Raw genomic sequence first — 72,089 nt, forward strand, 5'->3', positions numbered from 1 at the left:
CAAAGATCATGAGAAAATAATAAAAAAAGTTAGAAAATACAGATAACTTCTAAGAATAATTCCCAGACTGTCAACAGACTTCTCATGAGAAATGGTACATGCCAAACATAAATGCAGTATCTCCGAATTGGTGAGGAAAAGTAATATCAATCTTTCTAACCCAACCTCAACGATCACTTAAAGGTAAGGATAAAATAAACATATTTTTAGATACATACACCCAGTAAGAGACTTTATACTTGCAGAAAGCACTATTTCAGAAGAAAGTGCTGTACCAGAAAGGAAATTGAATCTGTAAAGAAGGAGTCCAGACATGGTATTTTAAGATCTTCATCTTCTCTGGCCAGAAGATATGATGTATCTTAATATTAAGCTTGGTTAAGACATATGGGCACACAACAATTTACAGAGAATCTTTATAACAGTGGTTCTCAACTGAGAATGAGTTTTTCTTCTCTGGGATATTTGGCAATGATTGCAGACATTTTTGGTTGTCATAACTGGATGAGGGGTGTGCTACTGTTATCTAGTGGGTACGGATGAAACATACTGTTAAGAAGCATCCTATAGTGCACAGGACAGGCCCTTACACCAAAGAATTATCTAGCCCAAAAGGATATATGTGCCACCGTTAAGAAACCCTGATTCAAATAAATAGCACAGAAAGTATAACTTTGAAACCAGCAGAGGAAAAGTTGAAATAAGGATGTTATCCAAAGAAGGAATGAATCAAAAAATGTAAAGAACTTACATGATGAAGAAATAAGATGACAGAAATGTAATAACTATTAATATAAGCCCAATAAACTTATTAAAAGGCAGATATTCTGAACGTGAGTAAAAATAAATAAAATACAGCTATTTACAAATTCACATTTATAATTAAGGGCATATGGAATTTTAAAATAGAAGAATGGGAAATGATACTAAGTGAGAGAAAGATAATACAGCAAAAAATATTACCATTAGAGAAAATAGAATTTAGCAAAGAATATTATCACTAGAGAAAACAGAATTCAGAGTTTAACGCATTATTATGTATAAATATGGACATTAAGTGATGATATAATCATTATAAACCCATATGCACCCATAATATAAACCCAATATAAAAGAAAAAAAGTATCAAATAGTTTTCACAAGAATTGATAATTTCAACAAGCAAAACAAGCATCAAACTGGGGATAATTTGTACAATATGTTTAAAAAGTTTGATCATACAAGTATATAAAGAGAGAGGAATAAAAATTAAACTGTCTTCAGCTCCATTGACATGACAGTAATATTAAATATTTTACAAACATGCATGGCTTTGGCCCAGATAAAAAACAAACAAACAAACAAAAATCACACCCAAAAAAACCTTGTATCTTTCTGCTTTGCAGCTAACAAGATTTTCTATTTCTGATTGAGTGTAAGAATACTGAACAGAGCCAAAACTTAAGCGTAGGATGTGTTAAAAAAAAAAAAAATCCAAATGCAGTCATTTATCCACTCTACTATACTGTGGGTATGAGAAAGGTGCACAATTTTATCACAACTCTAACGGCCTCTGAATGAGCTCTATGTTTCTGTGGAATAAAAAATTTTCAGCCTAGTTTTCTGAGACTTAAACAAGGAATGTAAAATAAATTCTGTAGTCTGTATAATTAATCATTCCCCCTTTTTCTCTGTAACTCTCCACAAAAACTGTAATCCTTTCCTGCTTGAATATAAAGTTAGTTTCAAAAATTTTGAGGAAAAGGATATTGTCACTTATGGACTTTGTGATCAAGGCAGTTTACTCTGGAATCCTAAGTAGATCATTATTTATTTCCCAAGGGAACTGGAAAGTTCCAGAAAACATTCTCATGCTTTTCCCAGCTTTGTATGTCCTCAGATCATAGGAATAAATAAAGTCATTCCTAAATGTTGTCAGGGTTAAGTATAAATTTTACATGATTTTTATGTGGGTGTAAGACTGTATGTTGATATGCCCACAAACATTTTATAACTTATTCAGCACCACAGTAAGCTGTTAAAAACTAATGTGAAGCAAAATTATTGAACTATAACTTTCCATGTGTGGTGATAAAAGTAGACTCAATTTGAAATGAAAATTGTGTAAAACTATAAAACTTTGATGCAAGAAAAAAACACTTGGAAAAATTTATTTTCCAAATGGCATATTTATAATAGCCAAACTCAGTGGAATTGGAAGCTATAGATATTTAAAGATGGAGATAACACAAATATACTAAAAAGTAAAAGAAAATGTAATAATGTGCAGTATTTTTCCTTCATGATTTGTGTACTTGTTTAAAGCTTGCTGTAAATGTCAGGACTTGATGGACAAAAAAACATATTGAGTATTTTTGCTAGTGTTATTTACTGATATGTTAACACTCCCTCCTCCAACTGCAATCAGTGTTACAACACTGTTCATTATGAATTTGCAGGACGGGAGGGCTTCCTATAACAATGACATGTTTAAAATTGTGATGTATGTATCCAATTGAAAGAGAAATTCTTTGATCTATACTAGAAACTATAACCCTCAAAAAACAAAGAAAATAAAAAGAAAACTACACAAAGGAGTAACAAAATGGGAGAAAATGCTAAGAAATTACACAGAAATAATGTTTCAGACAATATCTTTCCAGGTGATACAGCATTTTTAAAATATTGGCTCTTTGCTTTATAATTTCAATATCACTGGTTTTATCCTTAGCATAAAAATCCTTACAAATTTATATTTGTGTTTACCTTACTGGAAATCCTTGTATAATATACTACATGTTCTGCTATTAAAATTTTTTCACATTCTTTATAAATTTCTCCAAGAAATGGTAATACACATTTTATATGTATTTCTGAACAATTCTCAAGGGGTACATGCCCATACCTTTAAAATTTGAATCCCTCAAACTTAAAAACCAAAAGTGTAACTGACTTGCTCCTTTACTAGCACTTTTTATTGCTGAGCAATATTTCATGGTGTGGGTGTATGGCAGTTTGTTTAATCATCCATTGAAGCACATCTGGCTTGTTTCTATTTTGGGGTTATAAACATTCATATGTAGGTTTTTGTATGAACATAAATCTTAATTTCTCTATGATAAATACCCATGAGTACAACTGCTGGGTCATATGTTAGTTGCAAGTTCAGTTTTTAAAAATACTACCAAAATGTTTCCATAATGACTGTAACATTTTACATTCCCACTAGTAACATACGAGTGATCCAATTTTTCTGTATCCTCACCAGCATTTGGTAATGTTAGTATTATTTATTTTAACCATTCTAATAGGTGTGTGGTGGTGTCTCATTGGCTAATGATGTTGAACACCTTTTTCCATGCTTAGTTGCCATCTGTATGTTCTCTATAATACAATCCCTCTTCATGCCTTTAACATCTTCTAATTGGATCGTTTCTATTTATCCATTTGAATTTTGAGAGCTGTTTTATATGGTGGAATTACCAGTTCTTTCTTACATAGATAGTTTGTGCATATTTACTCTCAGTCAGTAGGTTATTTTCTCATTTTCTCATCAGGAATTTTCAAAGAGAAACTTTTTTATGAAGTTTATTTTTTTCTTTTATGCATTATTCTTTTGATGGCAAATCTAATATGTCACTTAGCCTTAGATCTGGAAGATTTTCCTTTATGTTTTTTTCTTAAAGTTTTATAGTTTTACATTTTGCAGTGTGACCCATTTTGAGCTAATTTTTGCAAAAGATGTGACAATTAGGTTGAGTTTCTTATTTTGTTGTTTTATGTTTTCTTTTGTTTTTCCTCTGGATGTCTCATTGTTCCAGTACCATTTGTTAAAATGGTTCTTTCCTTCATTGAATTGCTTTTGCACCTTTACTAAATATCACTTGGGCATATTTATTCTATTTCTGGGTTTTCTGTTCTATTTCATTGATCCATGTGTCTATCCCAATGTTAAAACTACTAAGTTTTGAATACTATAGTTATATAGTAAGTTTCATAAAATGAATTGGGAACTATTCCTTCTTCTATTTTATGGAAGAGATTGTGTAGAATGGTGTCAGTTCTTTACAACATTTGATAGCATTATCCAGTGAAGCCATATGGGTTTGAGAGTTCTGTGAGAAATGTTTAAATTACAAATTCAATTTCCTTAATAGCTATATGGCTACTCAAATTATCCATTTCGTATTGGGTAAGTTGTGGTAGTTTGGGTTTTTCAAGGAATTAGCCCATTTTTTTGTCTAAGTTGTCAAATTTATGTGTGTAAAGTTGTTTGTGGCATTATTTTATCTTCCTTTTGATGTCTGCAGGATCTCTGTGCTAATAGTCTGTTTCATTCCTGATGTTGGTCAGTTGTGTCCTCTCCTGTTTTTTCTTTCTTTGTCAGTTTTCCTAGAGGTTTCTCAGTAATCTTTTCAAAGCACTAGCTCTTTGCCTCATTGATTTTTGTCTATTGTTTTTCTGTTTTCAATTTCAGATTTATACTCAAAAGAATTTCCATTCTTTTAGCTTAGTTCTGCTGGTAACATATTTTCTTAGTGTTCTTTCATCTGAGAATGGCTTGATTTCCTCTTTATTACTGAAGAATATTTTCAATGACTATGAGATTCTGGGTTGATAGTTCTTTGCTTTCATCAGTGGAAAAATATTGCGCCAATGCCTTCAGGCCTCCATAATTTCTGATGAGAAATTTACCGTTGTTGAAATTGTTTTTCCCTTAAACGTAATATGTCATTTTTCTCTCTCTGCTTTCAATTTTTCTTTGTCTTTATTTTTAAGGTGTTTAATTATGATGGGTCTTTTAAAGTGTTTCATTACAATCACATGTAAGAAGAATTCTTTAGATTTATCCTGTTTTAGGATCAGTTTCTTAAATCTATAAGTTTATGTCTCTTGCCAAATTTAGGAAGTTTTCAGCCATTATTTCTTTGTGTACTTTGCAGACTCTACTTTTATCTCTCCTTCAGGAAATCTAATGATATAAATCTTAGTTAGACCTTTTATTATTATCCCACAGTTCTTGAAAGCAGGTTCTGTTCATATTTTTTCATCATTTTTTATTATTATTCAGATTGGAGAAAACTAGTTCGCCCAAAGTCATGCCTCCTCCCAAGTGTAATCTTAATTTCTTCCCATGACTGGTCAACTCAGGTATGGATAGAAAGATCCAGCTCTCTCTCCCCAGCTCAAGAAAACAGCTGGATCAACTGAGCCCTCCTTGGGATAAGATCACAACTCACCTTCTCCTTCTGCTCAGTCTTGCTTTTTTTTCTCTGCTTTTCCATAGGGGTTGATCCTAAAAGCATTTTCTAATAAATATTCTGCACTTCAATTTTGGTGTCCGAAGCTGCTCGCTAGAGAAACCAACGATAAAAGCGACTTCTACTGAGTAGAGAAGATAACCCCAAAGACCATATTTTTATTGTTCTCAAGAATTCAGCCAGTTTTATACCTGATTTAATAATTTTATCCCAGCATTCTTCCTTTCACTAACTCTTTATATATCCATTAGTTTCTCTTATCTTGCATTGAACCAGCTTTGTCATTCTTTTGATTCCCTCAGTGATAAATTAAACAACAGTTTGACCCATGTTTACTTGTATGAGAATTAGGGCTTTTAATGTTTAAAAATGTATACTGTTATCCATAAATCCCATAACCTTAGTCTAATGTTTTTAAGTCCTAGAAGCCTCAGATTGTTCATCTGCCACATAGAGTTTATTGCAGAGTTTACTGTGATAAAATTTCTTATAGAGTTATACTAAGGTGCTTAGCATGCAGTAAGAATTCCATAATTGTAGCTTTCACTCATATTTTCCATAGGAGTTTTTGCTATTCTTTCTTTCTTTCTTTCTTTCTTTCTTTCTTTCTTTCTTTCTTTCTTTCTTTCTTTCTTTCTTTTTTTCTTTCTTTCTTTCTTTCTTTTCTATTAGCTTCAGGCATACAAAACAATGTAATAGTTAGACATTTACACCCCTCACAAAGTGATAACCCCCTCTTCCAATCTATTATCCCTCTGACATCATATATAGCTGTTATAATTCCATTGACTCTATTCCCTATGCTGTTATGCTTATTTCAATCAATAAATATGTGATTTCACATGATTGAAAATCATGTGAAAAATTATGATAAATATTTGATGCTAAATATAGATCCTCATAATTTTAAAAGCTGGGAAATAATGGTCATTCTAGAACAATGTCTTATATGATATAAAATCTTCCCAAATCCTGTGTGAACATTACAATGAAGGTGAGCTCATTATCACTAAAGATGTATTATTGGAAAGTTGCAAACAGATCACATGTTTCTCATTTTAGCAAGCCAAAAACTGACTTAATTTAACCACCAAGTACTAATATTGGCTTTCCATTGCATTACAGAATAAAACTAGAAAGGCAAACTAATACTAATTGATCATAGGCCATGTGCACAGCTATGCACATACATCAGATATGTTCACTTTCATATCAACCCTCTCAATTAGATACTGTTATTATTTCAAATTCACAAGTGATAAAACTACACTTTGAGAGGTTAGGCAACTTTTCCAAGATCACATAGTTAGTTCAAAGTTATCCCCCTGTATCTGATTCAAAGGCTTTGCTTTACTCGTGAGGCCATCTCCAACCCTCCTCTTTATTATATGGTTTTCTTTCAGGTAAACTTCTTCTGCTACCTTCCTCCCTTCACTGTAGATCCCCAGTACCTTACATGTCAAACAAGACCTCTCAGTCCCTTCATGCATCCCAAGGCTCTGAAGGCCACAAACACTCACATTTAGTTAAACATCTCTTCCACATTATAGCCCTTCAACATTGAAGACGATTACTATATCTTCCTCAAGGTTTTTCTTTTCTCTATGCCAGTGTTGTTCAGCTGACCTGCTATGACAAGATTGCCAAAACTTACACTACATGGAATGCTTTTAGTTTGGCATACTGGAAAATGCAGAATGTCCCTCTTAAAATGCAGCACCCAGGACTCGGCACCACATGATAGAAATAGTGTGACAAGCATTGGGTAGAGTTCCGATTCTGGACTCTGATTCTGACTCTAAGCTTCTCACAGGGCACTCGGATTCTGTTAACTATTTGGTGGAGCGGTCACAATAAATCATAGTCACCTTCCAGGGAAATGCAGTGACTAAGATGAGCATCTGCTCTAAAGAAGACTTTATTTTACTCACGCAGTTGATTTCTTGAAACTAAGTCTAAGATACTGTGCCATTTCCATTAATTTTACCTTGTCTATTTCGGCCCAGTTCTTCAGCCTGTCTAGTTATCTCTCAGACTTAATTCTGGTTTCAAGTATCTCACTTCAATTCAAGAAATCCTGAGTAGTTACCGATCTTCATAAAGATGTGGCGTAGCCAGCACTCTCCCAGTCCTACTGGCTGCCACTGCCAGCCTTCCTCCACATGACAATACGCACTTCGGGAGCACAGATTTTAGAAATCCTTCAGTCTACCCAGCTTTACCTCATCCAGGCTATGTTTTTCTGTCTTGTACAGTGTTAGTATAATGTTTGACATATAATATGGATTTAATAAATATACCTTGAATAAATTAATGAATTGCCCAGAATATATCAAGAGATATTTTAGTAAATGCCTTTCTGAAATTAATATACACTATTTCTAAAGTATTTTGGTGATCTATCCAGTTCAAAACCCTGTCAGTAAAGGAAGCATGATTAGTTGGACGTGGTTTGGTCATAGAGAACGTATGCAGCTCTCCAGAGAGCTTTGCTCCCTTTCTAAGAGCTCACAAACTGTCATGTAATAATCCAGTACAGTACATTTCCCAAGATTGTGGTGAACTTTCTATTCTATAGTTTCAGGAACCCAACTTCATTGTTGCAAAAATTGGGTCTCCTGTCACTGTTTTCCATCATTTTTCAAAATGGTTTTGTGATCCTCACCGACTTTACCTGACCCTGAGATCTGAAGTTGTTCAATATTTGCTCGATTTATAACTCTTTATGTATCTTGGGCCTCAATCCCCTCTACATTTTCACTATGATCTATAGTTTTTAAATTATTCTAATTAATAAAGAAAATGAAAGCAGAACAAATGAGTTCTGCTTTCTTCAAGGAGCTCTGTTCTCTCTCAGAAATGTGTTAACATTTGTTCTCTGGTATCTTGCAGAGTTTAAGGCATGTGATGCCATTGGGGGCGTGCAGGGCAAAGAATGGGTGAAGTAGATGATTTGTGAAGATCCCACTGTGGATGGGACAGAAGATGAAGATTCACTTAATCAAGAGTCTGACATATAGTTCACTTACTGAGAGAGAGCAGAAAGTAGAAACCCTGATGATTGCGAGCTCATCATGATACCATCTCAACTGCATGGGCTGTTCCAGGGGGCCCGGGCTGGTTTAGAAGGAGACGGACGAGTCCAACGCATGGAAGTTCTCTGTGTGCTCTCAGGATTTTAATATCCAGGAACCAAGTCTACACGTAACACGTAACTCACTACTTGGCTTGTTAGGACTTTCTGGTTGGTAGGGTCAATTCTGTGTCTCTGTCAATATGTGGAAGGGATTTTGCATTATACTGATGTCCACTGATGGATGACAGCCAAACTGTATTTACCCCTGAGATTCAAAATCTTCTCCCTTTACTTCTATTATCACAGATATTATCAAGCCGAAAATAAACCAATTCGCTTTTGCTCTCTCCCTTCTTGTGCTCATTAAAACTTGAAAAGATAACAACTATTTATAGTATATCAACAATATGCTAAATGCCATAGATGCATAGTATGTATGTATATAAGTTACATAATTATTTAACCCTTGTAAATACATATATATTTCCCTTGTAAATATATATATATTTCCCTTTCAAGAGTGAAGAAATTGAAATACTTGGGATAAATAAGTTATTCAAGCCCACAGAACTAAATAGGGACAGAGCTGGGATTCAAACCAGGTGTACAGAATTCCAACATGTTTTTTAACTACCAAGATGCATTTCTTAAGAGAAGCAATAGCAAGAAAAACAAGTGGCAAATTAGCAACAAATAAGAAGTCACTGTGATGGGGCAAGAACATTTACATAACCAAAATTAAAAAGTTCTGGCTGATCTTCAAAGTAATGATTTTCAGGCTTTGAGAAATTCAGAATTAGTGTGCCTGTGGAATATTTTATATGATTTGTGTGATTTTAAAATAATGGTTATTTGTGTTTTTTCAAGCTTGTAGAGAAATACATTTTATTGTTAAATTAAATACTTAAATAGAAAGCAGTTTAAGTGTGTCTGTGGAAAATCAGGGAGACATAAGAACATGAAAACAACAGTGAAAAAAATCTGTCACCTCTATAATTTCTTGGCAAAATGGATTGTATGACCCTATTTCACACTTGACAACACACTATTGTTTGTTTCTAATTGTTTCTTGCATACATTCTTCCTTCTTCAGCCTTACTTTAAGGACCAGATTTTAAATTTTTTGGATGTCTTACACGTTACATGTATGGTACATGTCACCTTTACCATCCTATTAGAGATTAATGTGCTTGGTTCTCTAGGGCACACAGTGCCAGGCACACTGGAAAAGTCCAGATTTGACGATTTCTGTGTATGTATGTTTCTGATGGTGACATGGTACTGATCGTTGATGTGTTACAGCTTGACTGTAAATTCATCCTTTTTGCATGCTCTGTGGTAAAAGAGTTGGGCCATGTAGATATTTCTGTATTGCCATCCAACAAGGCATTATGCCTTGTCTTGTCAGTAGAGGGTGCGAGAGGGAGACTTGGCAGGTTCTCCCATGCTAAGTTCCAGAAGGATGCAACTTTCTCCAATATTTGTCTGCATTACACTCTCTTCAGCTCTCAATTCAAGCAGCAGTGACACAACCAGGAGCTCCAGACAGGTGTCCCAGCCTAGGCCTCTGTTCCCAGCTTCATGTATATGTATGCTCAGGACCCTGCAAGGTTAGTCCTCTAGCGAGCCAGCTGTCTGACCTTCATCCCATGCAGGCGACCCAGAGTTTTGTGGTCCAAACCACACATAGAAGGGGATGAGACCCCTGCAGAGGGTGGCTTCCCTAGCTCCCAGTTTCATCAGCATCTAGCAACCAGCGGCTCCCCTCAGCACCTAGAAATTCTGAGGCTTGACAATTCCCTGTGGAAAGTCTTCCCTACCAAATCAGAGGAAAGATTTCTGGCAAGGTCACCAGTGCAACACCACAGTGACTTTTCTGGTATTCAGTGAGCTACCCCAGTCCTCTTCAAGAAGGTCTGGATCTTAGCCCGGGTAGGCAAGGTTCTTCCTCAGACACTGTATCTCACCCTAGGCCTAGTGGCTGCTCCTTAGGTCTTCTCCCCCTATAGTCTGTACAATTCTCTTCAACTCTCACAACCTAATTTTCTGTTCCTTCATTTTACTATTAGTAATTCTTTATTTTAAACTTTCCCTATTCAAAACACTCTGTGGTTTCTGGCTCCTGACTTGATCCCAAGTAATACAGACATCTTAGGTTATGAAACCACTCTTGATTTAGGCCTTTGTTTACCAACGAGAGAGAGAGAAAGAGAGAGAGAGAGAGAGAATGAATGTCATTAATAACTACAGAGCTTATCTCTGTTGAATACTTATTACCTACGAGGCATGATGCTGGGCACCTGAGGTCTCTTGACCCTCACAAATCCCTACAAGATGTACATGATTAACAAAGTTATGTCACAGATGAGGAAACTTGCTCAGATTCCCACAGCCAAACATGGCAGGGGTGAAACTTGGACCCCAGTGTTTCTAATAGCAGGGATCTGATTTAAAAAAATAATAAAATAAGATAAAATTATAGGGCCCTCCAAATTACATGGTATCTTAGACTACCATATAAAGCATTCTTTTTAATTATAAAGGGTTCCTTTGTCATATTATAATATTTAGGTCTTAAAACAGTCCACATTTTAATACATGAATTAAAGTATTAGTATGTTAAGGCTGCTATAACAAAATACCATAGACTAGGTAGTTGAAACAACAAAAAATGTATTTCTCAAAGTTCTGGAGGCTGGAAAGTCTGAGTTCAATATGCCAGCCAATTCACTTCCTGGCGAGAGCCCTCTTCCTGGCTTGTAGACAGCTGCCTTCTCTTGGTGTCTTTACATGGTAGAGAGAGAGCGCCCTGGCTCTCTCTCCCTTTTCTCTAAGGACACTAATCCCATCATGGGGGCTGCACCCTCATGACCTCATCTAAACATAATCACCTTCCAAAGGCCCCACCTCCAAACGCCATCACATTGGAAGCTAGGACTTCAACAACATGAATTTTGAAGGGACACAAACATCCAGTCCATAACAGTTATGGAAGAATTAGACATGAATCTATCATGTTTTACGAGTTCCCTATTTTTATATGAAGTGATTTTTAATATGTTAGGACTAACGTGTTTAGGAGACAACTAACGGTCACCTAAATCATTGCCTAACCTTCAAGTTCAATAGACAAATAATTATCTAAAGAGTTGGGAGTGAAACATTATTTCTCTAATAAGAACTGCAGTCAGTATTTCTAAGATACGTGTCTAATTACTCAATTAGCAGTTAGAAATCCTAATAATCCTATTGCTATTTGTATTATGCCCATGGAAAAATGTCTTCAGCATCCAAACCAACATTTATGTGGTGCATTACAGTCAAACTCAATTTTCTGTATCTGCAAAATGTCTCCATTGATTATTATGTTTTAATATTCAAGCTGATATTATAATTACAGAAAATGACATTTTAATCTAGGATTATCATTCAAAAGGAGCGATGAATTAATTTGTTACTCAAAACTAGAAAGAGGAAAAAAGATTAAATGAAGGAAAGCAAAATTTATAATGTCTCAGATTAATTCTCTAAAATTTATATCTATGAAAATGAAATGAATTAATAATAAATGATACTAAACCAATTATACACACACATATACACACACACACAGCTCTGCCAATTCCTTTCTTAGCTGTACTTCATAACAGCTATGTGAGCTTGGTCAGATTTTTTAAACTTCTTTACCCCTCAATTTTCTTATCAAAAAAATGAGTCTAATAAAAACCATCTTGCAGATTGTTGTGGGTATAAATGATAATAGAAATGCACATGTTGAAAGCCTCAAAAAAATTTGTCTCCTCTGTCTCCTTTCCCAGGAGACAGGTGGAGGATGTGCTCCACTTGATCAAGAAAAGTAAGACATGGGATTCAAGAAACAAGAACTCCAACAAAGGAGCAAAACAGAGGGAATCACACCTGTCCTGTCTCCTGGGGGTGGTGAGAAGACAACCAGGCTTAGAGCAGGAAGATGTGGGGGGAGGGTTTGAGGAAAGATATTGCTAGCAAAACCAGATCTGGGAGACTAGTGTTGTGTTTGAAGATAACAAGAGACATGAATAAATGATCAATGCATAGAAAAGTCAACAAAAATAATAGCTATTAAATCCAAGGTTACTCAACATAGAACAACAAAGGAAAATGAAATAAAAATATGCCACATGGCTCAGCAGTGAATAATATTTACAGTCAATATTGTCTAAATACAGTATTGAGCTAATGAAAATACGTTGAGATGATGGAAGGAGGGCTGAGAAAGTGCTAAATCCTTACCTCCCAGTAACAGGAAACTGTGAAATAATACATAAAACCAAAAAACAAAACAAAACAAAAACAAGAAATGGAAGCCTAAGCATGCTTTTTGATAATGATAAATACCAGAAGAAATAGCTGAAAGTCAAATCATTCTACAAAGTATAAAACATCAAGACAATTGCAGTCCCTTGCCCCACCCACTCCCATCCCCAAAGTCTCCTTCCCAGAGGAAAATGTGTCCATTCTTTTAGTGCTTTCATATGGTATTTACCATTATATTTCAAAAAGTTACATTTATAAAGAAACAGACTGTGGGTATATTCACTTATCACAGGGTCTTCTAGCCCATGGTAAGTAGTTACTCCTATTTTGGGGTTGTTACTGTGGTTACATGAAGAACGCCATCTATGTCATATTACAGACATTGGGATGCAAGGTGGACACATTTTTTGTGTTCCCTCCCTGTACAGTCACAGAGAGGAAGTTGAAAGAAAGGTAAAGGGAGAAGGAAAAGACAGAGTTGAAGAGTCTGAACATTCTTTCAACCTAAAAAAATATCAGTAATCCAGAATTGTCCTTTTAAAAGGAATACCTTGGTAATACCAGCAGTATTTCAAACATGTCAGAAAATAATAGTTAACACTTATACAGTACTTATGATTGGCTAAGCACTATTCAAGATAACAGGCACATATTCATTCAATAAATACTGACAACCCTATGTGGTAAATATATTATTTTTTTTATCCTCCATTTTACAGATGAGGAAACTGAGACACAAAGAGATTGAATAATCTGTCTGAGATTACACAACTAGTAAATGAAGTGCTAGGTCTGGATCCCACATCGCCTGGCTTTGAGATCCTACTCTTTCCCAGTAGTCCATGAAACCAGGTTCCTAGAGACCCTCTCTTAGACACTGATAGAAAGTTAGGCAGGGGGAGATAGGTGTGGAACTCTGTGTCAGGTACGCCTGTCTGTGCTATCTGGTAAGGGAGGAGGTGAGTGAGAATGAGCTGGCTGATGTCAGACGTACATCTGAGATCACTGCTGTGCCAAAAGCCTGCTCTGGACCAAAGTTACGTATGAAAGCTGTGCGCCATACTTTACATTATAACGCCCCCCATAAGCCTAAATGCAGCTTCCCACAGGGGGACCCGCTGTGACCAAAAGGGGAGAGGAAATGATGCCAGAGTCTGGGCTGGGAAGTGACTTATATTCTTCTCAAAAGTGGGAAACCTGAATCTAAGGGGCTGCAAAAGCAGGGTGTTCTAGAGCCCACCAGGAGTGACCATGATGCATGGGACCCACCACAGGAAAATTACCTGAAGAGAAGGACAAAACACAAAATCCTAGACCAAAAGTGCTCTGAAAAGAAAGATACCTCTCAACTCTAGTGACCTTTTATCGTGTTCAAAAAAAGAAAAAGAAATGAAGAAAGAAAAAAAAAATTTACAAGGAGTGAGAAAAACCTATTTCCAAGAACTGGATCATTAACGACCTGAGCAGGGCAGGCCTTCGGCAAACCTGTTCAGGTAACTTTATACATTATCAGTAAAGCTGTTCCAAAGCTTGAATGCCTCCCTAATCCTCACCTGAACAGGGTAGAGTGTGTTCTAACATTCCCTGGAGAGTGACTTGAGAGTGCCTAACAGGGGCCTTTGGAATACAAACAAAACTTTTTAGTGAAGCATCTCATTGCAGAGCAGCTTAACCTCCTGCTCTAGCCCAGCTGTGCCCAGGCACTTGGCTGCACGCAGAGAGAAAAGAGGCAGCGCTCCGCAGAGACCCGGAGTCAGTCCGCATTCTGTGCTGCAGGGAGTTCAGCTTTCAAGGAAGAGATAAGGATTAACTTTGGGTTTAGTGACTACATTCACCTAATTTGTGTAAAACAAACTATAAATCACACAAGAATTGACTTATCCTAGTGGCTGAACCTGATGCCATCTAGGAATGTTGGTCCCGTGAAAGGCACACGTGGACCCAGTCACAGTCACTTTTCTATAGTGGAGCTTATACGGCTGAGGTCACCCTTGGAAGCCCCAGGGCGCATTGTGAGAGGCAGGCAGGCTCACCTCTGCTTAAGCATACCCCTCCACCCACACGGGGAAAGAGGAAAACTCCTGCACTGTTTGAATTCACATCGTTAGGAGATACTGCTTGATAGGAACTCTTTATATTACAGGGAACTAGGGGACCTAGTGAGACTTGTGTCCTCCAGAGGTCATTTCAATCAGTAATTACTACGGGGCAAGAGATGACTTAAGCATCTCGCCAGGTCTCTGTAAAGACAGACGGCCAAGGAACGTATGGAGATGTGATCAAAAGAACAACAAACTATTATGGCATCTTCATATGAGTGTTTTAAGCTGTGAGACATTTTTCAAATTCCACCACTAAGTTATAAAACACAGTTTTTGGCTGCTTTGAATAATTAGGAGGGTGTTTTTCCTGAAAGTCCCCATGTGTCTATAGTAAAAACATCTGTCCAACATCTGCCAAGAGAAAGAATGCACACATTGAGGAAAATTGCTTTTGTTCATGAACAACAAATCTTCAGTGACGGTCGACAAAAATTAAAAAAAAATTAAGTAAGCTTTTATTTTGTTGAAATTATGTTTTTGATTTCTGGCATTGCAAAAGGAATACTTAAAATGTAAATTGATTCACAGCGGTCCTGTTCACTGAGGCCAGCTGCGCAGACAGGACTAGACATCATTTGTTCTCATGTTACTCTTGCTTCCCTCCCCGGGTTTCTCCATAGGCACACGCCCAGCATGAAAACACATTCTACTCTCTGCTCAGTGTCATCAAGGTGCAAACAAATGAAACCGATTCAAATTTACAGCTCCCTGGGGAAAAATGCTCCCAACGTTTCATAAAAGAGAGATCAAACTTGTAATCTGTTAAGAGGAAAAAAGGTACAAATCCTATGGCTCTGCAATTCTTTTCTCATTGTCTACTCGCTTCAGTCAGTGTTTCATCAGAGAAACAGAACCACTAGTAAATTATATATATATATATATATATATATATATATATATATGTATATCTCACATATATTATCTATATGTAATATTATATACATATGAGATATATATGAAATAATTACATATGTTTAGGGTTGTGATCTTATGCAATTGGGGCAGCTGGCTGCATACTCTACGTATAGCTATTGTTTCCGCGTCTAGTGCTGGAGCATAAAATCTGCAGTGCAGGCCGCAGTCAGGAAGGGAAGATGCAAGTACCATGAGAGGAGGAAGAATGAACTGGAGGCTGAGCCTGAAGCCATGAGGAAGGGTGGGAATCTGCGTTAGTCTCTGGCTGCCAACAAATCTCTGCTTTGAATGACTGGAGTATCCTGCGGAAGAGGCTGGCCCTTATGATCATGGAGTTAAAAGTGTTCCTTGCCCAGAAGCAGGAGCTGAAGCAGGCCATCTGGCTGGAGCTGGCCTAGCCCTGGCCCAGCTTCTGCCCCTGGGAATTACAGGGGCCCATAGGGAAGCAGCAGGCTGCATGTGCTGTGCTAGCACCTGGTGCCAGCACCAACCTTCCAGGTATAAAAAGAACGTGGCTCCTGCTAGCTTCCACCTTCCAAATCTCACAAACAGTGCCTCTTGGAGCCCATGCTATGTAGGAACTATGTAGGAAAGGGATTCCAAGAAGCATAGGTTCAGCTTAGCAAAGGTGGAAAAACAGAAACCTGTCACTTGTACACTAAAGAAATACACCCGCATATGCCCAAGGAAGTAGGTGTAGCTTATGCATGTTACATTGTATTTAGTAAAAATTAGTAATAATTTAGAAGTCCCTTAATACTTGAGCTATGCCCATATAAAGCATGGTGCCATTCCAACAAGTGAGGTTGAGAAACATACTCACATAGAAAGAGTTCGGAGTCATGTTGTTAAATACACAAAGCTATAGTTAGAGATACAGGATGGCAGCATGGTTTTAAAACAAACACAAACTACTACTGAATAGCTCCATGGATACATTTGTTCATGCGTTCAGTGTATATTTATTACCTGTGGAGGGTAGTCTTCTAAGCACATGTGATGTAACAATAAAAACAAAACAGGTCTGCCAGCTGGAGCTTATATTCTAGTTGAGGAGACAGATAATAAAAAGTCAATAAATAACTAAAATAGATCATGGCTCAGGTGATGATAAATGCTGCAGAGGCGTAGAAAGCTGGGAAAAAGACTAATGAGCTTTGAGGGTGGTTGCAACTTTCAGTGAGGGGGCTAGAGATGGCCTCATTAAGAATGTGGTATTTAAGTAGAGGTCTGAGGGCAATGAGAGAGCTAGCTTTGTGGGTACCTGGGGGAAGAATGTTCTAGGCAGAGAAGCTAGCAAGTGCAGAAGCACTGGGGCATGAGTGAGCCTCTTGTGTTCTAGGAAGAGCAAGGAGATTGGTGTGGAGAGGAATGGGCAGTATGAAGTATAAATCAAGTTAAGTGGAACCTTGTAGACCATAATGCAAACTCTCAGAAAGAGACCAAGGTCTTTGGAGGGTTTCAAGCAGGGAATCTACATATTAAAACAGGTCTATTGGATATGCGGGTGAAGGGGAGGGAATAATCAAGGAAATGACTGATATTTAGCATGTCCTGGCCGATTTTATGCAGGAAGTAATGTTAAGAAAGTCGTCAAGGATGACACACAGATTTCTGTCTGGTATGAATGGCACGGCCACCAACGGAGATCATGTTGTAATAAGAATTTGTACCGGGGAGGGCTATTAATTAATTTAGTTTGGAGCGTGGCAAGACTGTGTTGAGACTCATAGTAGAGAGAACTGAGTGAAAACAGGCACCATTAGGTGGCCACTACAGTAATCCAGATAAGGGGTGGCTTGGACCAGGGTGATGATGGTAAGTAGCGGGGTTCTGAATGCATTTAAGGACGAAGCCAACAGCGTCCTGTGGCACACTGGCTATGGGCTCTAAGACAAAGGGGAGTCAAGGAATATTCTGAGCAGAACTCTGTAGCCTGAGCAATTGAGGTAGGAGAAGCCATGAGAGGAACAGACTTAGAAGACAGAGTGTGGGACTGGTTAAGTCTGGGACATCTATTTAGACATCCCAATGGAGACATCAAACGGATTATTGTCATTTTGAAGTCAAAATCTTCTTGAACCCATATCAAAGACAGGTCTGGCTCCTTTTAGCTGTAAATTCTGATAGACATGGCTGCAAAGGTGACTGCTTTACATGTAAGCCCCAAAAGTTCAAAAGGTGCCTCCAAGGCACCAATTTGTACGTGGAAATAAAGGAATACGGTGGCCTTCGTTTCTCAGTCATCTTGCTTACATTAATGCTAGCCATACCAAAAACCAAATCCTACTTACTACCTATCCACAAACAAGAACATTGAATTAAATCTTTTTTTTTTCCTTTCTTGTTAAAGATAACCAGTTGTCTAGCTAAATTCTTTCTAACATTTGAATGTACTAATGAAGCTTATTCTTCTGTTTTGGTTATTAAACTTACATAGGAAAAATGATGTACAAACCCTATGCCATCATTATCCTTTTATTTCACAACAATATTCTGGGTTTGTGAATGGTAGTTTCCTGAAACAAAGTCACTGAGGTTCACTGTGGAGAATGAATGCACCCCAAGGTTTTAATACTCTAATTGGGTGAGTCTAATTTCATGGAAATAGTGCAAGGCTCAACTATCTTACCTTAAAGCACTCAAAATACAGATGTTTTAAATAGAGATGGATGATATGAATAGCAAACACACTTGACAATCTGGCGTTTATGCTATTTTTAATTTTCTACTATCAGTTTCTTAAAATTAATTCAAAGGCAATTGTTCTACTAACATGAAAGAATCTTAGCTTGTCTTCTTTTTTCCTTGGTTCCCAGATGTGAGGGACTGTGAGAATAACTAAATCATTATATATTCTACATGCAATTCTCCTGCGACAGCCCTTCAAAAAGAATTAGGAAGCTTGAATATTAAATGCCAACAATCCATGACTAGGATAAGGTCAGTTTCAAGGATAAAGACATTTTTAACTGTGTAGTTTGTTAAAACAATTTCAGCAATAAGACTTTGTTATTGTGTGTTTTATTTATGAAGAAAGTCATTGGCTCCCAGTAACTTCACTCACGAGAAGATAGATACTTTATCCTCTTTCTTTGTCTCTGTTTCACACACACACACACACACACACACACACACACACACACACACACTGAATTGAATTGAATGTCAATGGTTTTTTAATTCAAATAAAATACAAATCACAAATTCTGCAGAGAATACAAGCAAAGCCAGCCTGTTGACAATTTTCTGAAGCCTTCCCTTGTGGGAACAGTATCTTTTTTTTTTTTTTTTTTTTTTTTAAACAGAGGGCGCAGCTCACAGTGGCCCATGGGGGAATCAAACTGACAACCTTGGTGCTACCAGCACCACGCTCTAACCAATTAGGCCAACTGGCCGCCCACAGCATCTACTTTTGAATTAGTATTGGGTTTTCTCTTTACACTGTCATAATTATCAATGGCACAAGTCTCTGTGTGTATATGATTAGCTCACACTAAATTCTGTATTTTGAATCATAAGCCAACCGAACTGGACAACATCTTTGGGGGGACTATTTAAATTACACATACATATGGGAGTAATAAATTAACTATTCTTTATCCACTGATTTTTACGCAGTTATTAATGAAGCCCTTAAAACATAAATAGTTCCCCTATTTTTAAGAGGTCTTTTCGGGGGCCCTTTTTTCTCTCTTTACAGAGTCTCTTCACATATCTGCCATTTTGGTTTCAATCCCCATCTAGTAATTATGCCCACATATGTTTCTCCAATTTCACTCATATATCTAGCTATCTACTATTGAATGTTGCAGTCAATAGAGTCTTGCCATGCTCCAAACGAAATGAATTAATAGAGCCCCCAGTACAAATGCTGTTCTGATTACTACATTATTGATCTCTGTTGGTGGCCATGCCATTCATACCAGATAGAAATCTGTGCGTCATCCTTGATGACTTTCTTAGCATTACTTCCTGCATAAAATCTGTCAAGACCTGCTAAATAGCAATCATTTTCTTGATCATTTCCCCCCCTTCACCCTCATATCCAATAGACCTCAGAGTTTTTCTGATTTAAATTCCTAAAACTTCCCACGTCTACTCCTTTTTCGCCAAACCTAGTAAAGCCTTATTAAAAAGAAGTCTCTTGGCTTATCTTTGTTTCAGCCTAGACTTCTAGCTGCGTTCCTTACTTCTGCCATTCCCTCTTCAGACAGGTCCATCACCCAGCCACTAGCACAGCTATTCTAAACACACACATCAAACCATGACACTCTTCAATGACACTTCAAACTCTAGGGAAAAATCCAAAAATTTTAGGATAGGGTCTGCTGCTCTCCATGATACTGTCCAGTGGCTTCCCAACTTTTAAAAATCATGACCCACATTAACAAAAACATTTATGACTCAGCACACATACATTTGAATAACTAAAACTGTATTTACCTTCACTGTGTGTGATGTTGATATCTGTTCTATTGTTTCACTTTTATTTGTCAGCCCACGTTGATGTGAAAAGCACGGGTCTCATGTCAGCCTATCTCTAAAGTCTCATTTTGCAACTTCCTAACACATACACGATGTAAAAGTAATATTATACCAAATGAATGTAGGAACAAATGAACAAGGACACTTGTCAGAGAAGACACTGCAGAGATCTATAACAGTTAAAGATGCTGAAATTTTATTGTTTTGAACAAACTGAGATGTTGCAAAGTGTGAAAGAAATATTTAAAACCTGGCAGGTAGACTAAATAAATGATAAACTCACAATTAGGCGGTGCATCAGTTACCTTTAGTCATGTAACAAATCACCTAAAAGCAGCTAAAAACAACATGCGTTATTATTTCTCATGACTCGGTGAGCTGGCTGGGTGGTCCCTCTGCTGGTTTCACCATGCTCACCCGCACAGCTGCGTTTACCTGTGGTTCAGCAGAAATGAAAGGTCCAAGATGGCCTCTCCCACGCATCTGGGGGTAGGCGCTGATTCTTGACTGGGTGCCTGGGCTCCTCTCCACTTGGACTCTCGCCTTCCACTAAGCTAGACTGGCTTCTTCCACGGACATTTCAGGGGAGCATCTAAGAAGGCAAAGGCTGCCAGACCTTCTGAGGCCTGGGCTCTGAATTACATCTGACGTCACTTCCGTCAAAGCAAATCCTAAAACCAGTGCAAGTCCAAGGAGTGGAAAACAAAATCTACCCCAGGCTCCTTAGTAATCAACTTACTAGTGCTATTGATCGTCGCTTTCTGTAATCAGGTATCGTTCCTCCTCTTTCACCCTTTGTCCTTTCCACTATGGCATCTGTAACTTAAGAACGAAAGGCAGGCAACTTCTGAGCTATGTAGAGATACAGAGAAAGGTAAGGAGGCTTTTGTTTTACAGCCATCAGTTGAAATCTGGTATAGACAGGGATTTCTGACTTTGGACTTTGACACCCTTAATTTGGGGGTGGGTGCTTATCTAATCTCAGATACCGTAACCTCCTGCAGACTGTGTTTAGTTTGTACTCCCTGGAAAAGAGTAAGACCTTGAGCACTGAGGCAGAAACTTCGTTGCAAGTATTTACTCCTGACTTCTTTTACTTCATTAGACCTCCTTCACTTAGACTGGCCCACCTGATATTGTCATATGCTCACAGGGATAGTGACTGAGCTTACTTCTTATCTTATCACCTTTCTTAGGTCAGCCTCTAATAAATACTGCACTTAGAAGTACAGCCAAGGAAAGTTTGCGCACAACCTCATGAAGCTAGTGTCTCAGGATCTGCCAATTTTGCCTATAGCTGTGACAAAAAGAACAGATGTAACATAAATCTCAAAACCAGGGACAGGGCAAAAGCGAAAAGTTGATGCATGCAAACTACCTTCACAATGATCTGTAGGTTGTTTAATACTCTCTTTTTCAATCAAAGTCTGTCCTAGTTTCTGAAAATGTGAGAACCATCTCTGTTACAGAAGCATATCAGAGATACACAGTTGTGAATGCCTGGTCCAATATTGATTTTTCCCTCTAACTTAGTTCAACTGCCAACTCAATCAGTTGAATGCTAAACTCTCAATAAAATATGCATTTCCCTTTTATTTAAGCAATGCATAAAGCAGCAATTTAAGAATCTAATGCAAGTCTGAATCAAGCAGGCTTTATGAATTTAGCTTTTATTTATTCAATAAATATGTGTCTATTATTCATTTACAAAACGGTACGTAGTGCACACCTATACTGAGCCAGGCACCAGGCACCATTCCAAGTGTTAAAGAAATAACAGTGTGCAAAACCAAGTTCCTGTCCTATTGGAGCTGAAATCCTATGAGAAAGACAGTGTGGAACATGTAAAAGTCCATCAGTCTGTTAGATTCTGGTCTCCAGGCACTGAGAGAGAGGAGAGGGAGGGAAGGAGGGAGAGATGGAGAGAAAGAGAGACTAGGTAGAGAATTGCAAGAGCTATAAGAGGAAGTAAAATATGCTTTGGGGTTTTAGAAGAAGCAGTGATTTCTTCAAAGAGGCAGAACCAGAAAAAGGTTTAAGCCTTTGAACTGGATTTGAAGAATGAATAATACTCACACCTGCAAATGAGGTAGAAAGACGTCCAGAACAAGACAATGAGCAAAGATGAAGGGCTGGACAGTTGAACTCATGATTCCATGTGGCTCACAGTTGGTTACAAGAAAGAGAGGGACAGAAAAGAAAGAGAGTAATAGAATAGAAAGGTAAGCTGTGGCCCAGGGCCAATCACAACCTCTGAGGCCTTCAACACTGAAGAGACAATAATTCCCCACCCACTATGAAACAGATCATTAAAAACAATACAAAGATGAAAGTTTATACTTTTCCCCACACAATTCTAATTTTTCCCAACATGGCTTCTGTAGTAAAAAATCTGGCTCTATTGTTGATGCTTGCTTGCAGACATCTTTTAATCCTCACTCCTCCCTCTTCCCTTCTGCCCCTCAATCTGGGCAAGCTGATAAGAAAGTCCAGGTGCTCCTTCCATTGGCTTCAGTGGGGAGGTTCAAACCACACAGGAACCCCCATCCTGGCCCACCTCCTACCTGCCATAAAAACTCCAAGCGAATCTCCTTTCCCTTCTCTCTCAAGTCATTTCAGACCACCTAGTGGGTTAGTAATACATCTTTTAATACACTTTAGGTGTCTGTGTGCTATCATCAGTCTTGACATGGAACCAAATTTTGGATGGGATACATCCTGTATCAATGGAGTGGATGCAATAACTATTTTGACGCTGCTGTTAAAAAGGTAATTTTTTTGTTTTTGTTTTTCCCCAAAACAATTTAAGGGCTCTGCTCTTTTCTGCACATTGGGTAATGCAGCAATCTGAGGCCAAGTCATAGAGGGCTTTAGGTGCTAAGGCTGATGGAATTTTAAAGCTGTTTACTCTGTAGTTAAAAAATCCATGTTTCTTTCAGTCAGGTGAAACACTTAAATATTACATCTACCCTAAATACTGAATAGAAGAGTATTTTAGCAGTAGTTGTTGTAACGCCAGCAGATATTTTCATAGCATGAAAGTAAATCTGAATAAATTATAGTTATAGTAGAGATGCATTTCACCTAAAATGAGTAATAGTGAGAATTTGAGCAAATTTTCATTTATTCAGTAATTGTTTATCGAGCATTTATCACAATCAGTGCACTCTGCTTATCCCTGTAGGAGTAAAAACTTTTTTTGATTCCTGCAGTTACTTTGTATGCAGACCTAACACATGCATTCAAACAGGTGCGCCTCTGGTGGTTAATTTGTCTAACCAACGTTGAAATGAATCAATGAATTATAAAAATGAATTAATTGTCACTTAGCCCATAATGAGTGACTTATATGCAAACCATTCAGGAGGTATTAGGCTCTGTTCTGGAATGAATGTCAAGTACACATCATTCCTTGCAGAAAATAAGCTGCATTGAAATTTCTAAAAGCTGATAATTCTAGGTGATGAATAACATTTTTCTAAGCTAACAAATAAGAGCTATTATGAGACTACTAATGTGATTCTTAGAATTAATATATTTGACAGTAATACTCAGAGTATTTTATCATTGAGGGTATGTTACATCTTTTGAGAATTGTCTGGTTCTGTGGAATAAACCAATATCACTTTTTAAAATATGAAAGAGTTTTTGAATTATTTTCTAATAACTCAATCTAGAAAATTAAGTGCTATCATTTATAAACATATTGTCAAAGAAAGGTTCTCAATTACTATTAGAGGGAAGGGAAACAATCAAGCTAGAGTATGGAACAAGACAGGATGAATGCAGGAATTAATCGAGATATCAGATGTAAATTGATGGTTGCCAGATGGGAGGGGTGTTGGGAAGATGGGTGAAAAAGGTGAAAGAATTAAGAAGCACAAATTGCCAGTTAAAAAAGCAGTTATGTAGATGGAAAGCACAGCATGGGGAACGTAATAACTACGTATGGTGTCAGATGTGTACTAGGCAGATTGGGGTGATCACTTCGTAAGTTATATGAATGTCTAATCACTGTGCTGTACACCCGAAACTAATATAATACTGTATATCAATTGTAATTGAAAGAGAAAACACAATTTTTAAAAAGATATCAGATGTATTCACATATACGTTCCTGGATTAATTTGAGCTTTTCTCTCTGTAAATCCAAAGTTATTAAATCATTACCAAGACTGAGAATTACTAAAAGATGACGCTAATCTCAATTCCAAAATGAAATATACACGTTAAAAGAGAAGCCTAAATAACACCACCAGCATGTGGGTTAATTCAAGAATATTTACTACAGAACTGAAATTTGAGTTGCTAAACTTAATCAACACTGTTAATAAAATGGAATATTGTCAGATTACTGATCAAGTTTTCATCAGAAGTGTCAAGAGATGTCAAAATTGACTCAGGCCATTCGGTTCATAGTAAAGGCTAGGCTAACACAGAAGGACCACATAAGGAAATATCACATTTTCTCTTCTAATGGCAATACCAATTGTAAACATGGAGTAATTACCATCCATTTCATGATAAATCTCTTTTTATTGTGGGAAATTTTCTTTAAAAGAAATTATAATCCTTTGACATAAGCTTCCTAAGTGTAGATGTGTCCTTGGCAAAGACGTCTTAAAGGAAAAGAGAAATTGTCTGAAACAAGACAAGGACTTAACAGAAAATGGACTTTCTAAAGGAACTAGGGTGCAAATGTGTATGAATTTTTCTTATGGATGTAAATTGTAATACAGAATAAGCTATATTTCTTCACAACATTTCAAATCCCTAAAGCCAGGAGTCCCTTTTGAGTCTGCTAAGAGCACATTCAATCTCTGTGAAGAGACTCAAGGTCAAATATAAATAAAGAGGGAACTGTGACACTGTGTGTTTGGCTTTAGGCAACAGTCACCTTGCAACCTCAAATTCACAAAGTATTCTTTCAACAAATATGCACCAGATTTCAGTGCAGACATCTGAAACAAAATGACAAAAGATCTCTGAGACAACATGCTTTCTCACTTGGATTTCTACAGCTGCCTTCCCACTTTCTGCAATGACTGTTTCAATCTCCCTCAAACTACCAAGCCCCTCTTCTCCTCTCATTCAGGGCAAATTACCTCATTTCCTATCCCTCAAAACTATTGGAAGCCATGAAGTATAAACTCTCTCAACTTCCTGCCACCACATTTGCTTCTGCACCTTCCTCTCCTCCCTTCTTATTACAAATGCCATCATTTTTAAATTGCCTAGTGTCTTAGACTATCAATGTCCCCTCTTTATCCTGTGCTTTAAATAATAACATTCTCTTTCCACTGATTCCTTCCCATGAGTATTTATGTTTGATCTAAACTAAAATCCCCATTTAATACACACACACGCGATCCCACAGCACCTTAAGTCAGTACCCTATCTTCTCCCGAAAACAAACTTCTTTAAGAAGGTACAAAGTTCTTACTTTTCAGCTTCCTTATTTCACAAGTCCACTGATTTCAATATACTCATTTCCCTCACCACATCACTAAACTTATTTTTGATAAGGTCACCAATGACTTTTATGCTACTAAGTCTAGTTAACATTTTCATTTGTCATCTTATTCAGAAATATTAGATATATTTACTGCCTTGAAACCCTCTCTTCCAGGGGCTTTTGTCATATCATGTCACATCTTATAATTTACCTTCTGCATTTCAGCTACTCTTCCAATTCTCACTTCCCTTTCTCTACCTGATCTTAAATACTGGAGATATTTGGAACTCAGACCGAAACCTTTATCCTGTTTATACTCTTCTCTCTCCATCTGGTTAAACTCACTCCCACAGTTTCCAATGCTATCACAATTATAATGACATCAGAAATCAGGGTTCTAGTCTGACACTCTCTCTTTACTGTAAAACTGTATTTCCCATTGCCAACTTGGGGTATAGCCTTTTGGATGTCACAAAGGCCCTCAAACTCTATGTGTCCAAACCCACCCACAATCTTTCCTCCAAAACCTGCTCTTATTGCAGTCAATGGCACCACCATCTACCCAGTTGATAGTGACAATACACTAGATATTGACCCTGAACTCTCAATCCTATCTCCTAATAATTGCAAATGTATTCACATCTGTTCATCTCCAGTGTCACAATTTTAGGCCAACTAACCATGATCTTTTTCATGAAACTTCTTATTAACCTTCCTGGAGACACTCGTCTTCCTCTAATACTGTCTTCACATTGCAACTAAGCTTTTTTTTTTCCTCTTAAAATACAGATTTCTTAAGACATTGTGCTATTTAAGCCATCAGTAGTTTCCCATTACTTTTGGGACAAAGACAAATGTCTTAACCTGGCCTGCAAGGCCCCTCAGGATCTGACCCTTGACTGCCTGTCTCACCCTTCTTGCACCCCCCCCCCCTTGCTCACCTCACTCCAGCCACAGAGGAGACCGTCCTGCTTCAGAGCCTTCACGTTCTGCTGCTTCCATGTGGTGCTCTTTCCTCACATGTATACCTCTCTCATTCCTAATCAGATCTCAGCAGAGATCCTACCTGTTTTACAACCTTCAGCACTCTACATAACCTCTCTTTGCCTCATTTATTTATCTGTAAAGTGGGGTAGACATGAAGATAAGGAAAATTACAGTGCTGCCCGGGTTAAGTGCCCAATGAATGCTAGCAGCATTATTTTTATTAGTGCTACTGTCATTGCCACAATTATCTTGCTTTTCTCGAAGACCTTCTCTGATTTTCCACTCTATATCAAATCCTCCCAGTATATGTTTGCATAACATTCCAAACTCTTCCCTCACCAGATTTAATTCAACTGTAATTAATTGAATATTTATGTATCTCTATAAAACTCCAAGCTCCATGAGGGCATGTTCCACACTGTCTTGTTCATCACTATATAGACAAGTTCAGTTCACTTCTGGCACACAGTAGGTCCATAATATATGATGACGAATGAATGAATGAACAATTGAACGAATCATATTCCGCTAGTTTAATTTTTGTCTCAAACATCTTGGAGTGCTGATAGCCTATTGCTACAATTGATTCAGCCTTCTCGGCTAGTGCCAGAAGGAATAATTACCCTCCTCGGGTCCTGAGTAACGGATTGAATTGTGTTGTAACACCAAGAAAGATGTGTTAAAGTCCTAAACCCCTGGTACTTGCAAATGTGACTTTATTTGGGAATACGGTCTTGGCAGATGTAATTGAGTTTAAGATGAGATCATTACAATGGACTCTAATCCAATATGACTGGTGTCCTCATAAGAAGAAAAATTGGACACACACACACACACACACACACACACACACACACATAGGAGAACACCTTGTAGAGACACAGATATGGAGGGAAGAAGGCCATGGGAAGAGAGAGACAGTTTAGAATCATGTTGCCAAAAAGCCAAGAGATGCCTACGGCTACTAGAAACTGGAAGAACAAGAAAGGATCCTCCCCTAGAGACTTTGACTTCTGGCCTCTGCAACTGTGAAAGAATACATTTCTGTTGTTTTGAGCCACCCAGTTTGATGTACTTTGTTACTGCAACCCTAGGAAACGAATACAGATCCTTTCAGGAAAAAAAAAAGTAATTCAGAGGCAGATAAACCGAGAGCCTGGACCAGTGCACAAACAGTCCAATCACCTCTGTTTGCCCTCAGTGATCTTTCTTGCCTTTTTGCTTCTCTATACAGAGAACTCCCTGCATCAGCAGCCCAGGCTCTCTGATAAATGAGCCAGATACAGAGCCCTCCAGGTCCTACACCTGGCTCACCGAGCAATCGGGGCTCTCAGACAGAACGAAAGTCCTGGTGGTTCCTGGGATAGTGTCCAAAGAACGGATAAAGTTAGACTGACTGTATCTAGGCCATTTCAGTAGGAGATTTGGGCCATTGTTTGTTCCTTAGTTGAAAATGAAACATGTCCTTATAATGCATTCAACACAGTTGATTATGGAATAACTAATATAATATTCAACAGCATTCTTTCTTTCTGCTAGTCAGCAAGCCATGATTAGTCAGAAAATGTTTAAAAGACCAGCTCCGAGAATGGTGTGTTTTCACCTGTGTTTTTTAAAATATGCAGCATTTAGCCAATTGATGGAAAGAAAGTACTTGTCCTGTCAGCTTTTGTAGGCTCAGTGATTACAAACTGCCAACATTATTATTCTCACCAGTTCACATGACTGCTTGACAACCTCTTATCCTTTTGCATTATTCAGTAATTTTCCAGAGGTGTAACTGGGAAGCTTTAAGATTACATAAAAGTGGGAGGCTAGAGAAATCTATGGATGCTTTGAATTATTGTAGCAGCAGTCTTATTAGCATTGATAGGCCTGCTTTCAAATATAATCAGAGTCATTTGTTAAATATGAATAACACTGTAGCATATATATTTTGATTGTCTTGGCACAATAGCGTGAAAAAAAGTAATCTCGTTATTTCCACACAAAAAAGCATGACAAATACTTTCATGCTACCTCTCAAAAATTATTATAAAAATTTCATGGTATTTTTATTATTAAAAGAATAAAATAGCTGTTTAGAGTTACAAATTCAGAAAATTCTTTTGGTTGAAACTGATATGAACAAAATATCTAATGATAATAATTAAATGAACTTCATAACTCAAAATCTCTAGAAGGGTGCTGACAAAAAGGTATTTCCAACTTAAGAAAATTATTACATGAACCACTTTCATCAGTATTTTCTTCATACATAAACATATATTGATATTCTTTCCCAACACATAAGAGTTCTGAGAATAGAAGAAAAAGCACTTATTCTTTATGAGAACATAATACAACCTTAGAAAAATAAAATCAGTTCTTCCCAATTTACATAAAATTTCGTCTTACTTGACCAAATTACTTGAAATTTCATTATCAAGTGCACAAAAGTCCAAATTACTTGAAATTCCATAATCAAGTACACAAAAGTCCTTGGTTATTTGGATTGATAACTGCATTTGTTACAGCAGAAGTGACTCCAGTGGGTTTATCAGTTCATTTGTTTTACGTGTCTCTGTAGCTGGCGACTGATCCCTCTCAACAACTTTCCACTGCAAAATGATCAGTATGGGGGCTTGAAACCCACAGATCTTTGACCCTTGGGAAGCCATTAATTAATTAAAACATATAAAAAAATCCATATGCATCCAAGCACTGTCTGTAGTTGTAGTAAATAAGTTGTCATACAAATAATTTTTCAAATATAGAACTAAAATAAAAATGTGTTTCAAAAATTATGGAATCCGTAATAGCTTTTAAATCTATTTTCTCAACCTTCAGATTAAAAAAGCAGCTACTTTCATGCAATTGCATAAGACTATCTCAAAACTACATACAGCCAATAATAGCTACCAATTATTGAATGTTTATTATGTTTCAGGAATTGTGTTAAGCACACAATCATTATTGCATTCAATTTTCAAATCAACCCTTTGTAAATTTAATAAACTCCAAATTGTTGGATACCCCAGAAATGTTGTTCTCCAAAAGTCATACCTCACAAAAAATGGGGCCAAAATTCTAAACTAAAATCCAGCTCTTACACTGCAGAATATAGCCATTGGTGTGCTGGAGCTATCCATATATGGTAGGCCTATGTCAACTGTTAAATACACAGCAATTTTGCAAGCCAGTTGTTAAAATCTTGTAACTTGAATTTTGCAGCAGTGGGAATATTTGCACCATAGAAATCAACAAGCACCAAAAATAAGGGCTTCCTCTCCCAGCCACTGAGAGCTGGTTTATCATATAGCACAAAAATTCAAGTGTTATTTGACTTTTACTTTGGTTCAAATTGTTCAGAGCAATGTCTTTTCAAGCGTCTATTAAAATGGAGATTTGAAAGGGGTCGTAGGTATATTTGAAAAATAAAGAAAGTTTACTGGTTGTATGAATTCCAATATTTTTTTTCTTTCTGTTTTCTGGTATGCAGAGGGCTTTGAAAGCATATATCATCTGCCTTTTCATAATGCCCACCATCAACCTCCAAAGCCAATAGAGAAAGAGCAAATACTTTATGGCTTGCAAAGGCTTCTACTCTCCAAGTAACCTCAGGCCATAAATCCCACCCTCGGATGTTATATTTTGAAAACTTTTACTACTTTGTATTTTTCCCTGGAGTCCAAAAAGGTTTTTTGCCTCAATCATAAAATACTTGATAAGGGTCAGTGTTCAGAGTAAATAGTACAGGTTGTTCATTTTCTCTGCCACATATTCGGTTTCATGGCTGCCTTCTGCTCAGGTCTTCATGAGAGGCAGAAACGTTCAAAAATAACCTGCTGAATGGAGCCAATATCACTGCAATATCAGCATTTTAAAATCTCCCCTCAACACCCTTCCTTAGTCAACTCAAGCCTTTTCTTATAGACATACTTATTGTCCAAAGGACATCATTGAACTGTGGCTTCATGCTACTATAAATTTCTGAGAGCTGTTTTGGTTTTTAAATGAGACATACCACGTGCTCACTCATCCAGATGAAGGGAGATGCTCAACACAGCTCAGCGGGCTGGATGAGTTTAGTAAGATGCATCCTGTCCATCAATAGCCCCCAAATCTGCTCTCTCTGGTAGTGTTTTTATGCACAAGCTATTTTTTTTCATGATTAATGAAGAGTAGCTGTACACAAATAAAAACTACAGAAAGCCACCTACTCATCAATGAGCGATATTCTTCAGCCTCTTTGTTGTTAAATCATAACTCACTTATAAGAGCCAGAGAAAGACATTGTAGAGTTGAAGTGTTTATTTAATGAATGTACAGAAAACATAAATACTGTACTTAGAGTAAGTTCTTTGGATTGGACAAGGATGATTCCAAATACAAATTCAGAATTTATATAGAAATGAACAACATTAAAATCAGTAAATACGTGTAAGTACAATTTATTTTTCCTTGTTTTTAAAATCCTTTTAAAAGATAATTGACCCTTTAAATTATAATTGATAATCAAGTATTGTGGATTATATAAGATATGTGGGGATAAAATATGACAACAAAATAACAGAACATAGAAGAGAATAAATGGATGTACACTGCTATAGATTCTTAAAATATATATGAAGGTATATAATAATATTATTTAAAGGTAGATTATAATGTTACAGAAGCTGAATATAAATCCTAGATTATCATTTTAAAAATTCATAGAGAGTTGAAGCTAAAGTCCAGTGAAGAATATAAATAAAATATTAGAAAAACAATAAATACAAAATAAGGTTTAAAAAAGAAAAAAATGAAAGATTAAATGAGAAGATGAAAACTAATAAGATGGTAGACTTAAATGCAAATATATCAATAATTACATAGAAAAGGACTAGCTACACAAAATAAGATGCAGAGATTGTCCAGCTAGATTAAAAACAATAAAACAACAAGGTCTAGCTTAATTGAAATATAAAAAGAGAGTAAAACTGAATGGTTGAAAACGATATACAGGCATGCCTTGTTTTATCGTACTGCTCTTTCTTGTGCTTTGCAGATATTGTGAATTTTACAAATTGAAGGTTTGTGGCAACCTTCTGTGAAGCACGTCCATCAGCGACATTTTTTCAACAGCATTTGTTCACTTCAGGTCTCTGTGTCACATTTTGGTAATTCTTGCAATATTTCAAACTTTTTCATTGCTATTATATTTGTTATAGTGATCTGCGATGAGTGATCTTTGATGTTGCCATTGTAATTATTGGGGGGGGGGCGGTTTGCCACAAGCTATGCCCATGTGACAGCTAACTTAATCAGAAATGTGTGTGTTCTGACTGCTCCACCTACTGACCTTCCCCTCTCCCTCTCCTTGGGCTTCCTTATTTCCTGAGACACAACAGTATTGAACTTAAGCCAATTAATAACCCTACAATAGCCTCTAAGAGTTCGAGGATGAGTTGCACATCTCTCCTTAATCAAAAGCTAGAAATGATTCAGCTTAGTGAGGATGGCATGTCAAAAGCCAAGAGGGGTCAAAAACGAGGCCTCTTGTGCTAAACAGTTAGCTAAGCTGTGAATGAAAAGGAAAAGTTCCTACCTGTAGGAATCCCACAGGGGTATGTGCAGCACAGGTAAGTCTGCTTGTGGAGCTCAGAGGAGAGAGAAGGAAGAGTGATGTGGGTTGAAGAGTCATCAAATATGAGGAAGCCAATGCATTAAAACCACTGAGATCATCTGGAAAGAAAACAGAAAATGCAACCTGTGGTGAGCCAAGGCATAACCCAGGGACAAGGATCAGAACTGGTGAACGAGAAGCCTGCAGGGAAGGCAGAGAGAAATAGAGAGAGAAATACAGAGCAATCACACAGGAAAAAAAAAAAGGACCAGAAAATCGGGCTTTGAGCAGAAAAAGAGGAGAAGTGTGTATAGGAAAAACAAAAGCCTGAAAGTTCTACGCTGTGTAAAGAAAATCACACACACACACACACACACACACACACACACACACAGAGTGTGAAGTAAATTAAAAGGTTAGAACCAGCTCAGGGAAGGTCTTCAAATCATGTTGTTAAGTTTAGGTTTTATTCTTTAGTATTGGGAAATTATGTGCCCCCTGCTTTATTGAGGTATGATTGACAAATAAAAAATACATATAATGTGTAAAAATCGCAGATAAGGTGTAAACAAGATGGTTTAATATATAGGTATATATACATTGTGAGACTATCATAAATCTTTAGACTAGAAGTTACATATTTGGTTATTTATTTCAGGAATAAACTCTAACCTTTGTGTGAAAGAAAGAGGGGAAACAGAAGAGATGCTGAAATGGCATTTAGGAAGCAATTGCAAAGTATGGGAGTGGAGAGTGAGAGCCCACATTAGAGGATGGGGAAGTGAAAATAATGCCAAGTTCTTTCCCTTGGGAGAATAGGAGGGTGGTGGGTGTTACCAGTGACTCAGGCAGGAAACATCTTAGAGGACATGGTTTAGGGAGGTGAGAACCATCTGTGTCCACATGTCTTAGATAAGTCTGTAGACCACCTATGTCAACATGACAGAGTTCTTTGTTCTGGAAAACTTCCAGAGAAAGATAAGAGTGTAAGCCAAAAAGCAATTCCATCAATTGTTTTAGGAAATTTATTAAAGATAAGGGTTTGTTCACCTGAGCAAACAGCCCACTTACCAAACAAAAGTTTGCTTATCAAGACTTTCTATAGGAGATTCTGTGCAGTCCCAATTAGCTTCCATTTTGAGAGACCACCCTAAAAATGATAAAGCCTTGATGAAAAAATTCTGTAAATATTCCACTTTTGAGACACTGCTAAGACTCTGTCAAGGTCATGTTCTCCCTGACTGTACCATGTCTGAGTAGGGTTTGCTTTATTAACAGACTCCCCGGCAATAATCTGGGAGTTCAGTAGAGGCAATATGATGAGTGTAGTTGGGACACATTTCATTTGAAAGGTCTGGGGGACATCAGTAGACACTTGAAATTCTGTTTGCATGGAGAGCTAAAGAATTGATACAGATGAATATATTTTATAAGGCTTTCAATAAATCAAGGTAGTATCATTCAGATGGATAAAAGCTGGGCTCAGGTCAAAACGTTTAAAGTAATAATAATAATTACATGCTTTGTAACCTCCACCATCAAACTTCACAACCACCTTTACCTTCTGTATATTCTCCACTGTATGAAGGCCAGCCCTGCCATGCCAAGTTCTTTAGCAGCTCCATGATTTGGCTTATGCTGCCTTCCCTACCTGGAACAGTTTTCCCTCCTTCAGACAGTTTCAATGTCTCAGGGCTAGCAGCCTCCTGCCAGCCCTTGAAGCCTTCTCAGAGGTGTTTAATTCCATGTGTTGGTCCCTTCTCTCTTCTCTCTTGCATCATTGGCTCTCCAGTCCATTTACATGTGTTTGTTTTGTATCCCTGAGCACACTAGAAGCACTTTAAAGAGTGATCAGTTCTTACACTTTGGTATTGCTCTCAGCCCCTAATTTATTTCTGAACTTATAAACCTTCAATGTATATGGTATTTAAATATATTAATTTGAACTTAGGAAAGTTAAGAGGATATTGAAACATGCCTGCCTCTCAAAAAATAAAAATAAGATGTTTAACTAGCAATTGCCTAGTTAATAAGCATAAGCTTAATTGTACATTTGTTTGATGCAAGCTCAAATAATGAGAGATTAGGAAATAATGAGAAGGAAAGCAGAAAATTTATTTGAGCTAAGATCTAAAAATCGCAACCTTTAAAATTTGTTTCTGAAATGTCTATATTGAATATTTTGTATAAGGAATATATGCATCTATCTAGACACATTATATATATATATATATATATATATATATTAAAGATATATATATATATATATATATATATATGTATATTAAAGATATATATATATATATATTATATATATAATGTGTGTGTGTGTGTATCTGGGAGGATACAGACCCAAATATCTAAGTGGTTTATACAGGTGTAAGGAAGGCAGGAGAAAGCACTGCAGACAATTTTTCTCTTTATTTAGATCTCATTTACTTAGTTAATTTATTCTAGAACAAATAAGTATTTGTTGGACAATAAAACAAAGTTGAACAAAACTTTAAAAACATCAGTGTTCATTGACCGCATTTTCCTATCACATGCTAGAAAGATGCTAGCACAAAAATAACCCTTAACAGAAAATAGTGAAAGACATGCACTTACTCTTTTGAACAAGACTGAGTAGTTAGTTCCTTGTTTTATTGCTGAAACTATAAACCCAGATGCTAATTACAATGATGAACTGAACCTACTGACTCTCCTCAAATACCTCATCGTACTGATACAAATGAGGAAATCATTTTTATTGGGGGTCTTGGTGATCAAATAAAGACACAATTTGAGTTAAACTTGAGAACTTCAGATTTACAATTTAATATTCTTACTAATTATTTTATATCCTGTATTATCTAGTCCCCAAAGTAGGTCAGTACAACAGAATTGGTTTTAGACCTGAGTTTAATGTGTGCTCACACTCCCTATTTGGTGCTTGTCTGACTGTCACGTCTATCCAAATCATTCTGTGTCAGAGACCAACATGAATAGCAATTACAAAATATGAACTTGGACACACAATTAAAATTGGAACGTTTACCCCTGAATATAAATATCTCCCTCAGCATCTCCCTTCCTACCTAATTTCTCTTTTATTCTGAGCTCCTTTTCAAGCTAAAATTTTATTCTCTAACAGGAAATATCTCAGATGTGACTGATTAATTTTAGGAAGAATCTATAACCTTCTAATCACTTTAAGAAACAAACCAATTGAAATGCCTTTGGAAAGAAAAGAAAAACAAAGCTCTGGTGACAGAATATATTAGGCTAGTATCCTACAGTTGGAAAAGCTTTCTAGCATCCACAAATCCCATGAAATACAAGAGCAAAATCCCTATTCTGAAACAGCCATGTTAGACGGCACATTGGTTTATACATTTTTTTGACTAACGTCAAGTCAACAGAGTAAAATGAATGTGTACATATAGAAGTTGTCATATTGGATACTGATTCTGTATTTCTTATGATCTATTTCTTTGGCTTTATCAGTTTTTTCTGAATTTTTAATGTTAGGAACACAATTGTGTATACTTATAAAAGTGGGTGCCTAAAGCTGTAAGTAAAATAGAAAAGCTATTAGTGTAAAATTAGAAATTGATATTTATATGGCACTGTTAAATTTTTACTCTCTGTTTTATGTCAGTCTAGTTTGCCTCCTGGCAGAATAATCCATAATTAAACTTTACTGCAATATAAATGTTAGTGAAATGGACTGTCTTAGTCAATCAGTGTTGAGAAAAAATTAATCAAATCCAATCCCTTTCCCTAATGAACTGCTTCATGCACTGCTAACTCTCGCATCCAGCTCTAAGTGAGGCTGAGCAGGTAATTGGAAGAAGCCCATGGATAGATGGAGTAGTCTTCTCACACTGTGCTAGAAATACTTGGAGTTAAGAAATATGTTTTCAGTTTTATATCCCACATATCAGTGAAATCATAGGGTCCTCTACATTTTCTAACAATTGTCACCCCAATAAACTTTAAAACAAAACAGAAAACAAAACATGTGACTTAGCTAAGGGAGAAATCCACACACTTGGTAACAAAAAAAGATCAAATATGAAACATCTGATTTTAAATGCATTATAGCATAAAATAATTGTATACAAGTGAAAAATTTGCAAACTAAAGAATACCATTTCAGGACATTTTGGAAGGTCCATGGAATTACTTTGTTTCCTGAAACTATACTTGGGCAGCCCAATCCCTTCAACAATCCATAAGAGGAAGTTATGAAACAAGCTGTCAATTCTAAGCCCGGCTAGGCTGCTTACAAAATGTGGGACCTTAGGCAAGCATTTAGCATCTTCGTACCTCAGTTTCCTCATCTCTAAAATGAAAGTAACAAAACTCTCAATAGGGTATTTTTCTTTTTTAAGATCAAGCAAGTAACACGACAAATAGACACAATACATATTCACAAACATATACTATGTTTTCATAACAGATAGAAGACAAACATGTTTGATGATTGCTGGCTTTCAAGAAATCACAATTGCCTTTTTAGGTTATTGTCAGAGAACTCCCTTAAGCCTTTCAGGACCAATTTCCCAAATCATCCTTCCTCCCCTGTTGCAGGTTCCAGGCATTCAGCTTGTTTTACTGAAAGCCTTTCTTCTTTGAAGCGGCCACTGTCCTGTTTACCTCTCTGACTCTCTAGATAGCCAAGACTGTGAGTAAAGTGCAAAAATAATCTCCCTTAGTTCCCCAAGGGTCCTAGGCATTTTCTTTCTTTTTCTTTACTGCTTAACAGCTTTGAGGAAACAGACTGAAAAGGAAAGGAAGATAAAGTGAGTGAAATTGCAAAGATATGTCTCACAATTCATTTAGATAGCCACCTGTTAAAAGAGGTTAGCTTGCATTTCTGATACCAATTTATCTAGAATTAGTCTTTCGCCAACATCATCTGCCTCCAACAGACACACACACACACACTACCATATCTTTATTTTCATAAACCTGTAAGGGAAATTTAAATTTTCCTGTATTTATCACCACAGTGGTAATAGCAGTATTTAAGCCTTCATCACTTTGTAATTATTGCAAATATTGTGTAATGCTCATTGTCACTTGAAAACTAAGGTAGTTACTAGACCCACTGTAGATCTTATTATTTCATGTTTTAATGGAAAGCATATGTATTGGCTTCCTTTGTAATTCTATGCATTTACTTTATGCATGACACATTATATATTTAGTTATTCTTTCATTTAAACCCCATCATTTAAATTTCATTATTTTGTGTACTTGAATGCACCATTTTGTTTGCTGAGACTTGGATGTGATCTGCTGATATGTTGGCTATGATATGACATTGACAACGCCTTCCACATATCATATAATACGGAAGCTCCTCTTTAATGGTGAGGTTTGAAGCTAGGACTACAAAAACAAGTTTTACAAGAGGCCTCTTTAAAACCTCATCATTTAATCTTAACAAACTATTTTTCTAGGAAAAGAGAGGGGTGTATGCAAATCTGTGAAACCACGAGCTAAGCTACAATTTTTTTCCAGAGTGTAAGGGGCCGAGGACCTCATCTATGCCCTGGGCACGAAGAAGAGCTCAGGAGTTTGCTAACTGAACTGTCCACTCTGCATAGCATCCTGCTGTACTATTGACAAGAAACACCACGAGTCGTGTCATGCAGCCATCGTGTGCTTAGGTGCCGCTTCCCAAGTCCACACAAAGAGACATTTTCCTTTGTTTGAGCACATAATGACAGCTGCATATCGTCACCATGCTTTTTAGAAACAAATCTCTAAGCTTTTACAAAAATCGGAAGACCCCAAAATGATGATTTCCTATTATGTTGCAAAATTGCCTCAAAGCATTATTAATGTTTTTTATGTCCAAACTGTAGCTGCTAAGCTTTAGAAGGAATTAGCTCACAGTCACTGCAGCAAGATGAAAATTAACTGTTTCTTGAAAGCCCATAGTGTATGATTAACATTATATGCCAACTTGCAGCATGAAAAAATGTTTATTCGTGGAGAATCTTGAATCTGTGGATCTCAAAATACTCATCTAAATATTAATCCAGCCACATCTAAACGTGGCCCAAATCTAGTGTTTTAAGGAGACAAAACCAACAATCATAGGTGTCTTAGTGAATGGTGAGAATTGTCTAGGGTGTCCACAGCTCCAGACCTCAGGCTCAGGGAAAAAACTAATCTGTTTGCTGGAATCGTAACTGAGTAATCAATTTAGTAAACCGATTAGTATTTTTTTAAATTTATGAGCATTTTCCATTTTTTATGTCTAATAATGGAGATTATAATGCATTTTCTAAATTTAGGGAAGGTGGACTAGGAAAGGGCTAAGTGCTTATTAAATACTAACAAAGGAGTGACAGGAATAACAGGAAACATTCAGAAAGTTATGCATTCCTCACATCTGATCCATTGCTTTCCCCTGAAAGCTTTGCTTAGATTTGGGAAAAGAGTATTTGGAGTCTGTCCACATAAAAACAGGTAATTATGTTTTGAAAGCAAATTAGAGTTTTAGTTGGGAGACCTACCTCTTGGCATGAGATTCTGTAATACTGCTCTATTGGATTACGCAAAATTTATGAAGCCCAAGAGAGTTAGAAGGGCACAATGTACCAATTAGAACTGATATGACACTTTTGGTTGTGTGTGAAGTGCAAAAAATAATTTTCCTCTCACCTTCTAAGTTCTTCTAGCTAGGCTAATAAGCAAATTAACTTGAGACAGACTAACAAGAGAAAATGTCCAAAATTAATTACGTATGTACGTGTGGAAATGCCATAAGAATATGAGAACCTGAAGCTACATCGGACAGCTGAAGTTTATGTGCCATTTTGGACAAAGGAGGGTGGAGGTTGGGACCTGGGATTTTGAAGGGAAAGCAGGCAATAAACACATTCTTGCTTGGCCTCCTGGTAATAGTGGTACACAGAAGGAAAACTCAACAAACAGGCTTTGCTAGACTTCTTCCTGTGTCACATTTATATTATCATGCTAAAGTAATGTTCCCTTCCTTTAAGCAAGCTTTTCTATGTGAATTCCCTTGAACAGGTAAGGGAGAGGGTTAAAGGTTCTTTCTGTGTCTTCTGTTTCTTCATAATTAGCCTAAAATCAATATCCCAAAAGTCATAGTTTGGAGTAGCAAAACTTTTGTCCCCCTCAGGGACAAAATATCCAATCCCACTGTGTGAAGCATAAAAGAGAATTTAGGCGCTCTTAGGGGCTCATGTTACCAATATTCAGGCACAGCTGGATACAAGGGCTCACACAATAGCATCAGGACCCATCTTCTCTTCATAGGATAGGCTCTACTTATATTGGAGATAAAAAGGTTGCCAGAAGTCTGGGCCGGCATATTTCTATGTTTAAAACCAGCAGAAAATGACATGCCTCTCCAAGGGGAGGCTGAATTATCCAGAGGGCATCTCATTGGAGAATATGCCTGTTCCTCCCTCAGCTAATCACTGTGGCCACGTGATGTGCAGGTGTAGATTTCACCCTCATTCAGAGCCAGGCCGAGAGTTAGATCAGGAACTGTGCAGGGAAGAAGTAACTCCCCCCAGAGGAAATTCACTTTGGAGAGAGGTGAATGGATGCTGGATGCAAGTCCCTTGTAATAGCATGTTTACATGTCCAATAATTCTACTTCTGAAATGTCTCTCCAGTGGAATGTTTTCTATTAACCATGTAAGAAGTCAAGTTGCTTAAGCAAGGGTTAAGGAGAAAGCTCATTTCTTTGTGTAACTAAATAACGTGAAGTCAATAGACTCTTACTTGAATTTTTCTGGACCCTACTAGGTGACAGTGTGAGTTTATAACTCAGTTTTGCATTAGATATTACTTTCTGACCCTTATAATAGTAGGGCACATTAACTATTGCGCACAATACCTCGATATGACATAAAATTATTAATTTTTGCACCTTTGTGTGTGTATGTGTGTGTGTGTGTGCACGCTAAAGGGAAGGAGGGAGTAGAGAGGGAAACAGGGTTTGCTTAGATTGAGCTTCAAGGAGTATGTGCACCTTGCAGGGAGTGCAGTGTATAAAACTTGAACTTGAAATCTGCCATTTAATTATTACTCTGATGTATTATCATTACTTTTGTTTTGGCACTATTAATGCCAAAACAGAGTCTTAGAGTAATATTTAAAGAAAAATTGGTTTTCATCTATACATTATGTTTAAATTTTTACGATACAAATACATATAAAAAGTGAAAATATTAACGATATATTTCTGTTTAAATAACATGATTTTATAATTACCTTTTTAGTAGAATTTATACTACTTCATTTCCTATGTTTCATAATTATTTTAATTTATCAATTAAATGACTATAGCTGACCTGTTGTTTGATAAAAGAGAGAAACAGACGTGAAAACTTTGCTATCCAGCATGCTGTTACCCAGCGTTTCCAGCTTGGCCTTGTGGCAGATGTTGGAGGTGAGATGAGAAAACCAAAAATATAATTTTGGGGATTTGGGCAGAAAAGGGTAGAAAAAACTACAAAGGAACGAAAGTCTAGCTCTAAGATTAACTTAATATTTATACTACCAGTACATTAGGAAAAAGATGGCTAGGGCTGAATATAAGAACAAGAGTGACAGAAGAGCATGGCAAACCACAGTAACCCCAACATATAGGTGAGAACAGGGCTAGAGGACAGGAGGGAAATATGGGAATAGAAAGCAGCTAAGGAAGATGGAATGGGAAAATAGTAATTATAGATTTAAATTACAGTTATTGAGCACTACTAAATACTAGGATGGTTTCATTTACTCTCAACAACAGTGGAAGGATGATATCATTCCCAGTTTACAGAAGAGGAAATTGGGGGATGTTAAGAGTACAGATAAGTATCTTGTAAAAAAAATCACAAAGAGTGACAGCGTCAAGATTTGCACCCAGGCCTTTTAATTCCATGCTCAAAGCTTGTTCCTTGATACTTGTCCTGTTTTGACTCTGATGCTTTGAAAATTGATTCCTCACTAAGAGGATCTGAGAATTCTTCATCAGCTTGAGTATACATTTAACAATACTCATCAATCAATTAAACTTTAATATTTTAACTCTAAAAGAAGAAGAAAAAAGTAGCAGCAAGGAGGAACTATAGCATCAGCTTATATTCCAACAACCTTGCTTTTACTTATGATGCTTTCCACATTTGAACACAATGCTAGGAGTTAATAACCAAAAACAGCTGAACAACTGCTGTTTATTTAATCAGAGCCCTCCACCCACCCCTTAAGCTAATGTCTAAAAACAAGACAGGAATTACATGAGTTGGGCTATATAAAAATTGGTATACTTCAGATGATTTCCAAGAAGAGCTTTCCAGGGCCAAATGGGTGTTTTCCCCTTAGCACGGAACCATGTTGTATGAAAAAATAAATTTATTTTAGTATCGTTAAACTATTAAAAAAGAAACACACTGGATATCAGTTCATTAGATGGGACCCCTGTACACACTGAGCATTTAAAAGTGTCAAGGAAATACACCTGTGACTTTTGTTACCCATGGCTGACTTGATGGCCTAATTGCATATACTAATACTTCTCTTACCTTCCAAAATCCAATTGAAATAAACATAAGTAGATATTAGTTAGAAAACAGTAGAAAATACCCTGATGGGCAAAAATTATTGTGAAATTTTGGAAGAAAGTTGGAATCAGTAAGAGACACACACTACCCCAAACAGGCAGACATAGGACCACTACAAAGATGAAAGTCATGCAGTCCAAGAGTCCCCAGAGAAACGCCAGAGAAGTTCCCCAGGGAGTCTACAGGAAGTCATCCAAGAGAAGGGGTGGTCCAAAGGCAAATAATCGAAGTCATTACAAGACTGCAGAAATGCCAAACCAGTTGTGTCTTGCCACCCCACCTCACTCCCATAATGCCACATACCTGAGTCATTTACCCCTAGGCCAAAATGGAAGGTCCTTTCTGAAGGACTGTTGGCTTTGAGGTGAAATGGGGGACATGCTCCTTACATGGGTGCTTGAGAGAGAATAGCAGAGCAGAGTCCAAGATAATTCTAGGCCTCTGCAATGGAGGAAGAAAAAAAGGAATGTCTCCTTCCAAAAGTACAATAAATACAAACATGAAATACATCCACTTTCAGAACAAAATCCAACTAACGAATTACGTAAGTGGCTATTCTCTCAAGTTTAACTGAACTAACATGACAGCAAGACTCAGTCTTTGCCATTCTTGACATACAAGCCACCCCACAAAGCATTAGTGAGAAATTTTAGCTTTTACCAGTTATTTCATGGTGAAACCAAGAAAACATATGCTACACATCTCATAGGAATGACTTAATAACAATCGCACATTATGTTTATTTAAATGTTCTCCCCAAACATACTACCCGCTTCATTTCCTTTCTTTTCTGGCTGCAAGGATATAAAATTTTCTTTTCCTCTTTATTATGTCTGTGCCTTCAGTGTTCTTGTTGATTCCAATATGTTCTTCTTACTTTCTGTTTAAGTAATTGTACCAATTCAATATGTTTTAGTTCAAGCAATCAAGCACCAAGGCATTCCCAAGTTTGCATAATTATAATTAATTATATCTCTTCACCCACAAATCCTTTTGCAATACTTATTATTCTATAAATAATTTAATTGAACCACTTCCTTCCAGATCACTACTCACCATCACTCTTATATGTTCCAACTCTTTCCATTATTTATTTATTTCCCTATAAAATGAGTTCTCATTTGCCTTTCCAACATCTCGTTACCACACAGGCTAATTTTTTAAAGACATTTAACCATGCATTCTGTATATTGTTAGGCTCTTATACAAAAGGAAATGTAATACAGATTGGTTCCCCATATGACAAGAATAAAGTAAGTCTTTTCAGTTTACATGGTTACTCCCTGTAAATCTTCTCTTCCTATGGTCCAATTGACATGTACCAAGCCCTAAGCTGCTTTCTATCTCACCTGTCATGCCGTTGTACACTGAGTAAAAAGACATTTGAAGGGTTTTTCAGAATTCCAAGAGACTAGTCTACATGGCATCCATTGTAACCAATCAATCAATAATAATGATATGACTTCATGTAATTAGAACTTTTCAGGAAGGCAGTTGGAAAAGTTAATTTCCTTGAGAGGAGAAATGGCATTTTCAATGGCTTGACATTTCTAGACCAGCCTCTGAAATTCCACTAGACTGATAGAAGTGTGAAAACTAATTTATTTGTATTGGCTAATTAAATTCTACCTGTGACAATAAGTGCCACCACTGCTTGTCTATAAATTAGAAACGTTAATTATATGAGAATATTCAGTGTTAACATGCTTGGGAAGTCTATTACTACAGCCATGTTTTGAAAGGCTTGGCTCATTTTGAACTGACAAGTTCTAAGTATTCTGCTGGAATGGCAATGAATCCTGTGTGTCCGAACCCTGCGCAGTTACCTATTCACCTCTAGTCCCTAGTTTGCGTCTGATATATTAGCTATACTTTTCATATATTACACATATTTAGAAAAACACACACAGTATACAACATCAGAAATACATGCCAAAAATGGTATACAAAAATCATGAGCAGAAAATAAATTTAAGACTAAGAGAAAAATAAAAAATGAATACAGGAAGGCCATAAAGATACATGTATGACTTACAAAATTTAATTATAAGCTTTCTATTTTAGAATGAAAAGGATACCCTCTAAGTGTTTCTGGTACACACGGTTGGTTCAAACTCAAGATCTATTTCTCTCTCTTCCTTATTACTGCAACTCTTTTATTCAGGTAATTATGTAGATTGGGGGTAAATTCTGTTTAGTCTAAGCCAGTCATGTAATCTCATTATCTCTGCTAATAGATTTCTGCTTGTAGTTGATTTAGTTGTACATCTAACCTGGTTTTGCCCAATGACATGGTAGAGGGTACCTGGGGGGTCTCTGAGAGATGTTTCTTTGAAATTAACAAGAATACACTGATTGGCATGGTTTATTCTTCTGAATGTTACTGCACCGAGGATTCGACTCTTGGTGCTACTATAACCATCTAACAACCATGAGTGAGGCTAGCCTGACAACAAGCTTGACACTAACTGTGGCACAGCTGAGAAAAATGAGAAGTCATGAATGTCACTGAATTAATCATACTCTAAACCAGACTATTTCCTGACATCTTGTTAACTGAGATTATACATTTACTGATGTGATTGGAGATGGTGTTGTAGATAACGCTTATTGTCTATGAGAGGGAAAATATCAGTTCTTTGGGAGAAGCAAAGTTTCCCTAGTAATTAACAGAAAGTTTACTTAAGAACATTTCCATATGGAATTTCGTAGAGAAGACAATGAGCGCTGAGATGGATGATATTCACAAACAACATTCCTGTAGCAATTATACAGACAGCTTTTATAATAATTTTATGAGGAAATAGCACCAAAAAGCAACTCCAAGAGAGAAAACCATCAGGGTTACACGATCCAGACAATGCTATAGTTTTCTGCTGCTGGTTTCATTTCAAAATAAATTCTAACCTGTGCAGAGTTTTCCCAAAGAATGCACAGAGGTTAAAATGCTGTGTTAGTAGTAGATGTTCTGCCAAAAAAAAGAAGAGAAAGAGTGACAGGGAGGAGGAGGAAGAAGAAGGAAAGGCAGAATGGTCAGATAAGTTTAGGAAATTCTAAGATAATAAGATTAATTTCTCCAAAGTTCTTGGTATGCTAATGTGCAGTAAGAATGTTCAAGAGAAGCACATAACCTGTAGCATTTCTTCCATTATACGGCCCCAGAGCCCCCTTTACTCTTAGAGCATTTGGAGGAACTACTTTTTCTATATTCTTCATATAGAATATGAAGGGAATAGAATTCTATAGTCTTGTACACAGATCATACGATAGGAAACTGAGCAATTAATATGCTGAATATCTTAAAAATCACCACTGGCATCATTGCTCTACACTAGGCTTTTTAGCAATGTGCAGCCAGCAGCACCAAACTGGTTTTCCATATGTTCCTTCATGTGTGGCCTGAGGGAGGCCTCCTATAATGTAGACATTAGTTGGGTGGACAGCATGGCTGTTAGGTATACGTTGTATGGAAAAGTAAGAGCCTGGTAGAAACTCTGTTGGACAGAGAAATATCCCACATACCCAAGGTCTTGGACCTTGAAGACTGGCAGGAAAATAAATTAATCAACATTTATTACTATGACCTTACCCAAAGTCTTAACTCTGGCAACAAAGGTTTGCTCAGATTTTATTGAGGCAACTTGAGGTTCTCTAATTTTCTTCCTGCAGTTGAAAAGAGATCTACCTCTTTACTTGCTTTAGTATCTAATAAGAACTCTTAAGAATGAATGGTATAAACTGTAAAATATTTACTGAAAGAAATTTCTTACAAACTTTTATCAGTTCATTAAATGGAAAAATATCTTAATCACATGCTAGAAAGGAGAAAAAAATTATAAACTTATTTTTATCAACACTCCAGACAAATCTCAAAATGAGATTAAAAAACCTTAAATAGTCATGCAGATTATTCAATATAAAATGTTAATATTATTCCTTTTGTAATCCACTGTAACTCACACTCACCTGATGGGAGTTGATTATAAAGTAATACATTGTTGAATTGAGACCAGTTAGAGTTAGTTAGTTACTACAAAAATATTGTTAATATTATAGTTCATAGAAAGGTGCAATCACTTATCTGCTTTCCTGAAAGTCTCTTCTCTTTTGAATTCATCAAAGAAAAAAAAAAAAAGAAAGAAAGAAAAGAAAAAGACCTTATTGTTTTCTCTATACAGTTCCCCACCTAATCCTAACCTTGCTCACAGGTCAGGATTGTTCCAGGCAATAAGCATTCAGAGCTCATACTTAGTGGCAGATGCCATCCCTGATGCTAGAAGCAGAAAATTGGACAAGATATGGTCCCTGGTCCCTGACTTCAAGAAGCTCAGTCATATAAATTTACAATTTGTCTGCCAGAGATTGATGGGTCTACAATCATTAATGAGAACAGAGAATAGAAAATACATATCAGTAATTATTAATCAACAGTAATTGCAGCAAGAGGAGTTGATTCTTATCATCGGTGTGAGACATTTATTCTGAGTAATGAGGCTAATACACAGAGACTGAATGCACAGAACACTAAGACAACTGGCCGATTGGATTATTTGAATAAGAAACCATTCAAATGCAGTGATTTTGATGCTCTGCCATATATATTCACATTTGTCAATTGAAATAATGTTCAATTTGACAAATAATTATTGATATAGTACTTGTATAGTACTAAATACAAGTACTATATTTTGACCACATGGTCTAGGAGTGAAGGTAGAAGAGAGTGAGAGAAGATAAAGGGAGGAAGAATGAACACAAAAGTGAAAGAGCACTGGGGGCTCAAGAAATTTACAAAACCATGAGAGGGATTAACGGGTAAACAGCTAATTTTAATATAAGACCAAATCAAATGGACAAAGAACAAAGTTGTAGGTAAACAGAGTGTGGGAGCAGTAATTGGAAAGGTTTTATGGAGTAGTATTTTGACTAGGCACTGAAAGAAGAGTATGATTTTATTACAGGTTAAATAGAAGAAATTCATCCATTACCACAAGCATTCTTCCAGCTTTAATCTTACACTCTTCTAAAACTCTGCTTTGCCATCATTCTGAGCAGACATCACCCTTGTTCCACTGACTGGGTCTTGAATTCATGGCACTTAAGTATTTCTAGAGTTATCAGGAAGGAAGTTGCTTTTAACACCAAATTTTCTAGGTTGTAATGGGATTTGGGGAAAACCCACCTGTCATTAGAGGTTATTTGACTCTAAATTTATATCAGTCCATGGATGCTTAGATCACAAACTCATTCTACATAGCTCAAAAAATAGAATCCATACATCAAATATTGTAGCTTTAAGGTACACAAGCCAGCATATAACCCAAATATCTTGAATTTAGAAATGAGAAAACACAGGCCAAAAGATGTTAAGGGAATTGCCGAAGGTCACATTGGGACTTTCATAGAAGAAATAGTGCTACAAATTGGTACAACAGTTGCCTGTATTGTTTTCCTCTCCATCACACTCACCTTTCTTGATCTGCTTGAATTCACCACTTTGTTAAAGAATCTCCCATTGCCACGCCACCTGGTTCCACGGGAAGAGTTTTGTTTGGGTGTCTTTACTGACACTCTAGATCCAGGATCTATTGTTGATGTGATGAAGCAGGAGCTCATGATTTCACTCGTAACTTTCCACATAAATCCAAAAATGGTTTTAACAGTACCCCTGTTGTCTTTTTTGAACCACAATTTATGTATATTTTCCTGTCAAAAAGAATACGCTTTATGCACAAATTAGCATCTGTCTTGTTCATGCTGAATCTGTGTAATCAGTATAATAACGAGAGAAGTGACTCATAATTTTTGCCTTATATTTTTTTCAATTTGATAAATTAAAAAGCAATGCCAATTGCAGTTATGAAGACACAGCTGAGAAGTATGTTTAACTGCTGCCGCCTCATCTAGTCTTTATGGGAAGAAAAGCCACATCTGTTTCTTCTGTAAGCTTGTTGGAGGGATAATGACACTCAAGAGAGAAATACCAATCCAGGAATTCATGTGATTTTATGAACCAAACTAAACCAAACAAAAATCCAATCAGCATGCCCTTGAAAAGAAATGACTTTTAGTTTCTCCAGTTTGGCTTGTAGTCTTTGAAAAAAAAAAAAAAAAAAAATGGAACAGATGATCCTAATTTCAAACTATTTAGCCCATTTTCTGATTAATTAATATACTTAAATATTTTATTAACAGTGTCTCAGGGGTTTTCATATGATTCCTATATTTAATGTCTATAATTCTTATTTAATTTTAGCATGCAATAAAAACATTTATGCCCTGACATGTTAACATACAGTACTGATGTGGAGAAAATCCATTAGCAGGGGACTTTGTAGGTAACAGTAGAATTACAATAGTTTCCATAAATACAAAGGGTGACAAAAATGTATACACATTTTAAGAAAGGAAAAAACTGTATTAAAATTATGTTGATGGTAACCACTTTGAGCACCTCTTGTAATTGCAGAAGTCAAATGTGACTTGTATTCATCTTTAGTATTGGTATATATTAAGTATTACAATTTTAATGCAATTTTTTTTCTTTTTAAAAATGTATATACATATTTTTGGCACCCTCTGTATTATGTGATCATTTTTATTGTCAGGCATTGCAGTAACAGAAGGTAGATAAACCTCTAGTATGAAGTATAAGAGATCAGCAGAGAGCTTTTAAAAACATAAAAACTAACTAAATAAGTCAAGATGCTGAAGAAATAGTAATATCCCTTATGAATTATATGAACATTTCTAATTAATTATTGCGCTTTAATGCTCTAACATACCATGAGTGATTTAAAATTCTACATGTTCAAATGGAACACAATTTGTTCTTTGAATGAGCGAACTGTGTGACCTGATTGTGAAAAATAATTTACTGTAATCTTAGGCTGCATTACTGAGAGTATAATATTCAGATCAAAGGAGATCAAAAGTACTCAAAGCTTATCAGGAAAAACAAAGCTCTTCTTTATAGAAGAATGCCAGCTAGTAAAGGTTAAAGGAATAAAATTAGAAATGTTGCAACTGCCAATGTCATAACTGATAAAGGCAAGATCATCAATGGATGATAAAACTATAGGTGTAAATTGTTGGAGGACAGGATACTTATATCAACTTAAAGTATTATCCCACATATTGTGGATTAATTACCAAGAAGGCGACTGACATTTATAATGGAGTCTAGGAACATCATCTTAACCAAACGATCAAAATGTTTGTCACTTATAATAGGACAAGCTGATACCACACATCCCCTCATGTGATAGAGTGATAGGACACAACACTACCTATGTAGTATTCTTTTTTAAATGTTTAACCTGATCTAACAATAAAAAATCAATTAGACCAATCCAGGTTGTGCAACATTCTGTAAGACAACAGAACTGGGTTCTTCAAAAATGTCAATATGATAAAAAAAAGAAAAAGAAAGAAAGAAAAGGGAGGGGACTTTAAGAATTAGTGAGACATAACCACAAATGCAAAGCATGATCTTTCATTGGATCCTGAGGCAGAGAAGAAAAGAAACACCCATAAAAAGCAATTGAGACGCAATCGGGGATATTTGAATGTTGTCTGTATATTATCATTGCAAAGTGAAATTCTCAGATGTGTTGATGGCATAATGATTATGTGGGACAATGTCTTTGTTCTTACAGAATACATGCTAATGTATTTAGGGGCAAAATGTTATAATGTCAGCAACTTAATATTAAAGTTTCAGGTAAAAATTCATACATTTACATACAGAGAGAGAAAAAGCAAACGTGGCAATACCGGGAGTGCCAAAGAAATGTATACACATGACTTGTATTCATCTTTTGTTATCGGTATATATTGAGTATCACAATTTTAATACAGGTTTTTCCTTTCTTAAAATATGTATACATTTTTTGACACCCTCTATATATTAAAGTTTTGTGAGTGCAGGTGAAAAGTATGCAGGTGTTCAATGTAGTATTCCTTCAACTTTTCTCTAGGGTTAATACTTTTTTTAAAAAAAATTGGAATAAAAAGAGTATATCAGGAGTACTGAGTTCTATTCTTGACACCAAATTTTAGAGGAGACGACTGTCTCAGAAAAGTGAGAGGATCAAATATCAAGATGGTGAGGGGATGAAGAAATAATGTCATAAAAATTGTGGATTGTTCACATGCAGAAGCAATTACTATTCTTCTGAATCTGAAAATTCCATCATACAAAAGATGGAGTAGATTTTTTTACTCTTTCTTCTGAAAGAATGCTTCAGACAAATGACTGAACGTAACAAGCACCCAGTGGGTAAGAGATCAATGGGGAAGACTCCTTTATGCCCCTTTGACTCTAAGGATCCATGGTGGAAATCAGTAACTGGTCTCTTATGTAGCCTTCTCGAAGCATAGTGACATTCACTAGATAATGGCACCCCACAGTTTGCTTCAGTGCTTTCTGACCATCAGATACAGATCAGAAGCAAAGTTTTTGATTAACATAATTATATACAGAGGGTGCCAAAAAAATGGATACGCATTTTAAGAAAGGAAAAAGAAACATTAAAATTGTAATACTCAATATATACCGATAACAAAAGATGACTACAAGTCACGTTTGACTTCTGCAATTACAAGAAGTGCTCAAAGTGGTTACTGTCCAGACACTTCTGATTATGGCGAACTGCTGCGTGAGCAACTTGACAAAAGTGTCCACTTGTATACAACTTTTTGTCCGCCCCGTGTGTGTGTGTGTGTGTGTGTGTGTGTGTGTGTGTATCAGGCATTTTGCTAAGCATAGGATTCCAGGAGTGACAAGAATGGTGAGGTTCCTGCCCTCAGGCTTCTCAGGTCAGTCCGTACCTTTGGGAAAAAATGAAGACCAAGAAAACAAGTTTGTGTCCATTTTACAGGAATGTTGTCCTGTGCTTAAGAAAGAACTATAAAGGTTATCCTGAACTAGGGTTGCCAGATGGGAATTCCCGCTCATTCTCAGGAATTATTTTCTGCTTTCCCATTCCCGAATCCCAAGATATAAACTGTTTTCTGTTCTTCATGATGAATCGTTTCCACAAAGTGATGGCCGATACCACCAACCACCTGGGTTCAAGGAATCAATTTTCCCAGTTTCCCAACCAACTTTTCTTGGCATTCGGGAACAGGAAAGCGAAAAAAATTCCTGAGAACGGGCAGGAATTTCTGCCTGGAAATCCTATCCTGAACAGCCAGGTCTTGTTTATGAAAATATTTATGAAGTAATGTTTTGTCCTATTAATATCTAAGCACATTTTTAAGGAACATGCTCGATGTACCATAATGTTAGGAACAGAAACAACCATTACTATTTATTTTTAATATATTATACCCATTTTTTATTATTTGGTATGTGTATATCTTCTAAATTTATGTCAGTATGAATTAACATGGGTTCAATTAACCCTTTATAATTTTGCAATATATACTTTGAGATAACTGAATGTTCCTTGAAAAAATAAGGTTAATAATTACTTTCTTCAATTATATGTTCAAAAACCAGGTACATGTTGAATATTGGTAAATTAAAAGAATAGTCTTTTGCAATGGTTTTGTCAATTTTCTGTCTCTCTCAGAGGGGCTTTGGTGGACCGTGTCCGGATCTGCATGAAGCTGGAGCAAATCTATTATTCAGAGGGGTTTGTGCCAGAGGTGGTAGTCCTCGTGGATCAAAATAGGATATTTTTTAAGGAAGCCTTTGACTTTGGCAGACAGAGTTTCATACTATCTGTAGAAGAAGAATGGAGCGGAACATGGTGAAAAAGCCCTGAGCATGTTAGACCCAAAGATCATAGTGAAACTGTAAATTAAAAATGATACCCATGGAACAAAATCAGTACAAGGGGTTCGGGATTAAAGCTTTTGAGTTTTAGAAACAGGCTTTTACATGGATGGATTTACTTGGTAAGCCTGACAGCTTCAGGGAAACAAAGTCAGAGACACCAAACTATCTTTTCCTGCCAGATTCAGTCGCTATACACTTCCAGGGAGGTCCAGACACATAATTACAAATTTAGCAAAATTTATCTTTGACAATCGTATTTAGATCAAGGCATCTTGCATTTTCCCTCAAAATCAAACTAGTTTCTTCAGGGCTGTATTGGCATCTCATGTTTGTGAGGGTTGACCCTGCTCCTCCATCCTCAGCCTCATGAAAGTTGTTTATTCAACATTAACGACTCAATTCAATATGATAGAGACTCTGGGGAAACACTGGCCAGGTCCTTAACATAAGTACGCAGAAGGTGGAACTACGATAATTTAGGCCTCTAAGACTTGGCTTTGTTAATATTTATCAGTTAGGATGATTTCATGACTCCAAATCACTTACAAAATGATTGATCATCAGACACAACAAGAAATCCGAGTTAATTCCAGCTAATGGTTCCAGGACTGGTTCATGTGTGGCCCAATGCCCTTCTCAGAGACAGGGCTTTCCATCTCAAATGTGTCTCCTGCGGTGGCACATACTGTATCGGTGGAATAAAAATTCAGTAGCTTTTTGCTATGGGTAAAAGATATAATCATTCATATTCTCCCTAATATTTCAGATAAAATTTAAGGTAGTGAAGTATAATAAACTGAAAAAAGAAAAAGTAAAAATAGTACCATCCATTGAGGGCCACACACTGAATTAAAATACTAATATATTACCTCATTTTTACTCATCCTACATGGTTAACAATACTTACCCTAATTTTTCAGATGCCAATGCAGAAACCGAGGCATAAAAAGTAAAATGCCCCTAGGAGAAATCTCTAAAGGAAAAGAGCCAAGCCTTTCTCCTGGCTGTCTGATTCCAAGACCATTCTACTAATCACAAGCTAAAGATAGAACTGGGAGTCCAGAAGGCTGGCTTTCCCCTGAAGCAAATCTCTAGACTCCATTGCAGCTCATTTTGACACTAGGCCCTCTGATATCTTCAGGTGAACTTGAGGTGTTCTCTCTGTGCCATACTTTTCCCTTTGCGGTCAACTTGTCAGTCAGCAGAAACCTCCAATGTGAATGAAATCTTTCCATTCCATCCAGTGTGATGGCAAGCACAGCGTGGAACACAGACTAAGCTAGAGGAGAGTGAAATTATGCCTCAAACTTCCCAGTCTGTGGACTTCTAGATAAAAGGTGTTGGCCAGGAAAGCTCTGTGTTTTGTCACTTATTTGTTCATGCCACAAATCAGGGTTACCGCCTTACAGTGCAGGCCACAAAACAATATATGATGCTGTGCTGTATCGGTCACTGTGGAAACCCTGCTTCTAAGAGGAAAAACCTACTCTTAGCACTGCTATATGAACTTGCAACAATTACCTATCTTTCCCTTATAGAGGTCTGATTTCCCTAAATTATTTAGAGAACCCCAACTTTGAAATGTCAATTTTCCAACATGTGCCAATCAGCATAGTTTTAAAGGATGTTTAACATATTTTTGAACGGCATGTGGTACACAGAATAATGAGACTCTAAAGAAATCCATGTCCTAACTCCTGGAACTGTACATAGTTAAAAAGGAATCAAAGTTGCAGATGGAATTTTAAGGTTGTTAATCGGCTGACCTTAAAATAGGGAGATTATCTTGGGGTGGGGGGAGGTGTGGGGAGAGGTAATCACAAGGGTCCTTAAATGTGGAAGAGAAAGGCAGAAGGAAAGGTCAGAGTGATGTGATGGTAAGGACTCCACTCACTATTGCTGACTTTGAAGAAGGAGGAGGAAGGCCACCAGCCGTGGAAGGTGGGCGGTCTCTAGAAGTTCAAGGAAATGGATTCACCCCTAGAGCCCCCAGCAGAAACGTAACCCTGCCAATACCTTATTTTACCCCAGCAAGACCACCATCATAGTTCTCTAGCCTATAGAACGGTAAGGGGATACATTTGTGTTGTTTTATACCATTGAGTTTGGGTCATTTGTACAGTAACCATAGAAAAATAATACACTGCTATAACATTTCTTAATAAAAAAAGATAAACTATTGAGGGACTATTTGAAGACCCATAACTTTGTAAATTTACAAGTTGTGGCTGGTGAGAAATAGGCACGTGTGGAGCAAAGGTGGAGAGAGTAAGAGAGCACAGCCCTGGGACTTGAAGAGCACCTTGAAGCCGATGGAAGGGGTAAGAGGAGAGCTTTTGTGTTCACGCTAGCAGTTTCCATTACCTGGGGAAATGTCTCAAATGAGTATGGATTAGTTATAGTTGAAGTATGGAAATAATGAATCTGGGCTTTAGGGGGTTGTGAGCTTATGAGACAAACACGTACAAGTATGATGACAAACCACTGAAGGAAAAGTGAAATGTTTAGTATTTTTGCAAACTTTTACTCTATTTACTGTAGCTATGTGATATAGAAAATATTACTATGTTGACTTCCCAGTATTTGGGGGAATATTATGTAATTCATAATATAAAGCTAAGGAGGCTTACCCAGAAACTACTGTGTTCTAAAGCGCTAAAATTGAACAGATATTAAATTTTTTTCAGTTAGCCAATAAACAATTTTTGAGTGCCTACCACATTTAACATAGGGATCTATGTGTCACAGAGTATAAACATGTTTTTTCCATTTCTCCAAAAATTAATAATCTAGTATATATACATATATATACACCATACACACCCACATATACACATATAAGTAATTATATCATCAGGTAAAAAGTGGGAAGAGAAATATAAAAGACATAGGTAAAGAGCCATGAAAGGTTACAATACAATGAACAACTATATTTTCCATATATAGCCTTATTTCAAAAACAATCTCTAATCCTCACTCTGCAGCTAGGTACCAAATATTTTCCCTATTTTAAGATTAAGGAAATCAGACTCAGAAAAGTGACTTCCTCAAAGCCACATGGCTAGACGGTGACTCAGACAATTGCTTATAGTAAGAAAAGCTGGCTTAGATGGGCCCAGCTATGTACCGGTACTGTTTTCAGTGTTTTATATCCACATAATGTATAAACGAGGTCCTTCTTCTTATTGTCCTTTTACAGGGGAGGAAACAGAAGCACACAGAGGGTAAGTATCCTCCCTAAAGTCACACACTTAGTAAGTGGCAGGGTTACGATCAAACCCCACACATCCCAGCTCTATAGTCCATTGTGTAACCATTATGTACACAAACTCTTTGCAGTAATTCGTCTCTAAATGAATACTGAGGGTTTCCTCATAAATCTGTTTTAAACTGGAGTCTAATACACTGTCTCATCAGGAACCATAGAACTTGTCGTTTTTATGGACGTGAATTAATATAATATTTTCTTTAGGGGGAGTGTTCAAACCAAAAAAAATTATCTAGTGAAGTAGTAAAGAGTAATTACTGTATTTAAGACAAGCACTCAAGGCCCATCGTGACTCTTTGTGTCACTGCAGTGTAAAGATCTTAAGACTTACACGTCATTTATTCCCAAATTCCTAAAGGTTAGAAAACCCTCTCATTAATTTTCTTGGTGCTGAATAAATATGACATGAAACTGTGGTTGCTTGCTTTATTCATAACTTATTAAAACAAAGCTCTTTTGCATGTGCTTTTTGCTTCTTTTATTTAGTTCTTAAAGTTTCCTGGCATGTCCTGCAAACGCATCTCCAGATTCTGAGAATTGGACAGTTGACTAAATGACAAAATATGTGAAGAAGAATTTGAAGTGAGAAATGTTCTGGGTGTCTATTTCTCCCCTTCAGATCAATGTTATTTTTATCTGTTTGCATTTCCCAGTCTTCTTACAATGTCACCGTATTTTGGCAAAATGATAATACAATTTTTCTGGAAGAACTGGAGGAAAAGAACACATCCTTCTTCATTTGTACGGCAATTTGTGATTAGCTGTTTTTCAGTAAAGTATGACAGTAAGGTAGTCCTGCCTTTTTGTAAGACTGGGCTTATATTGGGATTTTGGTATGAGATTATTTTATAATTATTTCCTTTCTCAGAATGCGTAGAAATCCAAAACTTTTATTATTGATTTAACCTCAAGTTTTAGATTAAATCTACCTATGAGTTTTATTCTCAGCTTCTGATTTGCTATAATAATATGGACATGGTAAATACTACAATTGGGCTTGCATGAAAACAGGTAAATAGTCATAAGGACTCCATAGGTTCTGGGCACCATTGTTCTTATTTCATCCTCAAATAATCCCATTTTGTAGATGAAGAAACAAATTTAGAGGCATGGAAAAATTTGCACAAGTTCACTTTTGTGTAGTCGAATCCTTAGTTACTCTGTATACCAGGTATTGTTAAATGACACTCTGTTAGAGCACAAGTAGAATTGGAGTTTACATCTGAATTCAAGTTTAGTTCTTACTCCTTACTCGTATGATATTGGATTTAACTGTATCTCAGCTTCAATTTCCTTACTTATAAGATGGGAACAATATTACCTACTTTTCAGTTTTTGTGAGACTATTAAAGATAATATATTTGAAATGCCGATATAGTGTTTGATATACAGTAGCTACCAATAGGTCATAGCTAATATTATTAATTTGTAAACTGATTTTCATTATCTTCCAAATCTGCATAATGTTCAGTAATAAAATACATTTGCCCCCTTTGTAAGTACATCTTTGTGAGGAAGAGTTGTCAGTGAATGCTAAATACAATGTCCAGTTGCTGAGATACACTTATCTGTTATCTTTGTGGCAGCGTTTGCAGAGTAATATGAGGATACTACAAAGGAGGAATCATGTAACTCACGCTAGGGCACAAGAGCTCATGCAGGAACATGGAACAGTATGTGACAAGGCTGACCTACGAGTAGGGATAGTCTGTCTGGGTTCATAGAGGCTCAGGCATGCTGGCAGAAGTAAACCTGGAATCTACAATATGGTGGGGGTTGGGGCACAGCGTGCGAAACTGACTCATAGGAAGGCAACCACCTGCCACAGTAGCCCGGGCTCATCTTCCCAGGCTTGCCAGATGAAAGGGCCATTTTCCAAAACGACTGCACCAATTTATATCTCAACTAGTAGTCCGTGGAATTGCCCGTTTTGCTAAATTCGAACAGACCTTCATTTTTATTCCTTAAATAATTGATTCTCTAGATTTCTTACCAAGCTAACGTCAAAAGTAAGGTATAGGAGTGACACTTCCCTCTGATGAATTAAGAAATTAACTGCTCTGAGATCTCAAAGACTTGAGCAAGCTGGGGAGTCTAAATATAAATAACAAAACAAATCTTGATGGCAAGTCGATGACTACAAACCAAAGTAAAGTTGTAGCTGCTGGGACTATCGTTTGTGTTTCAGAGGGCTTCTGATAAAAAGAAAGAAAGAAAATATCAGGATTTATTGTGACAATTCTACTTAGCCCTAACGTAGCACTGAGTGCAATGGAGGTGCCTTCTTGAAAACCAATTTCAAGAACAAACCCCACAGATTCTGAATTCAACAGGCCAGTGACATGCAGTTTTAACAAGATCCCAGGTGGCTCTGAGGCAGGTGTTTTCAGTGCACATTTTGAGAAACATTGACCCCTGGTCTCAAGTATGGCTACACATTGAATCGACAGGGGAGATTTTAAAATCTCAGATGGCTGAGGGCTCTTGCAAAGTGATGGAAAGGATGTAATTATGAAACATATTTTAAAACCTTATAAAATGTTTTAGGAACATTCAGCACCTTGCAGTAGATTCCATGGTCCTAACATTTCCGTTATTTGAAAGGTGTGCTAAAACATACAATTCTAGATAACCAGATTTTATGACCTTCTCCACTTTTTACTTTACTAAAACAAGAAACAAAGTAAAATCCACTCATGAAGAATATGATAAATATCAAGTTTTATGAGAAGTTCCTCACTAAATATACATACATACATACATACATACATAAATAGATAAATAATAGAATTTTTATTGCTTTTCTGATAGAGTCTCTGCACACTTGGGATGAAATTCTGTTGCTGTATTTGAGTTATGTGTCTATGAGTGTGAAGCTGGGAAATGGTTTTAAATTCTGATAACAAGCACTTATGCCTCTTTCATCGTATTAGAATTAGTGATTATTCACTTAATTATTTTAGCAACTTACTTGCAAAAGGCTTAACTCTTCAAGGTTAGAACCTATTTCATTAATAGCTATCTCTTAGATAAATGGCCCATAAAACATTAACAACTAATTTTTATCAGTGATAAATCTTGGTTCTCCCACAATCAGTTGCTCTAAAAGGCTAATGACAGGCTTGTCATTGCTCTCAGAGTTTCATTAGGTGGATATTGTCAGAAAGGTATTTACCAGCACTGACCTATTTACAGAATCAATAGTGGTAATGAGGAGCTGCTTTCTTCTGGAAGTAGAAGTAAAATATGGGTGTCATTTTGTTTGTCACATGCCTTGGAGTCAACGATCTGCATCTTCCTGAACTAGCCAGCTATGTTACTGGTCACCTGTAGGCAGGCAGAGAAGTTGGTAACTGACTCCAATGACATAGATGAAAATGATGGACAAGGAAGTAACACTTTAAACATGTTTCTGAAAAATAATAAAGTCTATGGCCACAGAATAGGAAAAGGGTTATTTTAAGTAGGTCATGATGAAACATACGCCTCTTCTTTATTTTCAAAAATAAATTTTAAAAGATAAAGCATTTAATTATGTAGGACACTGATTTCACTAAGACAATTTGAGATTGAAGCTGGTTATTTCTATATTTAATTGCTCTGTGAAGCCCCAAATGTTTTGTCTTGGCTTTGATTGGCACTGATTTAGGGCCCTCTAGTTCTGTTCAGTGACTTTAGAAACTTGACACATTAAACAAAAACCTGGAGCTTAAAGGAGATAATAAACCTCAGCAGGGTAAGTATTTTATCTGCATATTATGAGATCAATACAGATAAGCATATATTTCCATATTAGTTGATACTAAATAAGTGTCTCAACAACAAAAGAGTTGCATTTAGAGATATTTGTCGTCATTGGTTTGGAAACTTACAGTATCTGAATTTCTCTATAACACAAGATGGGAACTTTATATTATTCACAGCTTCATCCTCAGGACCTAGAACAGTACCTGACCCGGAGTAGGCACTCACTAAACACTTACTGAATGGTGACTGTTATCCACAGAAACAACTCAAATACAAAGAATTTACCACAGTTTAATAATATGCTACCTTTTGTGTCAAAAGGGGGTAAACTAATGACATAGTATTTGCAAAACAAGTGGGCAGTAGGAAGCCAGGTGTTGAAAGCTGAGGGGAAAGTCTAAGTAAAAACGCTCTGCTAGAAAGTTTTAAAAATCTCCAGGGGAATAAAATATTGGGTAGAAAATTAATATTCATCATAGAATATAACATAGTTTTGCTGCAAATAATTATACCAATGTAAACACTAGATATTGGTTCATCCAAAATTACAACAGGACAATTAGAAGAATCATTAATGAGAAGGGTGTCAGTTTATGGTATGAGAATATACCACTTTTCCTCTTGCATGATAGAAAGCCAATAAATAAAGCTTAAAACTGAAAGTCAAGAAGTACAATACAAGCATGAATTAAAAAAAAAAAAATGGAAATAAGTCCCAAAATAAAGAAATGGTTACTTGTGAAGAGGAGAGAATGGTGAAACTGCTTCTCTCTCTCTCTCCCCCCTCCCCTCTCTCTCTGTTACTTAAAGTTGCAGAAGTTCTTCAGGAAGCCATAAAGTATGTCATAGCAAAGCTAGTGGACTGGCTACATCCCATGACCTTGTTGCTGATTATCTCATATTTATATGACCTGTGGATACAGTAAGTAAGGGACTGAGGAATCTTAATATCAAATCTAGAGTTGGCCCATACACACAGCCTTATTACATACAGTTTGCTCTACTGCCAAATAGATGTTAAATGTGAAGAAATCATAGATTAAAATGTATCAGCTAATTCCAAAACAGTAGGTTTAATCTGTGTAGGACAGCTTGGGACTTAAAGATCTGATTGAACGCTCTCACTTTGCCTTTGAGAAAACTGAGGGACCAAGAAGAACTGTTTTCCAAGATAGGGATTACAAAACAGTCTATTACTTCTTGTATAAATCATTCTGTCTGAATTATTTTACTTATTCCTTGATGGATTTACTTTGAAATACAATTGTCCAAGATCCATTGCTAAGGACTGAATTGTGTCCCTGCAAAATTCATATGTTGAAGCCCTAACTCCCAATGTGATGACATTGGAGATGGGACATTGGGAAGATAATCAGGTTTACATAAGGTCATGTGACTGGGGACCTCACGATGGGATTCACCCCCTTGTAAGAAGGGCCACCAAAGAGCTCCCTTTCTTCTTCCCTCCCTCTCTCCCTCCCTCTTTCTCTTCCTTCCTTCCTTCCTTCCTTCCTTCCTTCCTTCCTTCCTTCCTTCCTTCCTTCCTTCCTTCCTTTTTCTTTCTTTCTTCCTTTCTTCCCTTCTCTCTCTCTCTCTCTCTCTCTCTCTTTCTTCTCTCTCTTTTTCTCCCTCACTCCCAGACCCCTCTCTGCCATGTGACAGATGATACAGCAGGAAGGTGGGCCTCTGCAAGACAGGAAGAAAGCCTTAGAGTTTTTAAACAATGAGCAGGATGTTTGGCCCTGTTGTAGATTTCCTGGTATCTTCCCAGGGGTGACGTTTTGCCCTGTTCATGCACTAATAGTAGCTATCTTTTAAATTTTACTCTGCTTATGCACACATCTCAGATTTTAGTTATAGGAAGAAAAAAGTTGTTTATTAAAAGCAGTAGAAGTTACTTTCAAACTTTTTTCAAAAACATTAGAAATTCTTGTATTACCATACAATTTTATTACTCAAAAATGGTCAATGATTTTGTTTTTGAGGTATACATATAGGCATTTCAGTTTAATACATGCATTTACCTTCAAGCATTATATGTATAGGAATGTGCTATGATGGATATGTTCAGTATTTTGATTGTGGTGATTTATTCATGGTTGCACACATATGTCAAAAATGACCAAATTGTATACTTTAAATATGTACAGTATATTGTATTTCAATTATATCTCAACAACGCCTTTTTTAAAAATCCACAGAGAAAGTTCACAGCAGGGGTATGGTTTCCCACCACTGTCAATCTGTCCCATCAGTGTATTTGCATTTTGGCTTTGGTTTTATTCTCACTTTCACCACTGATTTATTTCAAAAGTCCAAATTCATTTTTAAAATGTTTCATCACCCACTCAGAGAGTATGTTCAGGAAAATAAATATTCACTAAGTTTGTCTTACTGTTTGAAGTTTTGCCTTGCTGAGTTCAGTCTGCCTGTGTCTGTATGCTCAAGGTCAAATCATATGCATATAAAAGACATTAACAGTCACTTTAGCTTTCATTATTAAAATGGCTCATCAAGTATGACACTCAGAATATGAAACACTTGGTTTAACCAAGGCTGGAAAATCCAACCAAATTGGACAATTATGCCTAATTGTAAGGTCATATCTACATAAAGAAAATCACATTAAGCGTCGTTTTATAGGCATAAATAGGACCTTAGTGTTGTTTGCCTTAAGTTTATGAAGATATGGATTCTTTAACCTATAGAAACTTCCTCTAGTACATATTGCACTCTCAGGCATTATAATAAAAATCATTATAAAACAATACTAATTATAGCACATATTTTATTGTCTTTTATAACTTATAACATACAGTAGTACCTCCTCATCCACAAGGGACATGTTTCAAGACCCCCAGTGGATGCCTGAACCTGAAGCTAATACCAAAGCCTATATATACTATGTTTTTTCTTATATGTACATATCTGTGATAAAATTTAATTTATAAATTAGTCATAGTAAGAAAACAACAATAACTACTAATAAAATAGGACAATTATAACAATATACAGTCACAAAAGTTACGTGAATGTGGCACTTAGTAAAATGAGTTACTTGAACACAAGCACTGCAATGCCATGACAGTCGATTTGATAACCCTGGGGAGTGGCACATGCAGCATGGCTCTCTTGGACGAAGGGATGATTCACATCCCATGCAGGAAGAAGGGGGATGGCAGGAGATTCCATCATACTACTCAGAACAGGGCACAATTTAAAACAAGATTTTTTTTTATTTCTGGACTTTTCCATTTAATATTTTTAGACCATGGTTGACCATGGGTAACTAAAACCATGGAAAGTAAAACCACAGACAGGGTTAGGGAAGCTACTGTACTTGCATACATTTTATCACATTAGAAAATGAGTGATGACAATGGTGCTTTGAACTTTGTGGCAGAGAGCAGCATAACTTGAAACACCGTTTACTTCTTTTGTCTAATACTCAGATAGACTGCTGACATCATGGAAGTATTCGATTGCCTAGTTATTCCAAAAGTCTTTATAAAGAAGACCCATTCAAATAGAATGTGCCAACCAAAACATGCACCATGTTATGGAAATATTAGAGAATAAAATCATTCAGTTTCTTTATGTTTAAATGAAATTTTTGAGAATAGTTTTAGATTTACAGAAAAGTTACAAAGATATTATGGGGAGTTACCACCTACTCCACACCCAGTTTCCCTTATTGTTAGTATATTAGTGTTATACATTTGTCACAACTAATAATCCAATATAGATACATTAGTATATACTAAACTCATACTTAATTCAGATTTCATTTATTTCCCCCATATTATCATTTTCTTTTTCCTGTTACAGGATCCAATCCAGGGTACATATTACATTCAGTTATCATGTCTCCTTGGTCTCTTTCCTCTTGAAAGTTTCTCAAACTTTTCAACGCGACCTTGACAGTTTTGAGGAGTACAGGTCATGTGTTTTGTAGAATGTTCCTCAATTTGGGTTTGTATCATGTTTTTTTCTCTTAGGCTGTGATTGTGGGTTTTGGAGAAAAGACCACAGAGGTGAAGTGCCATTCTTACCACATCATTTCAAGGGTACATGCTGTCAACGTGGCTTATCACGGATGCTGTTAATATTGACCGCCTAAGTGAGATAGCATTTACCAGTTTTTTTCACTGTGAAGCGACATTTCTTTTACCTGCTCCTATTCTTTGGAATCGAGTCACTAAGTATAGCTGACACTAAGGGGTGGGGAGTTAAGATCCACCTCCTGGATGGGTGAGTAGCTATATAAATTATTTGGATTTGTCTCTGCCTCATTTACTTACTCATTCAATCATTTATTTATGTCAGTGTATATTCATGGATACCTTACACATTGGTTATAATCTAGTACTATGTTATTTATTTTGTTGCTGAAATTGATTCAGCTTTCACCACTAGGAGTTCTTTCAGTTTGGCTACTACATCGCTTTGATGTACCCTCCTCACTCCACTTTGGTTTTTGAGTTTTTTGTTTGTTTGTTTTTCTTTCTAGGACTATAAGATGCTCTAGACTCTTACATGTTTCTTGTCCCAGCCCTAAAATCAGACATTTTTTTTCAAAAAGCCCTGATCCTTCTACTGGACAATATTATTAGAAAACAAAAATCTTTTGTTTTCATGATGCAAATTGCTGTCATATATAGCCAGTGTTATTTCCAAATCTACATTGAAATAAATGGAACAGTTGTCCTACCATGTTCTAGAGGCTGAAGGGGCCCAAAGTTTTGCCACTGCAAAAATATGCCTTTTGGGATATTGATTTTAAGCTGGTTATTAAGAAACAAAAGATTCAGAAAGAAACTTTGACCCTCCCATCTGAATTAAGTGGGGCAGACTGGGAGAATCCAAGCAAAGATCTGTTTGCTCAGTTCTCCTCTGTGTCCCACTGTATCTGGGTTGTTCAGCCAGAATTTATTTACAACATGTTGTCTTCCTGGGAATTACCTGTTTTACCTTCGAAGTCCCAGGTGCCAACCCCCACCTTCTTCTGTCCAAAATGGCACATAAACCTCAACTGCCCAGTGCGCCTTCAGATCTCCTGTCTTATGGCACCTGTAAATGTACATCTGTAATAACTTTTGAACATTTTCTCCTGTTAATCTGCCTCATGTCATTGGGATTATTATCCCAGCTAGAAGAACACAGAAGGTGGGACGAAATTTATTTTTTGAATCCCCCCCAAGGCGTTGACAAAATTTGAAATGAGTACTGGTAATGACTTCTCTGGAATTCATGACAGATTCTTATGTATCCCTACTGTGGTCTTTAATAATCATTTATTTTGATCCTTTGAAGTCTTTGAGTAATTTACAGTCAAATCAAAATGGAATAACAAAAACACTTAATAATCAATTGTTTGTTCCAACTTTCATTTCAATCTTCTAAGCTCAGTTTTCCACTCTGCTGTGAAACTGAAAGCTCTGCTACCTATGGGGCTTCCCTCACTTTTATTACCTGTCCTCCTGATGTTCTGATATCTGGGATTAGTTTTTATCATGGAGTATAAAAGTGAAAATGTAGACAAATGAAAAGTCTAATGCCATGTAAATGATACGTATAATTCAACTTAAAATGTTTTTAAAAAATACATTACTACTCACATATGAAAAAAGTATAAAATTCTGCGCAGATGCAAAATAAGTTTAAGGGCCTCCTATTTCATACATTAAGTATGAGTTACAAAAAAAAAAAACTCTAATGGATAATGTTCCCGTCAATAGTAAGTAGAAATTTCTGACCATTTATCTTAAAAATGATACTCTAAAATGTCTAGGTATACTTTGAAATTATAAAACTGTCTATAATAAAAAAGTAATTTTAACCAACATTATAGAGTAATGCCTTTTAAAATTCACCAAAAGTTAAATCTTGAACTCCTTTGAAGTCAGGTGACTACAGCTTCAAAATTCATGCTTCACTGTGAATAATGTACTTTAAAACTATAATATTCTGGGGACGTAAGGGACCTTTGAAATCACATAGGCCCATTTTACAGAAGAGGATATCAATCATCAAACCATGAGAAATATGCTGTTTTTAGTTTGTGTATATTGGAAAATTTGTGAAATGACTGTGAGATCGATACCAAACATTATTTGATGCGTGGTTAGGGCAACTTGCTAATTCTGCTACAAAGTAAAATCATATTAGAGAAGTATTCAACTTTCCCTTGTATTATGCATTGTATTTGGTAGAAATTTATTGTTCTTTTTTTAATCATGAAGTCCATGTCTGCTTATCTGTTGCATAACAAACAATTTTCTCAACCATCATAATTAATTCTTTAAAATCCTATTATTTTTTAGCTCTATCAATATATCACATAGATTTCTAAAAGGCATTACATTAGAAGCCTATAGGCCTAAATTATAGACCCATTTCTGTCAGTAATACCCATAGGCAGGTGATTTAACAGCTCTGACTCAGTCTCCTTTTCTGTAAAGCAAAGGGATGAGTCTAAAGAACCTGAGATCCCTTTCAACTTTAACATTCTATCACTCCATTCTTTTTATCTCTACTTTTTAAAAAAATCATATGAATATGTCTGTCTATATGCATGTATATGAATAGCTCATCATTCCTTTTTATGTTTTTTCTTTCTGGAATTCTGCTGTTTATATATAAAAATGTAGCTATCATTTAAAGGAAAAAAATCATCCCAAGTAAGGAACTTAGATTCTACGGTGTTTCCCCAAAAATAAGACCTAACTGGAAAATAACCCCTAGCATGATTTTTCAGGAGGACATCCCCTGAACATAAGTCCTAATGCGTTTTTTTGGAGCAAAAATTAATATAAGACCCTGTCTTATTTCCAGGGAAACATGGTAGGATATGTGATTTCGTAATCATGCTCCCTACTTGTTTTCACTTTCATATTAAACAGTTGAAATACAGCCAGCAGCAATGCCAGAACTAGAAAAGGAATGCAAAGAAATTAGGAAAATGTGCAATAGATTGCATGTCTTAAGCTATAAAAGTATGTTGAATCTCGAGAAAATTGTTATTTTTTTAAATTTGATATTGCCTTGTTGCCATATGGTCTATCTCTGGCACTTAGTGATAGCAGGCAGCCCATTTCTTATCATTATTATTGTGAACAGCAGGACGTAAATGGCATGACCTAAACCAGCTGGACACGAAGGTGTTAACTCCCTCAGTATTTAACTAGAACGCACACCATATGCATGTGTGTAATTAGCCTTATGCTTTTCGTGTCCCGACCTTGAGTCTCTTTCTTCTTTTTCAAAGATGTTATAATTTAGTTTTGTGTTTTTGCAATGATACCATTTTTTTTTTTCAATTGAGAAATCTTAGTTACCTTTTTCCCCCCAATCATCACCCTCTTATCTGAGTTCATCGCTAAGGAGAGAAAAATTACTCCACATTATCTTGAGTAACATTTGGATGAGCTATCCGTCATCGACTGAAATTAACCTGAACATGTCTCCAGTGAGATGAAGAACATTTAGGCATGCCAGCTGGAAGGCATTTACAGTTTCATTTTTCCAACTTCCTCAGAAAATCTTTCCAGTGCACATCTGTGAAGGTTTCATAATGATTAGAGTGATGTGAGCTTTGTTGGCATTAGGGCACTCAGAGACATTTAAACCACCCTAAAGTGTCAGAAACGCACCCAAAAATTCAGAGCAAGAAGCTTTTCAGTTCATACATTGCAGCTCTGCCCTCTGGCTCATGATTGATTTAAAGGCTACTGCCGACTTTCTAAACAGCAGCTGACAGCAGGCAAAACCTCCTTAGTGTAGTGTTACTTCTCCAGGACCCTTCATCATGATGATCGTTAGCCTTAGAACTGGAATGACCCTGGAGATCACCTGGTCCAACCATATAATTTTATAAGTTTATACACCCACCTTGTGACAATGCGAGGACAAAGCCCTGGCTTCCCTCCTCCAAGTACAATGCAGTTTATACTACATCAGGGTGTTTTCCTTGTTCTTTCAAAATTATAAATATATGAAATATGTTGATAGATTGTATTCACATGTCTACGCTCTCATGAGTCATGAATATAAAACAAAAGTGATGGGCAAAGCAGTGTAAAATATACATTTAACAACACAAGAAAATTATCTTTGGTCACTATGAAAACTGCATTTATCTTGTAGTAGTCAGACTTTATAGTACACATCTATCTAGATTATTGTAAGCAATGATTCACAATTTCTAGTGTCTTGTAAAGAAAATAAGAAAATGATTATGTCAATATTCCAAACAGATCTGTTCTGAAATTAGTTTCTGTTTAGGAAAAAGAGGAATTTAGCATCACCTATTAAAATCAGATTGTAAAGACTGCAAAGAGCCTCAAAGACTTAATGTATTCTTTCCCATGCTTCTAGGAATTCCCAAACTTAAACTATTCCAGATGCATAAGGATCTATGTTTTAAAGAATTTTTCTAAATAGTTTTCTTTTGGAATCTTTAAAACATAATGAAGCTATATAACATGATGAAATCATATCTGGATTCAAATCCCACCTCTGTCATTTACTGGCCATGTGGTATGGGGGAAAGTTCTCTAAGCTTCAACTTCCCCCCAAAGAATGAGAAAATATAAACAGCCAGCTCATAGAGTTACAATGAAGATTAACCGATAACCCCCTAGCTTTAGCACAAGAGTTGCTCAAAAAATGGTAATTCCCTGTTCACTGCTCAAGATTCTTTTTTTTAAAAAAACAATCATTTGATTATTTACTGAGCATACAGGAATCACAATACCAGAATACACACCTTGGGAAAGCAAAAGAAATATTGCATTTTGTGCTGCCCTCAGAGTTAGGAAGACAGAGCAGAGCATCTACATTCATGAACAAACACCCGATATTAGGTAGCATAATTAAGACCAAATGGAGAGACCAGGAACTAGATGAATAAGGGTGGCATCTGACCAGAAACTAGATTATCCAGGAAAGACTCTGAAGACATCTAGGTTGAGTCTTACAGATCGAACAGAATTAAATAATATTCACAGCAGTAGAGCGAAGAGGACTGGGCAGGAGCAGAGAGAGTGGACAGACCTAGAGAGATAATCCATGGAATTTGAACTGTTCTATTCTGAACCTGACTAGATGGGAAGTTCATGCACAACAGACCATTACTGTTAGGCATCATTACTGTGGAAAGCCCTAACAGTGGTGTTGGGGAATGATTTCCTAGATATTACTAGATCATCCTGATTTCAAATAATTTCCCATTTTTACTCATACATTAGAAGATTTTAAAAAACTTGTCCCTAGCTACATTTCCCCCTTAAAATTTTTTCACCCTCGATGTAAATCCTCACATATTGCTGGCAGGAATATTTCTGGTGCAAATGCTGCAGTCACTGAGGAAAGCAGTTAGACTGTTCCTAAAAAGGGTAAACAATTACCATGTGACCCAGCAATTCCGTTCCTATGTATATACCCAAGAGAATTGAAAACAATTTTTCATCTATATGAATGTTCATGGCAATGGCATTTCTAATATCCAAAAGGTAGAAACAGCCTAAATGCCCATCAACTGATGACTGCATAAACAGAAGGCCATATAATCATATAATGGAGTGTTCAGCCATAAAAAGAAATGAAGTACTGAGGGACACTGCAACATGGATGAATCTTGGAAACATTATACGAAGTGAAAGAAGCCAGACACAAAAGGCTACATATTGTATGATCTTGTTTTTATAAAATATCCAAAATAGGCAAATCCATAGAGAAAAAAAGTAGGTTAGTGGTTGCCAGGAGCTCCTGAGAAGGGAAAATGGAAATTGGCTGATAATTGGCACAGGGTTTTATTTGGGGTTAATGAAAATGTTTCACAATTAGATAATGGCGATCAATGCCCAACCTTGTGAAAATACTAAAATCCACTGAGTTGTGCACTTTAAAATTGTCTCTTATTATATAAATTATATCTCAATTTTTAAAAATAGAATTCTAATACGCAGAGCAAATAAAGCTCATTTCTTCTCACTGAAGACTGACAGGGAGACCTAGCTCTGCTGGCCACCTGGCAGGCAACTCAACCCTTCCACCCTGTGTAGTACTTTCAGTGTTCCTGCCTTGGATCCCTAGTACTCCCCCCAAGTAAGTTTGAAAACCATTCCCATAAACCTTGAAAATACAGTGTCTAAGGTGTGACTTCTGAGACTGCTCATCACACCTGGGAGCAAAATTTTCATCTAGTCATGATTACCAATTTTTGTTTGAATAATATGATCAGCCTATCCAGAAGAAAAGAGGCTATTAAGGTCAGATTTTTTTAGAGCCTTTCAAAAGTGATTTCTCCACAAAGCCATTGAGAAGAAGAATAGATAGGGAGATGGGCAGTGAAAGTCTCCTAAAGAACTTGGTCTACACTGCCCAGCAACTAACTTTTTTTTTTAAACTAGAAAATTGCCTAATGTTTTCTAGGATGCTGGTCCGGAAATAAGCCTATAAATATGTGTACACATACAAGCTTAGTAAAACAAAATGGAACATATTTTTGAGGAAAGCTTGGAGGGCTGGGAAGGAGGGCAGGATGGTATCTACGAGTTTAGGTTGTCTGTCATACTCCAAGAAGTACAAAGAACAAGGAAACGTGTGTTCACCACCAAGCCATTTTCCTTATCCAAATAAAAATCATTTCTTTCCTTCATAATTTAAATGCAGCATGGAGAATTCACAAATGAATGTATCCTTTCAGCCATGAAGACACAATTTTATATTAGTGATTAAAGTAGCATTATGAAGGCTGGCATTTAATGTGGAACTAAAGGCATGCATTATACCTAAAGACATATGATTCTAAAGATACTAGTTCCCAAAATAAAATAAATATGGGAGAGTTTTATATATTTTTTGTGTTGTTGTTGCATTTGTGACTTCCTAAATAGCAATTTTTGCCTCTATTTTGTGTGTATATGCATGTGTGTATATTATATTGAGTAGGCTAACCAATGTCATTGGCATTTGGTCACACACTTGCAAAGCTCCTACAGATTTATCTTTTCAGTAACTATTTTTCCTTATTATATTGGGAATATTTCAGCATGACTTCAGGGCCCACATTACACTTACCATTTGGGATACCTGTAAATATCTACTCTCTATATCAATAAGTAGAGAAGATGTACGTAAGTAATTAACACTTATTCTTAGTACAAGCTGGTACTGTGCTGAGAACTTTTTATGCATTATCTTGTTTAATGTTCAAAGCCCTATAAGTTTTATAATGAGCACCATTTTACAGATGTAAAAAAAAAAAAAAAAAGCCCCAAAACAAAAACTAAGTTGTAGAACAATTAAGTAACTTGTTCAAGGTCAGTAGTAATCATCAGAGCCAGAATTCTAATCCAAGTTTAATCTTACTGTGACACTAAAGTCAGTGACACTACAACCTTTCACTCTACATAGTCCATTCCAGAAATTTTAATGAAATTATTTTGCACACATATTCTCCTACAACAGGAAAAGGCACACATAATGGAATATTTCTAGTGTGGTAACTGCATTTTTGGCCTTCTTCATATCAGGATGGATAAGACTCAGAGGCATGAACGAACAGACACCAATTAAAAATTAGTCAAAAGTGAAAAAAAATATATGAAAATATATACATTGGTAGTGCTGAGTGGACAAAAAGAAATGAAAGAGACCCATCAAGATGTAGGTTGATAAGACATATAGGAACATTTCCATGTAAATGCTTCTGGTTTGGAAAAAAAAATAAAGCTTTTCAAAGTGCCTTGGGAAAATGCATTGTTGGGGAAGGGAGCAGCATGTGTGTGGGGCCTATCAACCCTGACCAGTTGATCATAATTCATTAGCTTTTCTAGAGGGAAAATAGGAGAAACATTAGCTTGCCACCACATGAGATTCTCCTAGTGAGGGTATGAAGGAGATTTGTCCAGCGTTGTTTAAGGGAGGAGTGTTCTATGAGGAAGCCAAAATGTGCTACTGGAAATGTGGCCCAAATGCATCTGGAAAGTGATTTGCTTTAGCAACGACCAGCAATATCAATTTGATCGCCAGCAAGATTCAGAATGAAGACATTTGTTTGCATTCTGATATGATCACGCTAAGCCTGACAGATCAATACAAGTTTCAGTAATTTCAGTGGCTTAACATTTCTACAAGTTGTTAACTCAAGAAATGAATACCGCGTGTCAACAGAGTAAAGTGAACAATGAAGTGGACTTGCAACCAGGGGTGGAATGTGTGCCGCTTACTAGGCATATAACACCTTCGTCAAGGTCTTCATCTCTATGGGCCTCAATTTCAGCAATAGGAGTGAGGATCATCCAGAAAGTCTTTGTGGAACAACTACAAAGCACTCATCTCTATCGTTAGCATTACAGGATATTAAAGAAGAGTGAGACAGAGCCCATACCTCCTCCAGGATTTAGGATAATCTGTGTTCTTACTCCAGGAAATAAAAACGTCGGTTACCCATAAAGTTAGCACCTCACTATTCTTTATGGAGCTGTCAGACCTCATCAATTATGCCCACCCAGTACAGTGGAGAAACCTTCATTTATTACTCCTATCTTCATGAAGAATGCAACGACTCAGTTCATTTGTTACATTCCCTCAGGAAAACCCATGAGAAAGTTCTAGGAATTCAGGATGACAGTCTGATGGAATAACCTAAGTGTCATTCCCATCCTCCCATGCTTGGTGATAATTAAGAACAGCCTCTGGAATCACACTATTTGGGTTCATATTCCAGCTCTGCCACTTACTACCTATTGATTTGGGGCACATATGCCATGATGTTCTCATCTCTAAAATGAAAAGTATGACCACATTGTGAGAATTAATACATGTAAAATACTTTAGAAACATGTCCAACATATGTGTTAGCTATTATTATTAAAATTAGTGATCCACACAGATCACTAAGATGCAGAATCCAGTAGGTACTAAAATAGCTGTAGGCAGTTATGGATTTGTCTTTCCAACAACAATCTAAACACAAATCACATAAATATCCAAGTTACAAGTTATCATTGATGCTAAGCCATGAAAATATACTTCTTACATGAGACAAAACCGAGAACAGAGGGCACTGTTATACATGACTAGGTGTTTTATAATATAATTACTACAGATATATTTGTGCACGTGTGTATGTGTGTGTGTGTGTGTGTAACTTTAGAAAAAATAAAAGGCACATGTGCTTAAGGTAAATATTAGTTTGTGCTCCTCTCAACAAAATGTAACAGTCCTTTCCTTCAATATTTAGTAGTAATAACTTCCCCCTCAAATGACAAAATAACATCAAAACACTTGATTAAAATCAATAATAGTCATCTAAAAATACACATTTTTAAGACCATAGAGAGAAGGAAGTGGCAATTCAGGAGGAAAAAAAAAGTCATTATTTGGCCTTTGTTTGTTTCTATTTGAAGCACTGAATTCTATTTAACCTTTAGTTTTATCTTCTCATTGAACTTGTCCAGAGAGCAGAAAGGAGTTCTGTTATTATATTTTATGGGTTCTAAACCTTGATAGGACACTCTTTTTAAATATATTAGCACTCAAAAACTT

This window comes from Rhinolophus sinicus, linkage group LG01, assembly GCF_036562045.2.
Source record: "Rhinolophus sinicus isolate RSC01 linkage group LG01, ASM3656204v1, whole genome shotgun sequence".
NCBI lineage: Eukaryota > Metazoa > Chordata > Mammalia > Chiroptera > Rhinolophidae > Rhinolophus > Rhinolophus sinicus.